This window comes from Calliphora vicina, chromosome 5 (genome assembly GCF_958450345.1).
Source record: "Calliphora vicina chromosome 5, idCalVici1.1, whole genome shotgun sequence".
Classification (NCBI taxonomy): domain Eukaryota; kingdom Metazoa; phylum Arthropoda; class Insecta; order Diptera; family Calliphoridae; genus Calliphora; species Calliphora vicina.
Window position 1 is genome coordinate 8,884,732 of NC_088784.1, and position 62,316 is coordinate 8,947,047.

Below are 62,316 nucleotides of genomic sequence, written 5' to 3' on the forward strand. Positions count from 1 at the left end.
GTGCTAGGCTTCTTCTATATATTCCGAAAATTTTAAATTTTGCCTTAGCCTGATCCACTTTTTAAAAATATGGGGCGTACTTTTAGACCGGGTTTTTTTTTAGTTAGACAGCTAAATTACTAATAATATATAAAAGATTTCAAAGCAGTAGCAATTATGGATCCAAAAATAAACAATTTTCAATTAAAGAATTCAAAAAATAGTAGATTTTGGCTGTTTTTTTTTGGCGAAAAGGTGACTTAACACTTTTTTTATTAAAAAAAACCTTCTTTCAGAACATACACAAATTTTATATTTATACATTACACCACCATAGTGGGGAGGGTATTATACATTTGTGCAGATGTGTGTAACACCCAAAAATACTGGTCTAAAACCCACCTTAAAGTATACCGATCGATATGAATCACTTTCTGATTCGATTAAAGGATGTCCATCCGTCCGTCTGGCTGGCTGGTTGGCTGTCCATGTAAACCTTGTGCGCGGAGTACAGGTCGCAATTTTGAAGATATTTCGATAAAATTTGGTACATGTAATTTTTCGGCCCAAGGACGAAGACTATTGAAACTGGTTGAAATCGGTCCATTATTTCACCTAGCCCCCATACAAATGTCCTCTCGAAATTGGACTTTATCGGTCATAAATGTTTAATTTATATATGTATCTACACAAAATTCACTCCAAATAATTTTTATATATACAAAATTCACGTCACCAAATTTTGTTATGATTGGTCGATAATTAGTCATAGCTCCTATATAGACCCGCTTCCGAAAATCACTTTAACGTGTTTAAATTACTTAAAAATGTTGGTATATATACAAAATTCAACATAAATAACTTTCATATAGACATAAATCACACGACCTAATTTTATGGTGATCGGTCCATAATTGGTCATAGCTCCCATATAGGGCCCACTCACGAATATAAATTATTGATATTTTAAAAGAAAAATATTTTTACTCATTTACTTGGTGTAGGGTATTATATGGTCGGACTTGACCGACCATACTTTCTTAGTTGTTTTATGTAAGATATCTTTAAGGAGAATATTTTGGTATATAAAACATATCCTATTTTTAGAATGAGTCGCTCTTAAGTCGTTCGGAATTTGATGTATTTTTTATAAAAATTTCAACTTTGGGTCACATGTTCTAAAATCTCAAAGCTTGGATCAGAAAACATATTATCCCCAAAGTATTTTCCTAGCCCCGAAGAAAATGTGGACCCTATGGCCAAAATTTTAAAAAATACCATTTATGGGATTTTCGTCCAATTTTTAGGATTTGCGGGATTTGTAGGGCCCCTGGAGAATTTGGACTTAAACTCTAATACTCCTTGGCTATGCTCACTTGAAATTTTATCCGAATCGGAACAGCCGTTTAGAAATACCAGATTTATTTCCAAACAATTTTGATTCTTCCTCACTGTGGACTGTTTCCTTTAAGGATTTATTAAGGATTTTATTATTTTAAATTTCTAGGACATTGTTAAACTTTTTACACTAAAAAGTATAACAAATGAAAAAGACAGGAAATTTTTGGAAGCATGAAAAACCCTTAAAATGCAAAATAAGCTCCATCCTAATCCACAGTACCGGAGTGTTTGTAGGTGTAATTGTTTAAACAAAAGGGTTTATCAGTTTAAATGTGTAAGGAAACTGTCATATCAGTTTGTAAGTCATAAATTATAATAATAACAACAACAACAAAAAAATCTTACAAAACACACAAGTGTAAGTTAAACTTCTATGCAATGTGTTTCTATAAAGCAGTAGGGTTTGTGTATTTTAAAAGTAAAATTACTACGAACAAAAAAAAGTAATTTAATATCTCAAATAAGAAAATATTTCAGACACTTTCCTTTAAACCTAACTATACATATTTACTTTTCTGTTTGCTGCTTTTTTTCTCCCTACTTCCTTGAAAATCATTATATTTGTGTTGGGTTACTTGTTTACTTGTTTACTTGTTCTTTTTCTCTTCTCTGTTTTCTTTTGATTTTTTTGTGTTTTTAAACTTTACAGATTCTTTGTAAAATTAAAGAAGGAAAAAACAAGATAAAGCTGCCAGCCTAATCAAGATATTAACATGAACATGTTATAAATTATGACTTTACTGAACACATATGTAAGTATTTACATGAACATACTAAGTATGTACTCTATATTGAGACAGATATACATATGTAGCATCTTTTATAATAAGGAAAGGATGTATTTTGAAATTTTACATATGAAAAATTATTATTTTCTTATGTTTTCAAATCCACCTGTTTCAAAGAATTCTGCACAACATATAAAAAACATTCTCTTAAAGTTTAGTTTTCATATTTAGTAAATTAAATATTAAAATGTTGCTTTCATTGGAGGCTACTACTCGTAGCGAAAAAACATGGTTGTGGTAAACATAACCTAAGAGCAACATATCCTGATAAGTATCATATTATGATCAAATATAATCGTAATATTATTGGATGTATGACTTCAAAATGCCGTATTTAAAATAGATGGCGTATATTTTTTACGTTTTTAGGTTTAGTGGTCATTTTACTAACCACCTTTTCAAGAGTCTTTAAACAATTTTTAGTGTCATCTATTGGCATTTTGCTAAATAATTAAATCTTTTCAAGTCATCGTTTAAGTTATTTGGCAAAACATTGCCATCAGGTTGCTCTGGTTAGATTAATGTATTAATTTGAAAATATTGCAAACCGCAGTTTCCCTAAGGGGTTTTCCGCATTCAATAAAAAAATACCAGGGTGGTTATTGTTCATCAAATTCCGTGTTACTTTGTTACTTAGTGTTTGTGTGGTTAGATTATGCTAACAAAATAATATTTTATATTATACTCTTTGCTAAATAACATAAGTAATATGGTGGTTAGTTTACTAATCACTGTAACTGAAATAGGTTTTTGTATAATGTATTTATCATAATATTAAGTTATTTTGTAAGGATGCCGCGTGTACTCAATGAACCAGGGTTTAAAATTAGTTAAACGTTTTTTACATTTGACTACCGACTGCGCAATAAATATGAATCGTTTTCATATTAATGTGCACAAATACTGAAAATATACAAACTATAAACCAATGCCATATATGCACAAGCTTCATGGTAGAAATATTTGTCGCAGTTTTTCCAAAAACATTTTGCCTTACAAAATATTTTACGTTGCAGCTAGAAGACAAAATGAAAAATTTTCATTTTTAAAACATTTGCTGCCTAAATATATGTATATTTTTGGTTAGCAAAAACAAATGAAATTGCTTGTGTATAATATACAAAAAAATTACTACAAAAACATCATACATGCAAACAAATTGCAGCGTGAATACCATATACTGCAAACGATATGCGCAGTGAAAAATTCAAACAATGAAAATATGGAAGATGCTAAAAGTAGACTGCCAAACCATACGAAGTTGAAAAATGTAAAATACGAAATTGTGCAAAGTTAAAAATGTTTAAAGCGAAAATGTTTATTTATAAAATATTTCCGCCGCATATATGGTTTTGTTTTGCCGCATATAGTCATTGAGTAGAAAAATGTGAAAAAAACTATGTCATTCACCCAATTAGTATTCCCCGCTTGCTCAAAAACATGAATTGTTTAATAGATTTGACTGATTTTCAGTGATCAAAAAACAGACCATTTTTAGGTAATTTGGTTTGCTTTAAGATACAGTAGCGCGAAAACTAAATAACGGATCGTCATTTTTTTGATTCTATTGATAGATATATTTATTAAGAAAATAATAAAAACAATTGTACAATTTGCTTTGTGATTGTCCAAGTAAATCGATATTTACCTACTATCCATTTTTTCTATATTTCTCAACTTTGATGTAAAATAAAAGAAACTATAAATTTCTATATTTGCAACATAAGTTCTTTGATTATTCCTTTAGCTAATGCAAACATTTCCAGCTGCCCGTCTTTGCCCTATTTTTTGCTAGAGCTAAAATTTTGATAAAATACATGTATTGCATGCATTTTTGGGCAATTTATGACATATAACCGTGAAAACTTTTACCTTCTTTTAAAATTTAAAAATAAATTTAAAAAAAAAAATTGTTTTTAAAAATTTTCTGGAATATTTTTCATAAAAATTAAAAATAAATTTAAAAAAGTAATTTTGAATCATAAAAGCCTTTAGAAATAAATATAAAAATTCAAAAATTTTAAAAAATATTTTATTTTATTTCCCATAAAATTGATTTTTCCACAAATTTCAACTTTGCTAACCCTTTCCAAACACTCATTTCATAGGTTGATTAATTATCTATCACATGCCTCGTAAATTTTTTGATTATCTCATTTGGTTCAAAAGTTATGATGGAGGTATCTAAGACCACACTATCCGGTAAGTAGTCCAGTACTTATTCTCAAGTTGCTCCTAGTAATAACAACTTTTGGGAAAGAGCTGCATTTTAATCATTTTATTTCTATTAAAGTCTATAAAAAATTTCTAAATACAAATTTTAGTTTTACTTTTACTCTATTGTCTTATAATAATTATTTTTTAATTAAAATACTCACATATTCTAAATAAATATTGTCATTTACATAAACAAATCCATAAAATATGCTACACTTTTCAATTATCACAACACACACCCCAAACTATACATTGTTTTTTATCTAATTTGATTTTCAACCAAATAAACCCCTCAAACTATGCTATACTAAGAATTAAGAAAAAAAATATGTATAATTTTTTACAACCTGTTCATGTTTGTGTTAACCCTTTGCTATTTATTTGTTTTAGTATTTAATATCCTTCTTGTGTTATTAAGCAAACAAATACATGCTTTTCTTTCATAAACACACACTCTCTCTTGCATGCACGTGTATAAATGACAGTGTTTGTCTTTTTGTTGATTTAAGAAATCTTATTTGTTTTTAATTTACTTAACAAGCCAAAACCCCCCGCCCTACACTTTGTTTCTCATTCCAACCTAAAAGTATTTTGCATGGCATTTGCATTCATACCCAACAGAATGATAGACAGACTTATGCACCAACATAAAAAGGATGTTATAAAATGAATGAATGAAAAGTAAAATTCAAAATATTTGTTCTCTATATGTATGTGAGTATAGGTGGTTTGTGTTTGGCAACATTGTTTATTTAGATGCGACGTGTTCATCATGTAAAATATTACCAACACCCAGTCTGTTTTTACTCCTGCCATGACCAAAAAGCTGCATTTGCCAGCGTCATCGTCCTCATCACCAGAGAGACTATAAAATACAAACAAACAAACAATTTATAAAAACATAATGTTCAAAAACTCAAAGGCATGAGAAAGGGAGGACATGGAACATGGAAACTGTTACTCAAAATAAAAATCAAAATATAAAATAATGAAAGAGTGAGTAGCTGTAAAATAAAGTGGAATGAAAATTGCACTAGTGTTTTTTATAGTTTCATTATTTTTTTTCTTCTTTTTTTGCTAAAAAATATGTTGAAAAAATATTTACTCTTACTTTAGTGTAATGAAATAGCAATTTTAATTGAGTTTTATTTTTTTTTTTTGTAGTTTTTCTTACAAAAAACAAAAGCTGCTATATTAAAAAAAATGTAGAGTTTTGGGAAATTAAAAATTAAAAAAGAAATAATAATAATACTTGCACATATTGCACTCAGTTTTCATTGGTATAATGAAGAACATAAAGAATTTAAAATAAATATAATAATTTGCATAAAGTATTAAAGAAAAACTAACTAACTAATTAAAAATTACAGCATACATTTAGGATTGAAAAGAATGACATAGTTTTAAAGCAGAATTTAAAGGGATATTAAAAGGAAAGAGACTTAAACATAGTTCTAGAAATGATAAATTGCAATTCAATAGATGTGCATTTAGGAGAAATACTTTATAGAATTTTTTTCACAAAAAAAAAAGATTTTTCAATGAAAAATCCTACCAGCTTAAGTTAATGATTATTTCTTATTTTTGAATTTCTTAAACATTTGTTGAATTCTTAGAAATATTAATAGAATGTTGCAAGTAGTTCCTTTAGTAATTTAATAAAAATAAAAATGTTTATAGTTGCACTAGATTAACATATTGCGCTTCGTTACCCCTACCATAGTAAAATCAAGAAATGTGAAAGTATTTTATAAAAAAATTTGTTTTAGTTTTTAATTGTATATCATGCTTTTGCCATTGAAAGTATACAAAATATGAGATTTTAAAAAATCTTGATACTTCTCTTAAAACTTTCGCTCTGCTATAATAATTTCGTAGGTTTTTACAGTGAAGAAGTTTCCATCCTGGTTATTTTAAGTCTACTACAATGACAGGAAAGAAATTTACAAAAAGTTATAAAACTCTAGTTATAACTAGAGTTTCGTAAACAACTATTTATTTTGTATGATCTGATATCACAAATTAGCAATACGTACAATGATATCAAAATAACACATGCTATTATAGATCTCCAGATTTTCATTAATAGCAATTAATCGAATGTGGAACAGGTTACACAACGTATTTTGATCATTCTCACTTTATGACAAACAATGGATACTGGCAACAAAGCCATATAAACGAAGTATGAAAACTCTGTCTATATTAGTTCTAAAAATATTCCATAATGAATATTTGAATGGGAACTGAACTACATTCCAACAAAATAACTCACGCAAAGTTTTGAGAACATTTTCAGCCAAACTTTGTAAAATGATTAGAGAGCTATTTGGACAACTTTTGAAGAATATCTTAATTATATTTCTCAAGATATTTAGAAATAACTATTTACTTTGTATGGGAGGTAACTCACCCCATATTCCGATCCTTACCATTTCTGGTTAAACTTCATGCCGTGATATAAAATCGATTCATATGAAGTTTGAAGACATTCATAATTGTAGTACTCCAGATATTCAAAAATCTGCTTTGAATGATAGGTACCACGCCCACTAATCTAATTCAGCCAATTTTCAGCCAAACCATACAGTGATAAGAAAATTATTCTTACAAAGTTTAAATAATTTTAAATTTAATTTAAAGGTTTAGAAACAGCTTTTTAAAGCAAAATGTAAACACTAACAAGTAAGAGAGATCTATTTGGCTGTGCCGAATCTTATATACCCTTCAAATTATACTTCAAAATTTTAAATATTCAAAATTTAAGATTATCTATAACTTAAATAGACGCTACCCCACTGCTAACCTACATAGTCATTACAAACAAGATATGTTTAAAACTATAATTTCTAAACTTACAAAAAGATTTGAAGATCGAAACAGAGCTTCAAGTTACGATATCCTAAGAAATTTGCACAATTAATACCTTCTACAACTTCAGAGATGAAGTTGTTAATATTAAAGTTTCTTAAAGAACATAAACAGGGTTTTTTCCTCTATCTTTTTTCCCCTAAGCTGTATCAATTTATTTAAATTTGCAAGTATCTTATTATAAACAGGCCTGTATTTGCTGCAATACTTATTTTAAGTTAAACCTCAAGCTTTGTAAATATAAAAATTGTAACAATATTTTTAAGTGTACTGATGATAGAAAAATAAATAAATAAATAAAATAAAAAAAAATTATAATATTTTTAGGCAAACAAAATAAAAGCAAAATTTTTTGTAAAATTTTATTTTTTTAATTTTTTTTCTTAATTTTTTTTTTGGTGAAAAAAAGTTCCGGGTAAAAAATATTTTTCTCGATTTTGACTCATTGTAGGTCCATAGCTGTATCGACTCCGCTATATATAACGAACCAGAATATATATACTTTGTGGGGTCGCAAATGAAAAATATAGAATTTACAAACTGAAAGACAAACTTATGCATAATATGTATTACATATATACTAGGGTATTCATTCGACTAATGATCGTTCGATTAATCGAATAATTTCTTACGAATAATTATTCGAACAATTTAAAAATGGCCATTTTCGAATAACGAATAATCCGAACAATTTTATGTAGAATAATCGAATAAAACGAATAAATGTTCATATGTATTTAAATTTATTAAATTGCTTAAAATTTTTCATAACTTCAAATTTAAATAAGTAATAATGACTCACAAAAATTGTATTGTTTCTGAAATTCGACAAATAACTAAAGACAAAGGGACTTTTGATCACTGTAGGTGAATGTTCCGATAGCTCCTTCTATAAATATATAAATATTACTGCAAGAAGTTACAATTCTAAAAACAAATCTTTCAAAATGTTTAACTTAGGACTTGAACCAATGAAAATAAATGGTACGGAATAAAATATTTGTTATTTAGCTGGCGAAATATTGGAAGAATCGCATTTAATAATCAAAATATTAACTTAGATTAAAGTGGAGTTGAATGTGATGGAGAATGTGATTTTGAAGCGGTCGTCGAAAGTGATATTAAGGATGACATTTATAATGATTACATTGAAATAGATGAAGGCCATGATCTAAAATATATGTATATAAGTGATGTTATTAACCGCGTACGTAAGTGTTGCAAAATATTTATTAAATCGAATGATAAACACAAATATTGCAAACTAACGTTTTGTTTCAAGAGTTCGTCATATACATGATTTTGAATATCTTTGACTGACTTCAAATTAGCCACGTTCACTGACAATGATATCAAACTTTGGACAGATTGCCTTTATTGTGTAATTCCCCAAGACCACTTTATTAAGCAAAGATTCGGCAACGTTGGTAGAGCTTGATGTATAATACAATTTGTTATAAATAATTTAGAAATAGTGAATAATTAATTTACTAAAGAATTAGTTACTCAATTTAAACCCCGAATTAATGAACGACATAAAAAGTTCTTAATACGTTTATATTGTATTTGAATTCAGGATCATGTCCAACTAGCTTAAGTTTTTTAAAGCATAGCTCCAAAACGGAAACTAAAGGGTTTGCTAGTCAATTGTTTTGTAGATTGTTCGGGAGTTAATCTGATCAGAATATTTCTGTTGAAAATTTAATGATGGACTTTGTTTTCGAATGTTTTTTAACATTATCAATACTTGAATTTTTAACTTTAACGTTATTTTTTGTTTTTCTTAAACAATAAAATATTAAAAAACCAATATCTAAACTTCATTCTTTACTTTTTTAAAAAAATTTAAATTATTCGAATAATTCGATTAATTTTAAACGTGTGATCGAATTATTCGAACAAGTTAAAATCTCTTATTCCAATTATTCGTTTTATTCGAACACGAGAAAAATCGAATAATTCGAATACCCTAATATATACCCTTGCCACTCATGAATTGTGAATAAATTCGAAAGGAACCCTTCGATTTTTATGGCCCATTTTTTTCATATTATACGTGGCTTTGCGATAAAGCAATAAATCTGAACAATTTCTGCCGTTCTCGATTTTTCATGATTTTTTTAAAACAAAAAAAAATTTTCTATTTTTATGTAAAACTACTGACCCTAATCGGATATATATATGTACAAATCTGTTCATAGCATGGGGTAAATGTTTTCAAATTCAATCATTCAAAAGAAGAACATTAAATGCTCAATTTTATGTATATATAACTGAAAACTAAAATTTTGTGAAAATGAGCGAATTCACTTAATTGTGAATAAATTTGAAAATAATCAATCTATTTTTGTTATCGATATCTAATTTTATTGCTATTACATGTGGCTTTGCGATAAAGTAACAAATCTGAACAATATCTGACGTTTTCGATTTATCATGAGTTTTTTAAAACAAAAAAAATAGTTATTTTCACGTAAAAAATATATTTTTTGCTTAAATTTTTTATTATAACTCCGAAACTACTTAGGTGATTAAAACATAATATATAATTGGGGGATTCAAACTGTCTCCTATTAGGTCGTATTGTCATAATGTCATAAAATATTTTTTTAGTTTAAATAAATTTTTGTTGTGTTTCAAACAAAAAAGTTATAATTTAATAAGACTTTTAGAACTATGTTTATTGGTTTGTCATAAAATAACACTTTTTTTGTTTGCAGCACAACAAGAATTTGTTTAAAATAAAAAAATATTTTATGAAATTAAGACAATACGACCTAATAGCAGACCGTTTGAATCCCCCAAATATATAAATTAAATTTTTTTTATGTTTACCTTAATAATATTGGACTAACCGTTTTCCGGTTAATTAAAATCACAATTTTTCTTAAACATTTTTTTTTTTTTAAAAACCTTTCCATAGATTTCAAAATATGGACCATATTGTACTAATGGAACCACAATACATGAAAAGCTATGACCAATACTGTGTAATTGGCCATATCTTACATATAAAGACCAAAAATTACTCACTAAATTATTGAAATTTTAAATGGAAATGTTTTTGATAATGGTCGGATATACTTTCGCACCTGCTCTTTTTACGAAACTTTATGGTACCCATTTTGGTTCTTAAGTTGGTTTTAAATTATGGGAGAATCCAAGTTCCGACTGCTATTTGCTTTGGATTTTGATCATCCCTAATGTAAATGTTTATTCAATCAAAATGTTGATTAATTATAAATTAAAGTATCTTGTCCTTTAAAAGCAATACCTAAATGTCGATAATTAAACAAGTATATCAAATATTTCACTTAGCTGCTGCATACCTTTAGGCACTTTTATACAAAACTAATGAAGCATAATTTAAGGATTCTTCTATACAGAACATAATAACTATATTAATATAATTAAGTCTTTATACTTTCTATAATATCTTAATAAATGAAAACCACAATCTAATATCAAACTAAGAAAAATTTAACTTAACTAAAATCAAAAGATAATACACAATTTTTGTTATATTGTTTATGGTACAATGATTGATAATGTACATACATTTTGAATTGAATGGTCAACATTTAATTTACTAAAAAGCTGCTGTTTATTTTTATCTTTTTTTTTATATTAGCAACAAAACCTAAAAGCAAACAAAAGGCTTTTGTCGGGCAAAGGCCAACATTTAAAAAGCGCTAAAGAACAAACAAAATATCTCAACCTTTAGCAGCATTCTATGTTTGAAATACTTTTATCTTTTATTTAGTGAAAAGCAAGGCAAAGAAAGTATGTATACAAGTTTTTGTATGAAAAAACATTAGCCATTGTCAACATTATAAAGCCGTATAGAATGTGACAATGTGTCAATCTGTTTAATTTAATTTTTATCAATGTTTTTAGAGATTTACACAGCCTTTATTTAGTAGTCTCTCATACAATTCTTTATAATAATTTTTTTTTCCTTTTTGCTACCCAGAAAACAGCAGAAACTTCCTGTTTTTCCTTGTCTTGTCTTGAGATATTTATTTTGCTTTTTGTTCTTTGTATGACATTTTTACCAACAATAGATTACTTATATTCGATTAGGGTGTGGAGTTTTATTTGTTAAACTAACTCTATTCATGTTTTTTCCGTTTATGTTTCCGCTTCCTAGTTTTTTTTTTTGTTTTGTTTCTTGTAGTTTCTGTTGTTTTTGTTGTTGTGTCTGCCTATTGTCTAGTCTTTGGCAAAACTCTACTGGAGGCTTAGTTGTAATCAATTCATATGTCAAATTTTTGGAATTTATATTTATTAAATTAAAATATTGCTGGCTTAAAGATGGAAGTAAAGGAAATGAAAGGAAAATGTTGACATTTAGATTTAAAACAAAGTATATGAATAAGGAAAGATGACATTGGCAAGAAAAATGTTGGATGAGAAATAGCAAACAACCCAGCAAAAACTTTTCTTACAAATAAGCCGAAAAATAAGGGGAATTTGACGATTCAACTACTTATTTTTCTACTGTAAGAAGTCATTATTTTTGTTCGCGATGTCCTAAAAGTAATCCTTTATATTTTGGCCAGAAATAAGTTGTTTTGTTAGTAGAGTTATTTATAGAATTTTTATTTACACAAAAAAATAAAAATAAAAAAAAAATAAGTCGCAGACCCGATTCGAACCTGCAACCTTCTGTTTGGTAGTCTGCCGTTGTGCTCACTACACCACTGCTTAGTTATTTCATTGTACATCAAATAATGGTTTTCACACAGTAATGCAATATTCTTTTCTGTTTTTCTAAAAATAAACATGCAATAAAAAAATGGGCAAATTGAAAATAAGTAACAGTTTTTTTGTTTATTTTGTTTTTTAGACTTTACTACTTAAAAAGTAAGTTATTAAAAAAGACATTATTAAAAAGACATTGTAGCCTTTGTAAGCGAAGTTTTTGCTGGGAAATAGACTTACCAACTTTCCAGTGAGGGAAAGAAATGCTGAATGATTTTACGGACGTTCTCGTCAAGAGAGGATCTACACACCGTTACAAAAGTATACATACGATCGACTTATTGGGCTTTTATGTAAACATCTATTATATAAAAATACAAGGCCTGACTCATTCATTCACTCACTCACCTTCTCACTGATGAGTCAGTGAATGAGTGATTGAGTGAGTGAATGAAAGAGTCAGGCCTTGCATTTTTAAATGTTTAAAAAAAGCCCAATAAGTCAATCGTATGTATACTTTTGTAACGGTGTGTAGATCCTCTCTTGACGAGAACGTCCGTAAAATCATTTCTTTCTCTCACTGGAAAGCTGGTAAGTCTATTTGTTTGGTATTTCTCATCCAACACTTTTCTTGATATTTCAAAGTCCTTTGCACTGACGTATATAAGACCACAGTAGGTGGGACCTACAGTGGGTCAAATTCGGAAAAAATATTTTTTAACCCGAATTTTTTTCACTAAACAATTAAAACAAAAAAAATTAAACTTAAAAAAAAAAATTTTAAAAAAATAAGAAAAAATTTTATTTTTGTTTATCTAAAAATATTTAAAATTTTTATTTGAAAGCATAATTTGGTGAAGTGTATATACGATTCGGAACAGCCAAATATAGCTCTCTTACTTGTTTTTACATATTTTTATACTATGTAAAAACTCAATGTCTGATAAACTGGTTCATCATTGTCCAGTCGAAACTAGTAACTTAAAATCTGGACGGTAAAACTTTCCATGTTTCGCACAAGTGTCAAAATTAAATGTTAAACTTATTTTTTATTGTTTTAAGTTCTTCATTTTGGGAAATTTTTTCAAAAATACTTCGAAAAAATTAAAATTGTTGTAAATTATTTAGTGCTTAAAGAAAACTTAAATTAATGAGTTTTGCAAAGTTTTATTATGAAATTTTATTCTTAAATTATCAATGGTAACGAAAGTACCATCTAACTTTTATATCGATAAATTTAATAATTTGTTATATTCAAAAAGTGAAAAGGTACTTTTTCTCCTAATGACACTATTGTGCAAATTTTCAAAATACTCCATTTTGCGATAATTTTTTGTGATATAAATATGTCTCAAACGATTAAAATCTGTATTTATATTTTAAAATGTACCAACATGTTTTCCCGATTTGTCCCAATCTAGACTTTCTCATACAAGTTTGTTAGTTTTTTTTATCAAAAATTTACTTGATAGTTTCGAATAAAACTTATTTTCAACAAAAAAATACCAAAAAGAGGTAAAACTTTTTGGTACTTTTTTGTCTCCATTGAAATGATACAAATTTTATTTAAATAAAATAAAAACGTATTTTATGAAAAAAAATTCAAAAAGTACCAAACCTGTATTTTTAATTTTTTGATAAAGAATACGATTTGAAATTTATTTCTATGTTTAGTGGCTTAAAAAATACATAGGGTTGCAAAAAAGTACCAAAATAAAATTGTACCCGTTTTTCCCTCAAAAATCCAAAAAATTTATAGAAAAACATATTTTATGAAAAAAATTTCAAAAAGTACCAAACCTGTATTTTTGATTTTTTGATAAAGAATACGATTTTAAATTATTTATATGTTTATTATTGGGGTTGCAAAAAAGTACCAAAATAAAATTGTACCCGTTTTTCCCTTAAAAGGTTCGAATTTGAAAAAAGTATCAAACACATGTCTTCTAATTTTTTAAGTAGATAAATTTACATTTTAAATTGGCTTCGTATCTGAATTAGTATAGAAGATATAGGGTTACCGATTTTACCCATTAGTACCCGCTTAACCTACGAATTTCCAAAAATCCAAAAAATTTATAGAAAAACATATTTTATGAAAAACATTTCAAAAAGTACCAAACCTGTATTTTTGATTTTTTGATAAAGCATACGATTTTAAATTATTTTTATGTTTATTATTGGGGTTGCAAAAAAGTACCAATATAAAATGTGTGCGTTTTACCCTTAAAAAGTTCGAATTTGAAAAAAGTACCACACACATGTCTTTTAATTTTTAAGTAGATCGATTTACATTTTAAATTGGCTTCGTATCTGTATTAATATAGAAGATATAGGGTAACCGAAGTTACCCGTTAGTACTCCCTTAAACTACGAATTTCCAAAAATCCCTTCATAGTGTATCAAATCGGACTATGATAAAATCTGTAGTTCAATTTAATCTGGGAGATGTTGAATCATTCAGTCACTCAGTAACGTTACTCTTTTATATTTTGGGTGAATGACTTCAAAATGCGGGATTCACAATAGATGGCATATCTTTTGAATCCAATTTTGACATTGTAGTTTAACGAACAAAATAATTTTTTTGTTTCGAAAATATAAAATTTTGTACCAACAAAATATTATATGCGACAAGTTTTTCTTTAGTTTGAACCGATTGCTCACTAAAGCTTATGAGTGAATGTGTTTCATCGGTTTCAACATGCGAGAGATGGCTTGTACGGTTCAAAGATCGCCTAGGCCAGCCCAAAAAGTTTGAAGACCAAGAATTGGAGGCATTGCTCCATCATGACAACGCTCGGCCAAATGTTGCAATACCTGTTAAAAAGTATTTAGAATGAAGTGGTTGGGAAGTTCTGCCTCACCTGCTTTATAGTCCAGACCATGTCCTTTCTGACTACTATTTGGTTTGATTGATACTGAACGCTGTATCTGGAATACTCTTCTCTTCAGAACAGAGTATCCGAAATTGCCTTGATTCATTCTTGGCCTCAAAAGTTCTTTTGGATCAGAATGCAAATTCCCGCAAACTTAAATCATACACCCAATATATAGATTTTCTTTATGTTGGAAATTCTTTTAACGAATACAGTTGATTTTGTATTGAAAGTCACAAAAACATATTTTGGAAATTAGAGGCAGTCAGAAAAATTCTCATCTTTGATCATTTTCAAAATTGACCAGGTTTTCACCATAAAAATACGCTAATTTTCCAATTTTTTTTTTTTACAAAAATCCATATTTTTCAGATTGAAGTATTAATTAGGAAGGAAATTAGTTTTTAATTTGTTTAAACTAATAGAGAATTCGTGGTTCTTTCCATATTTATGGTGTTGCTTAGTAATGTAAGTCCCCATAAAACCATTTTTCTGTCATTGAATGATACTTTTTATTTTTCTAAATTAACCTTCATATGGTTTCGGGTAAATTTGACCCATTTTGAAATTAAAATTAAATTTTTTCTAAAATTGAGTGGTAGATATTTTATGAATTTTATTTAATTTCAAAGCGTTAGGTTTTTTGAAAAAAAATGTGTATAAAATTTTTTGCGATTAAGGTCTTTGGGTCATATTAGACCTGGAGCAAAAATCTTGAATTTTTGTTACGCAAAATTAAGTTAAATTTTTTCAGAGCTTTAGTAGCACTAATATATGCCTATTTTCATCATACTTGCTGAACATTATATTTTTATGAAAACTGGGATTCCTTTCTAAGGTTTTCGAGTAAAATTTTACCCATTTTGAAACTAAAATTGGATTTTTTTAATATTTGATATTTTAGTTGTTGATTTTTTTTTTGACTTTTATTTAATTTCAAATGTCAACAACTACGTTAGGTTTTTTTAAAAACAAATTTTTTTTTATTTGGGTCAAATTTGACCAGTAGATCTTTAACATCAGTTAGTAAAATTGAAGACCCTATGAAGGTTAATAAAACTTAGATGATAAAATGAGGCAGATTTTTCCACGGTCTCTGCTTCCATATGGGGTATATAATGGCACCTGTTCTTCCTCCTTCTTAATGAGACAAATTAAGTTTACTTTAAATATCTTCTAATGGGCCTAGAAAATAAGTTTAAATAAATGAACCTGAAAATGTGATACATCTATTTAATACTAGAGAACATTTCCTTATGCTGAATGAAGTTAAGTATACATTTATGTGAAGTACCTTTGTTTAAATTAAAAAAATATATGCATAGTAAACGTTTTGATATTTATTTATCCAATATTTAAAATATTTATGAATAACACGTTTTCCTTGTTTGTTATTTTGACAAATCCCTCAAGTATATAACTTTTTATTTCCCGTTTTATTTAACTTTCTTCTTTAATTTGACAGTTTTGCCTAAACTTGAAATGAAATACCTTCATCATGAAAAATACAACAAAAACTGACATATTCTTAAATATTTGAGTTTATATTTCTGTGCATTCGATAAAATGCCGCATTATTTAAAATTTTCTTTGACTTTTAATTTTCTATAGCAACTAAATGAAATAATGAAAGAATTTTAGCAAAATGTTAAATAATAAATTAATAGAGAGAAATCCTTAAGGATTTGGCTAGAGAAGAATCAAACAAATTGTCTTGACAAACAAAATTAAAAGCAAATGGAAACGTATGCCTTGTATCTACAATGGGCACATGACCCATTTAGTGAAAGTGAAAAAGGTACTAAGGGACAAATTTGAATTTTCAGTTATTAAGATTTTTGCAATATAAGCAATTTTAAGTTTCGGGTTTAACTTATTTTTTTGTGTGTAACAAATGGCTGTTAATCCCTTGTTCTGTTTTAGCTTTATTATGCAAATTCGTTTATTTGCTAAGCTGTTTAAATTACTGCTTCTTGTGTATTTGCAAACGGAAAACCTCCCTTACAGTGTGTCTATTTGTATGTGTGTTTGATTATTTTTTTTTTTGTTAAAGCCAAAATCCAATTAACAAATCATTAAACTTTCATTAAACGCCAGGCTTAACAAACAAACAACACACCATATGGTTTGTTGTTAAGTGAGTGCTTGGTTTTTCATTTTATTTGCCAGCATTTTGTGCAATGGTCACTGTTAATAAAATGGGATAAAGTTTATTTGAATTTGAATTTGTTTGGTTTGTTTGCATGTGTTTTTTCTGTTGTGTTCACTTTTTTTTTTTCAATTTGATTTCATCGTTTGTTCAACCGTTTACTTTCGAGTACATTGTGTAAACTGTTTCTATAAAGTGCATTTGTATTAATCCATTTTTGCGTGCGAAAATTGCTTTTGGGGTTTTTTATGGCAAAAAACTCACAGCTACACAAACGCACACAATTTGCTTGGATTTGTTGAAGTATGAAAGTGTGGTTTTATTGAGCTGCCCTGCAGCTCTGTGGACGAATGTGTAAGCTTCTTAAAATCACCAGCAACTAACATTGTAGTCATTTAACTGATGAAGTTAACATGTAAATCTTGTTGTGAAGGAACTAAAAGAAAAATATAATGAGTTTTCACATTTTTGTGTACATTTTTGTACATACCATTAATAAAGAGGGGGTTTGTCATTCCGTTTGTAACACATCAAAATATTTGTCACAGACCTACGTTTGTATATATATTCTGGGTCCTCATACGATTGTCAAATGCTCTAGCTATGTTCATCCGTGTATATGTCTGTTAAAAACACTATAAGGCCCAAGCGAAAGGACCTAGTACTGTCTGTTCCCCAAATAATCTCTATCGATAGGTTTAGTTAAAGTTGAAAATGGGCTATACACAAATGTCTCAACGGTTGCAAAAATATTAAAATTTTTCAATTCTATTGTTACAAAAACAAGACACATGTAAAATATCCACTCAAAGTACACGCTTTTAAGCACATACAATTTTCTGAACATGAACGAATTCACTTAATTCGATAAATTGAATTTTGAAAACATTTTCTCCATGCTACGTACAAATTTTCATACATATACTGTGTTTCAATCGGCTCAGTAGTTTCGGAGTTATAATAAGAAAATGAAGCAAAAAATATATTTTTTATGTGAAAATTGCAATTTTCGAAACCGGCAGAAATTTATCAGATTTATTGCTTTGTCTTAAAGCCACATGTAATAGGAAGAAAATGATATATCAAAAAAAAAATTGTTTTGAAAATGAGCAAATTCATTTAATTGTAAATAAATTCGAAAATGATCAATAGATTTTTATGATAGATATCTCATTTTATTGCTATTATATGTGGCTCTGCGACAATTTAATAAACCTATACAATTTCTGCCATTTCCTATTTTTCGTGATTTGTTTAATACAAAAAATTTTGCCATTTTCACGTAAAAAATATGTTTTTTACTTCAATTTGTTATTAAAACTCCGAAACTGCTGAGCAGATTAAAACGTAATATATATTACGTTTTAATCTGCTGTTTACATATATGTAAACAGATTAAATGTTATGTAAATTAAAATTGTTTTTGGGTAATCATTAATTATGTATAGAAACGTCTAAAAAAAATTCACAATTTTACTTAAATTTTTTTTTAAAAAAACCCTCTCCATACAATTTAAAATTTGGACCATATTTATACTACTGGAACCACGATACATCAAAATTGAGTAGTGGTTTAAACAGTCTCTAAAATTTGTTCGTTTTTGTTGCCATGTGTAATTGAATAACCTATGAACTGAGTGTTTGAAAAGGTTTCTACGCCTTTTAGGTGCCTACTTACGGGTTAGCAAAGTTGAAAATTGTTTCTTTTAAAAGTTTTTATGATTTAAAATTATTCTCGACAAGATTTAAAAAAATTTATTTCTTTTTTTTATTTCAATATTTTGTAAAATATTTCAGAAAAGATTAAAATTTTTTGTCAAATATGGCTCATAGTCCGTAAAAAAGGGTATATATAATGAATTTTCTCGGTTATATGTCATAAATTTCCCAAAAATACATGAAAACACATTTTTGGAATTATGTCTTTTTTTCAAAATTTTACCTCTAGCAAAAAACGAGGCAAGCTGGAAATTTTTGCATTAAGTAAAGGAATAATCAAAGAACTTATTTTGAAAATATGGCAATTATATAAATTTATAGTTTTTTTCAACAAAGTTGAGAAATATTGAAAAAATTGATAGTTGTTAAATATCGATTTACCTGAACAAACACAAAGCAACCAATACAATATTTCTTTATTCCTTTCTTAATAAATATATCTATGGATAGAATAAATAGGAATGACGATCTGTTATCTAGGTTTCAAGATACTGTATCTGAAAGGTGATCAAATTACCTTAAAATGGTCTGTTTTTTTGAACACTGAAAATCAGTCAACTTTGAAGGGCTCTATCTTCTAAACCAAAAATCTGATTGTAATAAGAGTAGGACATTTGAAATCGTTGGACAATTTCCTGCAAAAAATTCAATGTGTGACCCTAAACAAGATTGAATTTTACAATCTCACTTGGTGCCACTGAGCGACGTTTGTCTGTCACATAATTTCCAATCGTAGGTCTTTTAGTAGTATTGACAGAGCTTTAATTGTAGGTTTGTAAGTAGTCTTATTTTAGATTTAATCGTAGTCTTTGTTGCTCTTCAATCGTAGGTATTTAAGTAGTCTTTGTTGAGCTATAATCGTAGTCTTTAGAGCGATTCAATCCTAGATATTTAATTAGTCATTTGTTGAGCCATAATCGTAGACTAATTGGAGCTTTAGTCATTCTTTATTTAATGTCTAACTAGTTCTTGTGTTAATCAAATCGAATGCAGAAATGATAAATTGACATCCTCTGCATAACTTTATATTAGAGAAGCTAGTAATAAGTATTTTAATAAAACAAATATCCCAATAGATGCCTTTAAAACTGCCAGGTGATTATGTATTTTCTACAACAGTGTTTTTTATAAGCAATCAGTTAACAAGTTTAACTATTTTAATACGATAGTAGTAGTTTTTAATAAAAAAGTTTAAATAGTTTTCATTAGAAAAATTTCGTAAATATACCATTCATAACTTAGGTAATAAAACAGTTGAGGGATCTGCGGAAATATGTGTGATTTCATGGATAGAATTTGCAAAGTGTTTAATAGTATTGAAATGACTAAGCTGCAACTAACAAATATTGGGAAGAATAGCTATTATTCAAAGAAGGACTATTTTGAGTGAAACGTTGTAATGAAGTGGTAGTATGGTTCGATGTAGTTTGATTGAAAATAAAACAGCTTGAGGTCAGCTATGACTCATCATAAGAAAGCGAATTTAAACTAATCCATAGTTTTCTTTAATTCCGAGTCATTAATAAGAATGCTGCGACTTTATTATTTCAAGCATTTCAATATTTTGAGAACTTCGTCGTCAGGTAAAGGATTTTGGCTATCCCATGTTAGCAAAGTATTTGCGTAGAAATTAATTTAAAAACTATATCATACTTTTGATTCACGAAAAATTTTTATTCACAACTTTTTTTATTTAACAAAATTTCCAAAAAAAATTGCAATAAAAGTTTTTTTCAACAAAACTTGTTTAAGATAATTTTTTTTACATAATTTTTTTTTTTAATTATTTCTTAAATTTAAATTTTGTTTTTAAAAAAGTGGTGAATAAAAATATTGGTTAAACAAAATTGTTATCAAACTAATTTTTTAATTGTAAAACACTTAATAAATTAGGTACCAAAATTATTGTATCTTTCTTTTTAGTTTCTCTTAGCAGTTTAGTAGTTTAAAATTGTAACAACTCTTTATTTATTAAAATTTATACAACAACATTTTAAATAGTCACTCAGTGTTTTTATACACGTTTATAAATTCCCACAGCACACTTAAAAGCAGTTAATTTATCTTTACTTAACGATGCATCAAATTAAACGGACTTGTTTGATGTCCTCACGGCCAATTTATATACACTGCATTATCATCTAGATGGTTCTTGAAAGCTCTATTTCTACAATAATCTTCAAGGACGCATTCAAAATACGAAAATAAAAAGTTTATATTTTGTTGGTCCTCCTCCACCCCCATTCAGCTTAATTACGTCCAGTCACCTTTTCATGGAGTTTACAAGAGGTTCAGTTACATCATTAGAAATTTGGCCCTACTCTTCTGTTAAAGCTGTTCCTTAGATGAAATGCTTCGTTTTCTAATATTCCTGTCTAAAATTTAACTGCTTAGGTACTATTTATCAAATGCTGTTGGTGTGATTTGGTTTTGCTAAAAGACCCATGCAGTTACAAGACCTAAATGTTCAGCTCTTACATAGAGAAAATAGATTCGTGATAGCAACCGAATTTATTGTCAATCGAATGATTCTATCTTAGTAACCGAATTTTACAGTTGTGGCTACAAAATTTTAAAAGGGGTAACAAAAATTTGGTTGCTTTAACCGAAATTCTTCTCTGTCAACTACTTTCTCTTGATAGAACCGAAAAATTCTATGTGTACAACCTAATTCGGTTGCTTTCAAATTTGTAAGCAGTCTCGACTGTTCATTGTAATTGCAATGAATACAAGATTGTCAGGTTCTACAGCTGACATACAGCCCCACACCATCAAAGACCCACCGCATGCTTTACGGTAGCTCTAAGATTTTTGACACGGAAGACAAAGATAGGCCAGGCCAGCCAAAAAAGTTTGAAGATCAAGAATTGGAAGATTACTCCATGAAGATTGTTGTAAAACTCAACAACTGCTAAATCATTGGGAGCTACTCAAGCAACAATTTCAAAACATTTGTGAGTAGCAGGATTCATTTAAAAGCAGGGAAATAGGGTTCCATACGAATTGAAGCCGAGAGAACTTGAATAATGATTTTACATGTTCGAAATGATTCTTGAAGGCTAGACAGAGAAAACAGATTCGTAGTATCAACCACATTTGTTGCCAATAGAATGATTCTGCCTTGGTGATCGAATTTTACAGTTCTGGCTACAAAATTTTGTAAGGGATAACCAAAGTTTGATGGATTCACGCTAAATTTTTCCCTAATAACTGATTTTCGCTAGAACCGAAAAATTCTATGTGTGTAACCGAATTATTCGATTGGCTTCAAATTCGGTTGCCACAACGAAAATGTTTTGTCTGTGTATAAATGAAAATTATTTTTGAAACGAATCATTATTTGCGATGAAAAAAGGATCCATTACAATAACCCGAAGCATAAGAGATCGTACATGATGTCCGGTCATCTAAACGAATCAACACCAAAGCCAAATATCCATGGCGAAAAGGTAATGCTCTGTATTTGGTAGGAGCAAAAAGGTCCTAGCTATTACGAGCTGCTGAAATCTGACCAGACCATCACAGGAAATCTGCACTGAACACAACTGATTCGTTTGAAGCGAGTATTGTTCGAAAAATGCCCAAAATATGCAGCCAGACATGAAAGCGTAATATTCCATAATCACAACGATCGGCCTTATGTTGCAATACCTGATTGAAAGTATTTAGACTAAAGTGGTTGTGAAGTTCTGCCTCAACCTCTATATAGTCTAGACCATGCACCGTCCTATTTTTTCCATCAATGCAGAACGCTAGCCCTGAAAGACTCTTCACTTTGGAAAAGAGTGTCCGATATTGGCTTGATTCGTTCTTGGCCTCAAGATGAGCAGTTCTTTAGGCTCGGAATTCATATGTTGCCAGTAAGATGGGAAAACGTCATAGCTAATAATGGCCAATACCTTGAATAAATTTATATGGTACAAATGTTTCAAATTAAAAGCTATAAATAGAAATATCCCGCATTTTAAAGCCATTCACCCAATAATAAAAATTTCATATAGAATTTATTAATTTTTCTTCAATAATTTCTTTATTATTTATGCCAAAATATGTTTTGCACTTAAAAATTTTCCATAGAAACTTTCAATTACATAATATTTTTCAAAATACAACCCTCAAACTCATAAATCAATGAACAGGGATTAGAGTTTTTGATGTTGGCACATTTAGCCAAAGCTGGTTTGATTTTATCTTTTTTATCAGCATATCTCTGCTGCAAATATTTGATGGCTGCTTCTGGATTCTGCTTGCCATCGGCAGCAATCAAGCCCAGTTTCTTATAGCAGCACAACAAGAAACACTGGAGTTTCTCCGAAGTTTCCTTGTGTTTGGGACTAAATAATTCATCGGCCATAATGCGTTTAGTATCATCACCATTTAGACCGCCTTCCTTAATGCACTCCTGCACAGCCTTTTTGGAAACCTCAGCAGCGGCGGCCTAGAAATATATTAAAACAGGAAATTTGTTTACTAAATATGTTGTAGGTTTCTGTGTTATGTTACTTACATCCGTTTGATGGTTAAGGCTGAGTGCCACCACCAAGAACAGTAAATGACAAATAATGGTTTTCATTGTTGCAAGTTGTTGAATTTAATGATAACTTTGCTATCTGCATACGCTGTTTAAATACTAATTTTTAATCAAATGTGCGGTTTGGTCTTGTTTGTAATAAATTGTTATAAAAAAAATTAATTAAATAAAAATAAATAAAATAAAATTACCTCTTCAAAATTATTATAATTCTAATAAATATATTGAACGTTTTTTTGTTCTGTTTTGTCTCGTTAGGTTTGAACTCAAATTAAATACAATTATTTCAAGCACAGTTTTTTGTGTGTAATGTTAATAACTATATATTCAGGCTAATATTTAAAATATGTTAAATTAAATAAATTTTATTAAAAAAACACTGTCAGGCTTTTTTTTTTGTGATTGTGGTTTTGTTTTTAAATTGAAATATTTTCTCATAAATAAACATTGGTCGACCAATGAGTTTTATAGTGAAATTCAAACAACCATGAAAAGAACATGGTTAGTTAAAACAGCAACAAAAGCAGCCGCAACTAAAATTACAAAAACTGGAAAATTATTAAAAATGCAACAATTTATGTTTTTAATGATTTTAATGGTCATTATTAATGCTGCCATAATTTCAGCTAAATCGGTAAATAAGCTACAAAAATAATTTAATAATTTAAATTAAATTTTCTCTATTTTTCTCTACTAAGCCCGATGAGGAAGCTTTGGAGAAACGCTTAACAGAAATTCGCAAAAAATGCATTAAATCCTCCACTCTTACCAAAGAACAAGCCAAATTAATTTACACCCACAAACTATTTACCAAAGACACTACTTTGGCCAATACCGCCAAACCGGTGCAGTGCTATTGTTTGTGTTATTTACAGGAATTTGGTATTTTTGTGGAAGATAAACCAAATGAGAAATTTTTACGTCAAAATCTGCCAGCTTTGATAAATGACAAAAAGAAGGCCGATGCTGTTTTGGACAAGTGCATGAAATTGGAGGGTGAGGACAAATGTGCCATTGGCTTCAATTTCGAGTTGTGTCTGGTCAAAGAGACAGGTCTATATATTTACTAAATGAGTTTTTAAATGAATATTTATATTCTAAATACTTATGAAAATAAATTAACTTTTTCAAATTTTGCATTTAAAATCGTTTGTAACTCTAATGCATTCTTATAAAAACCCACTTTATAGAACAAGATTTTTAAATTTTTAAATTCAATAACAGTTTTTGATTAAAAAAAGATCTGTACCTTCATAACCCTTTATCCTTTACTTGAAACCATAGCAAAACAATAACCAATTTTCTCAATATCTGGTTATCGTTTTTCGTAAAGATATACCTTCAATTAATATAATTTTTGTATGACAATCGTCCAGAGATTGAGAAAATGGGGTTAAGAGTGTTATATTTGGCTGTGCGGAATCTTTTATACCCACCATCAATATGTGACAATAAAATATTTTTCTGATATAGGGCTAATCATCACAAAGAATTTTTGGAAAATTTCAGGCAGCTAGCTCCTCTCGTTTGGGCCCTATCGTACTTTCAACATACGGACATAGCTAGATCGTCTTAGAATCTTTCGAGGACCCAAAATACATACTTTTTTGGTTCTACAACCAATATTTACAAACAGAATGACAAAATCAATATTCCTTCTATCTTTTATGATGGTGTGTATTAAAATTAAACAAAATGTTTCTCTTTTCACGCATATAGGTGCTACAGAGAGAAGTGCCATGTAATGAAGCGTGAAGATAATTATCACTTCAGTATGTTATTTTTTGATAAAAATTTTTTTATATGAATTGTGTTGATATAATTTTCATATAGTTTATTTTATTCTTAATTATACTGACATCCCATGTAATCTAATGTGAAGTCAATTGTCACTTTAGTGTGTCTAAGTAACCTAGAGTGTAGTCACTTTAAACGTTTGTTTTGTAAAATGGTTGTTTTACCCACCAGTAGTAATCTATTGGAGAGTTGTCGAACGAAAGTTTGTTTATAAGCAATCGGTTATTGGACTGTTTATGCAATGTCTTTTTAACTGGTCAATTAGTACACGTACATATTAAAATAAATAGTTATGCTGCTGATCAATTCACAAGGGAAATCGGACAGTCTCATTGTAATACAAAAGTGTCAATTGACCTCCTGCTAACTAGTCAAGTAGCTAGTTGATGATAGGTAAAATCACTATTTCGGAACTATCTCCTGGAACTGCTGGGAACAGACTCTCAGCTAAAATCCATTTAATTCCAAATTTTTGTTTGGAGTTTTCAAAGAGTATTGTGTAAAATAAACATCTATCTAAGTTCTAAAATCTAAGTAGTGGACTCATATTTTGGAATGTTTATAACTAATGTTTTTTCTTTTGGAAAAATCAATAATTTTTCAGGTTCCAACTCCATTGTTGGAATCTGAAATTACTTTAGTAATTTGTGGAAAAGTATTAACTATTTGACTCAGCACGTTAATTTACCCAATTTTTACGAAAAAATGGACTTACCCTGTTTTTCCAAAAACAAACTGAAATCAAGACGTAACAAAGCTCAAGAGAAGTTTTATTTAGGAATTCGACAAAATCCTAAATATGTCTCCGGTTGATGAACATTTGACATTGAGAAACTCATCAAGGTTGCAGGAAAAATAAAAATTATAATTTTAAAATGTTACACTGAGCTACAAAATGACACTTTTTGTCAGAACTTCAAAAGCGACCTAGTGGGAGTTGTAGGCCTAGGTGAAGATATACTAAAACAGTTTTCAAAGATTTTGAAAATTTTCCTTATAAATTAAAGATTGTACAAATAATTTTTATACCCTTCACCATCGTGAGAAGGGTATATATAAGTTTGTCATTCCGTTTGTAATTTCTACATATATATATATTCTGGATCCTTATAGATAGCGGAGTCGATTAAGCCATGTCCGTCTGTCTGTCCGTCTGTCTATTGAAGTCAATTTTCTGAAGACCCCAGATATCTTCGGGATCCAAATCTTCAATAATTCTGTCAGGCATGCTTTCGAGAAGTTTGCTATTTAAAATCAGCACAAAGTTTACTATTTAAAATCAGCACAAATGGCTGAGATATAAGGAAAAAACCAGGACAACCTCGATTTTTGACCTATTTATACCCTACACCACCATAGTGGGGAGGGTATTATGCGTTTGTGCAGATGTTTGTAACGCCCAAAAATATTAGTCTAACACCCACCTTAAAGTATACCGACTTAGAATCACTTTCTGAGTCGATTAAGCGATGTCTGTCCGTCCGTCTGGTCGGCTGGCTGGCTGGCTGTCCATGTAAACCTTGTGCGCAGAGTACAGGTCGCAATTTTGAAGATATTTCGATCAAATTTGGTACATAAAATTTTTTCGGCTCAGGGACCAAGCCTGTTGAAACTGGCTGAAATCGGTCCACTATTTCACCTAGCCCCCATACAAATGTCCTCCCGAAATTGGACTTTATCGGTCATAAATGTTTAATTTATATATGTATCTCCACAAATTCCGCTCCAAATAAGTTTTATATACACAAAATTCATGTCACCAAATTTTGTTACGATCGGTCCATAATTAGTCATAGCTCCCATATAGACCCGCTTCCGCAAATCACTTTAACGTGCATAAATCGCTTAAAAATGTTGGTAAACACACAAAATTCAACATAGTTAACTTTAATATAGACATAAATCACACAACCTAATTTCATGGTGATCGGTCCATAATTGGTCATAGCCCCCATATAACCCCACTTCCGAAAATCACTCAAAAATATAAATTATTGAAATTTTAAAAGAAAATTTTTTTTTGCTCTTTTACTTAGTGTAGGGTATTATATGGTCGGGCTTGACCGACCATACTTTCTTACTTGTTTTTACCTATATCTGGATTACTAAGTCATTAACATAGACAATATGGATATCTAATGATAAATAATTCGAAGACATTTGCAACGACGTATATAAGACCATAGTAAGTTGGACCTACAATGGGTCAAAATCGGAAAAAAAATTGAAAAAAACAAAAAAAAAATTTAAAATTTAAAAAAATAAAAATTTTAAATTTAAAAAAAAAAAATTAAAAAATTTAAAATAACAATTAGAAAATTTTTTTTTTCCAAAAAATTAAAAAAACAACTTTGGAAAAAAAAAAATTTGTTTACCTAAAAATATTTAAAATTTTTATTTTGAAGTATAATTTGATGAAGGGTATATAAGATTCGGCACAGCCGAATATAGCACTCTTACTTGTTTTATATAGTTTTCTGTTTTTTTATTCATATGCGCTGGGGGAGAAAGTACTAAAATAGGTGTTAATGAAAAGTTGAATAACTTTTACAATTTTCATCCGATTTGTATAATAAAAACCATGTTTTATTAAGAACTAAATACTGTTTATACACTGTTATACATTTTTAAAGCGAATAAATTCAAAAAAAGTTGATAAATTTTATTTTTCTTTTAGTCGTAGCGTTGTATCGTTGTATGTCGTAATTATTTGTATTAATGTTTTGTTTTTGTTTCGAAAAATTAGTTTGAAAAATATTTATGACATACAATGCTACAATGCTACAACACTACGACATTGTGTATTGGGCAAATATGTATTTATAACTTACAAATGTATCAAAAAATGTACGTAATTTTAAAGCGTAATCAAATTTCTTTCCAAACCCGTTAAAAAATTTAAAGTCGGACAAAAACTACCAGTTTGTCGGTTAAAATTATTAGTTAATACATAACAGATTTCAAGTTAATCGGGTAAGTATAATTTAAAAATAAAGACATTTAGTTTGCTTTTGTTTAGAAATTTTCTTAATAAAAAACTCCCTTTTGTAAAAAATTAACAAAACATATCACAAATTTACCACTACTAATTTAAAGGGTCGCCATTGATTTTGATCCAAAAGTTTTGGCTCGTTTTGTTACGAGGTATAGGTTCCTAAAAATGTTCAAAATTAATAACTTAAAAATTATTACTCGGAAAGATTTCGGGTGCTTGGTAGTCGTATTCTATGTCGAGAACTTCAGAAAATATATATATGTATTCTTCGAATTCTCGGCAGTTGCAATTTTTAGGTTCAAAATTTAAGCCCAGAGAGCTTGTGATCCAAATTTGTTTTTTTCTCTCTTAGTTTTCGAAAGAACGTCCTCTTCTAATTTTTCTGTTTTTTAAGATACAATGGAGTTACCTAGTTTTTCCATAAAATGCATGGGTTAGCTAGTTTTTACATATATCCAAATTTCGATCTGCACAGTGATAGTAAATGAAACGCACTTTCTATTTTTGGTGTTATCTCAATTTTCGCAAAAAGTTTTTCCGTACGGCATCAAATTTGTTGATTTATATTTATAGCACATTTTTATAATTTTTTGGTAAATTGTAATACCAGAGAATGCAATATAGACATTTTATTAGTTATTGTCATATCAACCACCTTCTTATGGCTGAACAAGCAAAAGCAGTTAATAGAAATAGGTTTAATTCATGCTTTACATTTAAGTTGTTAAATACGTAGCATTTAAGGGTTAAATAACTGTTAACAGAATTTCATTTTAACTTGACCTCCCCAAAGTATGCAATGCTTTTATCCTATAAATATTAAATTACTTAGACAGAATGTTTCATATATTTATTAATACTAAATTCATTAAAGATCTATTTTTCCGTTAAACTTAAGAGCTAAAGTATAATTTTCCTCACAAAATTAAACTAAAAACTATTAAAACTACAATAAACAATAAATCCATTAACCTTAATATAGTTTGATACATTAAGCACACATACATTTTGTTATTTTATACATATTGAGTATAACAAAAATTATTATGACCCAATTAAAATTTCTTTAATAATTTTAATGAAAATTATACAAAAAAATCATAAAAATAAACTCTCACGGACATTGATTTAATTCGTTTTTGCCAGCGTGCATACATTTACAAGATAAACAACGTCATTATCAATAACATCATAATTATAAATATTATCATCATTATCATACATAATACTAATATTTTATAATGCATTATAATATGCATTAATTAATAATAAATATCCAGCAGATATGTAGATAGACAGACATATGAATGCTAATACAAACACATTTATATGGATATAAAAAGGTGGCCCAAAAAAAGAACAACTTTATATTCCAACTAATTTTAATTGTACTTGGGAACATCTAAATTTTCTCCGCTCTTTATAAAACGAAACCAAGCTAATGTTTAATATGTATGTGCAGCAGCAGGATAATATGAAAAACTGACAGACGGACACTAATATTAGCAATTTAACTACATTTTATGTTAATGTGCTGTGTGAATATTTGTATGTTTCTGTTTGTTTGTGTGTGTTAACAGGAAATAAAATATTTAGTGAAAAATTATTATATTGATAATAGACACATAAAAATATATCAGATGATATTAATGTTATCATGACTAAACTTGTATATACATATGAGTATGACTAATATGTATACAATGTATTCATATATATGACTGAATAAGCAAGCATACATTTATATATAGAAATATATTTATTATAATATTAATTTATTTATGTTTATTTCATTCTAAAATTGTATTAGTTGTATGTATTGACCAATGATGCATGTAATTAAGTAGCTTTTCCCATATGTGCTCACAAACATAGACATATATTGTATGTTGCATGTTAGCTAGTGTATGTCAAAATATTAATTTAAATTATATGAATGAAAAAAAAACTAAGTGTTTTGTAAATATAATTAAAAATCAAGAATTTTATAGATTATTAAATTTAATTTAATTTTAAATGTATTCAAGTGACAAATCATTGAATTTTGGCAAAAAAAAAAAAAACTATGTAAATGAAACCAAAGATATTTATCTAAATAGTTGAACATTTAAAATTTTGTTTAAAATTAAATTAAAATGTATAAAAACATTTTATTTAATCTTAATTTAAAGGAAATGAATTTTAATCTTCTGGAAATAATTAAAATAATAAAAATTACCACGAATGGTAAATCAAATGTTCAAATTAGTGGTGATCAATGTGGTAAATACAAATTGAACTTTCTCCAAAAACAATAGGTTATGGAGTAGTCAAAGCTACCTGTTCTTGAGAATTGCAAACAAAGCACGAATGATCTTTGGTGATCAAAGGACAGACAATTTTCGATAAATTTGCCATTTTTATACCCTTCACCTTCGTGAGAAGGGTATATATAAGTTTGTCATTCTGTTTGTAATTTCTACATTTTTCATTTCCGACCCTATAAAGTATATATATTCTGGATCCTTATAGATAGCGGAGTCGATTAAGCCATGTCTGTCTGTCTGTCCGTCTGTCTGTTGAAATCAATTTTCTGAAGACCCCAGATATCCTCGGGATCCAAATCTTCAATAATTCTGTCAGACATGCTTTCGAGAAGTTTGCTATTTAAAATCAGCAAAATCGGTCCATAAATAACGGAGATATGTGCAAAAAACCGGGACAACCTCGATTTTTGACCTGATTTTGATCTATATCTGGATTACTAAGTCATTAATATAGACAATATGGATATCTAATGATAGATATTTCAAAGTCCATTGCAACGATGTAGATAAGGCTATAGTAATTTTGACCTACAATGGGTCAAAATCGGGAAAAATATTTTTTAACCCAATTTTTTTTTTCATCAAAAAATTTTTTTTGTCATACATTTTTTTAAAAAAAAAAAATTTTTTAAATATTTTTTAAAAAAATTTTGGAAAAAACTTTTTCAAAAAAAAAAATTTTTAAAAACAATTAAAAAAAAAAAAAAATTTTGTTTACCTAAAAATATTTAAAAAAAATTATTTTAAAGTATAATTTGGTGAAGGGTACATAAGATTCGGCACAGCCGAATATAGCTCTATTACTTGTTTATATTAAATTTTGAGAAATTTTCTATTTATAGAAGATTTTCGAGACATTTTCTATTTATAGTAAATTTTCGCTTAATTTTCTATTTATAGATAATTTTAACTAGTATCGCTATTTATGGGAAATCTTTTTGCTATTTGTAGTAAATTTTGAGAAATTTGCTATTTATAGTAAATTCACAATAAATGTGCTATTTATAGTAAATATTTGTAAAATCTGCTATTCGTAATGAATTTTCAAGATATTAGCTATTTATAGGAAATTTTCGATAAATTTAAATTTATAGTAACATTTTTGATAAATGTGCTATTTATAGTAAAATTTTTGATAAATTTGCTATTTATAGTATATCGAGCCCTTAGCGCCAAATTATCATAAGCGACAAAACACAAATTTTACAGGAGAAAGTTTTTTTTGGATTATTTTGAAATTTATACATAATTTCGTTCAAGCTATTTGTCTATTTTTCAAAAATATTTATAACTTTTGACAATTAAAAATTCATGGAATACTTTATAGAGAAATATGACAACAAATGTTTTTTATTGAATTTTTGCATAGATAAAAATTTTTCGAATTGAAATTAAATTCTTATTTATAAATAGTTTTTAATGAAATTCCACAGTTATGTAGATATTTCTATTTAAAATGGAAAAATAGAAACGAATTTAGAAATTTATTATCAGCAATCCCGCAATTACCAAAAAAGTGTTGAAAAATTCCAAAAATGGTAATTTTTAGTATTTTGGCTATACTATCCATACCAGGGTCGGGATTATCGGGACCCTTTACAAAATAATTAGAAACATATTGAGCCATCTATATTCGGTTACTATATTTTGATATCGGATACGCGATTTGAGAATTTTTGCACTAAAATTTTATTTTACATAAAAAATAGGTAACAACAATTTTGAAATTGGTTTTCCTTTAAAATATTTTATGAAAACTAAGCTTTCAGAAAGTAGAAATTGCTTATACATCCTCTTAGAAACTTTTTGCAATAACTTAAAAAGAAAAAAAGTTATTTTTTCCCAAAAAATAGCGAAAAATCACTTTTTAAAAAATTTTTAAATTCAAATGCCTATAACTTTTGACTTAGTTATTTGTTTTAAACAGTTCTTTTCTCATTTGACACATACCTGTGTTGTTAGTCTAATAAAGGAAAACTGAAGAATATCGAGAAATATTTGGATACGCTGTTATCAAAAAACTGGAGTAGGGTGGGTAAAAATGTTGAAAATTTAATTTTCAAATGCGAATATCTCCTAAGTTATAACAGATAATTGATAGATACGATGACGTGTTTTGTAGTGCTCTATGAGAAGATTCTACATGTATTTTTTTTGAAATCAGAACTCAAACCAAGAAATAATATCGTTTTAAAAATGTAACATACCCGAGGTGTCCTAATTTGAGGGACCTTGTTCGCGCCCCTGGTGGGCCCATGAGGTCCACGTTCAAAACTTAAACTCGACAACACTTCTTCATTACGCATCTGAAATTTCAGTCAAACCAATCGAACTATTTAGAAGTTACAGATTTATTTCTCTCTTTTTTTTCTATACCACTGTGTGTCGCTTACGATAAAATTTGTTTACTGTAAAATATAAACATTGACTTACGATAAAATCTTACCCCCTATATTTTTGATGTTATTAACAATTTTGATATTCTGAGAACGCTAAAACATCAGTCGGTCCATAAAATTTTAATTTCAGCAATAAAACAAAAATTTTTAAAATGTCGCTTACGATAATTTGGCGCTAAGGGCTCGATATATTCGCTAAATTTGCTATCTATAGTAAATTTTTGAAAAATTAGCTATTTATAGTAAATTTTTGATAAATGTGCTATTTATAGGAAATGTTCGAGAAAATTGCTATTTTGAGAAATTTGCTATTTATAGTAAATTTTCGATAAATTTTTTATTTACAGTACATTTTCGAGAAAATTGCTATTTATTATCAATTTTCTAGAAAATTGCTATTTGTAATCAATTTTGAGAAATGCACTATTTATAGTCAATTTTCGTAAAATTTGCTATTTATATAAAACGTTCGAGAAATTAGCTATTTATAGTAAATTTTCGAGAAATTTGGTATTTATAGTATATTTACGAGAAATTTTCTATTTGTAATCAATTTTGAGATAATAGCTATTTCAGTAAAATTTTGGAGAAAATTGCTATTTGTAGTAAATTTTCGATTAATGTGCTATTTATAGTACATTTTTGATAAAGTGGATATTTATAGTCAATTTTCGAGAAATTTGTTATTTATAGTAAATGTCCGTGAAATTTGCTATTTATAATCAATTTTGAGATATTTGCTATTTTCGAGAAATTTACTATTTTAGTTAATTTTGGAGAAATTTTGTTTTTATAGTATATTTTACGAAAATCGTTCTATATATAGTAACATTTCGATAAATTGGCTATTTATAGTAAATTTGCTATTTATATAAAATTTTCGAGAATTTTGCTATTTTAGTAAATTTTGAAGAAATTGACTATTTATAGTAATTTTTCGAGAAATTTGCTATTTATAGTAAATTTTTGAAAATTTGACATTTAGTTAATTTTTGAGAAATTTACTATTTATGGTAAATGTTCGAGAAATTTGTTATTTATAATAAATTTTCCATAAAATTTGGTAATTATAGTAAATTTTTAATTCATTTGTCATTTATAGTATTTTTTGGAGAAATTTTGCTATTTATTATTTTCGAGAAATTTGCTATTTATAGTAGATATTTGATTAATTGGCTATTTATAGTTAATCTTCCACAAATCTGCTATTGATAGTAAATTTACCATATTTTAGCTATTTATGGTTAATTAGCTATTTTTCTATAATTTTCGAGAAATTGTCTACAAATAACAACTTTAAGAACCTGCAATCACCTTAAAAAAACTCAAAGAATAAATCTATTTTTTTATAATAAATTTCGAATTTAAAATAAATATCTTAATATTTAAGGAACTCTTTGAACTTCCTATACAGATTCCTTAAGTCTAACATTACCATTTGTAAGACGCTTTATATTTGTTTATTTTTTTAAGAAAGTAATAACTTCACGAAACTATCATTTGTCAAAAAAAAAAAAACGATAATAGCTCAAATTAAACAGCAGTAATAATACTTGTAATAATAAAAAATTGGCAAATTCAAATTGCTTTAATTAAAAACTGGCGAATTTATTTTTTTTAAAAAAACATTAAAACTTTAATTTGTGAATCAATTTTGTTTACAACAATTAAAGTAAAATTATTTAATTCTTGATATAAAAAGCCTCAAGTCTGACTAAAGAACATCACAACTTACTCAACAGTCCTTTACGAAACAACAAGTAAATATTTAAATATCAAAACATGAAGGTTTTCATAACATTAGCTGTTGTTTGCTTAATAGCCAGTGTTTTGGTAAGTATTTAAAAATAAAGCAAATAAATTAAAAATATAAAAATTGGTAATTTTCTATAAATAGCTAAAATCCCATAAATATTTTAAACATAAATTTTATTGTATAACATCATAATTTCAGACCGTCGAACTGAACGAAGAACAAAAGGCCAAAGCCAAGCAATACACCGAGGAATGTATTAAACAGGAAAATGTATCCGATGCAGATGCCAACAAATTGCGCCAAAAGGACTTAGCTAATCCCTCACAAAATATGAAATGTTTCGGTACATGTTTCTTTGAAAAACTTGGCACTTTGAAGGATGGCAAAGTACAAGAAGATGTTGTTTTGACCAAATTGGGAGCCATCATTGGCGAGGATAAGACCAAGACTGTTTTGGCTAAATGCAAAGATGTCAAGGGTGCAGATCGCTGTGATACTGGTTTCAAACTCTATCAATGTTTCGAAAGTGCTAAAGCTGAAGTAGCTGCTTAGATATTAAATTGACAGTATTAATGTTAATTAAAAGTATTAATGAGCAGTAGAAATGTAAATTGTTGAAAATAAAGTTTTAAAAGAAATGTTAAATGTTAAATGTTCATGTTTTAATTTGAAAATTAGGTTCTAAATGTAACTCCAGGGTACTGCAGATTAATTTGTTATTTATAGTAAAGTTTCGATAAATTTGCTATTTTTAATTTGTAGGAATTTTTTTCTCTTAATCTTAGCTAAAGCCAATTTAGCTAAACTTCGTTTTAGCAAGTTTAACTGTATTTTACACTTTTTTAATGCAGCTTAATACATTTTCTATATTTTTGGCTATAAACCTAGGTTATAAAAGTATAACTAAGATTCAAGGTTGAGGTTTAATTTAGCTTAAGTTTACTTAACTAAGCTTAATTAAAAAAAATATTTTCTGGTTGCATCTTCTTTAATGCTTATAAATATAATTGCAAAATCTAAAGTTAATCTTGCCTAAAGCTAGTTTAGCTAAACTTCGTTTATCAAGTTTAACTATGTATGAGTTATAAATTTAATTTTAACGAATCAAATCCAAATTGATCCTAGATTAGATACATTTTTGTAAATTAAAAATAACTAAATTAGAGATTTGCGTTAATTCGTTTAAATCTTCTATAAAACACAAGACTTTTAAGGCCCATTAATAAAGCTATTTTTAATCTAAAAAGTTTTTAAAATAAATAGTTATTCGATATTTTTTTAGACTTAAGTTTACTAAAAAAAGCTTAGTTTAAAAAATTGTATTTTGTATTTGTAGAATTAGTAATGCTGATTAATATAATGATAGAATTTTAAGTTAATCTTGGTTAAATCCAGTTTAACTAAACTTCGTTTTACCAAGTTTAACTAAATTTGACACTTAACTTTTAAAGCTAAAAAATTTTGCTATATTTTTATATATAAAGTTTAGTTAATTAAGTTTACATAAACTTTTTTTAACCAAAAGTAGCTAAATTTAGGGCAATTGGAAATAATCAAAGTAGAGATTTGTATTTAGTCTTTTAAAAATATAGAAAAACAAATAGAAATTTTCGATCCTATAAATATAATTTGTGAAACTTAACGAAATTTATCCTAGATTAGCTAAATTGTTTAAAATTTAAAATAAATAAATTAGAGTTTTGCTTTAATTCGTTTAAAATTTATATAAATCACAAATTTGTAAAGCCCATTAATAAAGCTATTTTTAACTTAAACAGTTTCCAAAATAATAAGTTATATAAATTCCTTATTCGATATTTTTTTAAACTTAAGTTTACCAAACTAAGCTTAGTTTAAAAAATTGTATTTTATAATTGTAGAATTAGTAATGCTGATTAATATAATGATATAATTTTAAGTTAATCTTGGTTAAAGCCAGTTTAGCTAAACTTCGTTTTGCCAAGTTTAACTAAATTTGACACTCAACTTTTAAAGCTACAAAATTTTGCTATATTTTTATATATAAAGTTTAGTTAATTAAGTTTACATAAACTTGTTTTAACCAATAGTAGCTAAATTTGAGGCAATTGGAAATAATCAAAGTAGAGATTTGTATTTAGCCTTTTAAAAATATTGAAAAACGAATAAAAATTTTCGATCGTTTAAATATAATTTGTGAAACTTAACGAAATTTATCCTAGATTAGCTAAATTGTTTAAAATTTAAAATAAATAAATTAGAGTTTTGCTTTAATTCGTTTAAAATTTATATAAAACACAAATTTGTAGAGCCCATTAATAAATCTATTTTTAATTTAAAAAGTTTTCAAAATAATAAGTTATTTAAATGCCTTATTCGATATTTTTTTAGACTTAAGTTTACTAAACACAGCTTAGTTTAAAAAATTGTGTTTTGTAATTGTAGAATTGGTAATGCTGATTAATATAATGATATAATTTTAAGTTAATCTTGGTTAAAGCGAGTTTAACTAAACTTCGTTTTACCGAGTTTAACTAAATTTGACACTTAACTTTTAATGTTACAAAATTTTGCTATATTTTTGTATCTAAAGTTTAGTTAATTAAGTTAAGATAAACTTGTTTTAACCAATTGTTGCTAAATCTGGGCCAATTCCAAATAATTAAAGTAGAAATTTGTATTTAATCTTTTAAAAATATTGAAAAACAAATAATAATTTTCGATGGTAGAGTCCCCATATGAGGATTTGTTGTATTACAATAGACCTATAATTCTAAAGCTGTTGAAATTATATCCAACAATCACCCTTACCTTACTTAGGCTACTATTCATAGCATATTCCAAATACATGAAAACAGTTATAGTAGCAAAACTGAGAACAATTCAATGTATAAGTTATTTTGTTGTCCCAAAAATCCATAGTGTCTAGTTAAGATATATTTAAGTGCTATATAAATATATTAAAAGCTTATAAATCTTCACTGTATTTCCAATTAAATGCTCTGCATGCAGTTTTGATTTAAATACATTTTTGGCTACAACAGAAAATGTATGCATAAACATGTTCGATAGTTAAAATGGCAAATAGTGAACAATTCAATTAATATTTAAGTGTTTTTTCATTTTTATGAACAATTCGCTACAAAATCGCCACTAAGATTTCTGTATAGTTAAATGCATATTTTGTTTTAATATAGCAATAATTAATTTTTTATATCTTTAAAGCATCACAGAGAAACACTCATACATACATTCAAATATGACCAATTCCTGATGCACTTAAAAATAAAAAAAAAAAAAACCTTAATAACTCTATAAAAAATAAAAAAAATAACACGAATTTATATGACTTAATGGTTGTTGCCATTTTTATTCAACAGAAAAAAAAAACATTAAATGAATACAAATGTACTATTTTTTATAGATTTTTTTTCGCTGTCGATCTTAATCTTGTCGCGTCTCTGCAGTAATTTACAATGTTTTTAAACGATTTCTTGTTAACAACTACAACAATGACATAACGAGCTGGCTGCCACCAACCAACACTGTGAGTAAGAAATTAATGTGCTCAAGTGTTGCCAGCAAGAATACTTCTGGCTGCTGCTGTTGTTGCTGCTAGTGATGATGTTGATGACGTTGTGGAGTTTGATGTCGTAAAAATGCTGACCAAATGACCGGTAGTTGTAGTCGTCGACAATGACTACGACATTGTAAATTGATTGTAAAAAAAAACCAAGCGAATCGTTATAGTTGTACACAATAGTTTATAGACCTGATGCTACGAAATGGAAAATATAACAACCGGAAATAATTTTTATATATTTATTGATGAGTAGAGGAATAAAATACGACAACACTACTAGCAAAATCTTTTAAAGCAAATAAATAACTGCAGCAATGAATAAAGTGCTAAAATTTGGAGGGCGAATATAAATTTGAAATTTAAATTTTCTATTAAAGTTTGGTTGAAATGAAAAGAGACTGAATTTTGCAATGATATTTATAGTGAATTTTCGGATAACCTGGAATAGGACATTTTCTATACATATGCTATTAAATTTGAAAATTTGCTATTTCTAGCGATCGTTCGATAAATTTACATTTCATAGCTAACTTTCTTGTTTGCTATTTATAGGAAGTTTGCTATTTGTAAAAATTTTTTTTTGAGAAATTTGCTATTTATAGTAAATTTTCAAAAAATCAGCTTTTTTAGTAAATATTCGAGAAATTTGCTATTTCACGAAAATGTGCTGTTTATAGTAAATTTTCGAGAAATTAGCTATTTATAGTAAATTTTCGAAAATTTGCTATTTATAGCGAATTCTCTATAATTGTGCTATTTATAGCAAATTCTCTATAAATGTGCTATTTATAGCAAATTCTCTATAATTGTGCTATTTATAGCAAAGTTTCTGTTAAATGTGCTATTTATAGTAAATTTTCGAGAAATTTTGCTATTAATAGTAAATTTTCGAGAATTGTGCTATTTATGGTAAATTTTTTATTTGTAGTAAATTCCATAAAATGTACCAAATCTCGATAAATGTGCTATTTATATCAAATTCTCGATAAATGTGCTATTTATAGTAAATTTTCCAAAAATTTGCTATTTATAGCAAATTCTATATAAATGTGCTATTTATAGCAAATTCTCGATAATTGTGCTATTTGTAGTAAATTTCTGTTAAATGTGCCATTTATTTCTTGTTTGCTATTTAGAGGAAAGTTGCGATTAATATGCTATTTGTAGGAAATTCGGGTTAAATTTGCTATTTACATATATATTTTTTTTATATATAAACAAACACAAACTGCGAAGTGTTTTGCTTGTCTGCAGTTACACCCAGAGTCTCTGGCGGGAATCGAACCCGCAACCCTAAGATGTATTCGAAATTATAATTTATTTTTGATGAATTAGCTATTTATAGTAAATTTTTAATACATTTGCTATTTATAGAAAATGTTAAATACATTAGATTTTCTCTAGTATCGAATGTTTTATATATTTATAAACTGTAAAACATTTCTCTACAATTTTTTGTTCGAATTACCTCTATCCATAATTATTTCCCATAACTGTTTAAATTTTACTAAAAAGTTTAACTTTATATTTAATAAATAATGTTAGTTCGTACCCCAAACAAAGTTCATTAATACAAAATTGTATTTTCTTAAGAAATCTTTACTTAAATCCTTAAAGGACAAATGTAAAACTGAATGTTTATACCAAATGTATATTTAAGGCTACCCTCATCAAATTCTTATCTTTAACTCTATTTAAGACAAACAAAAATAAACTATTATTACTATAAAGAAAAAAAAAACATTTTTACAAGGTTTGTGCCCAATATTTGGCTTTAACAAAATGTCACAGTTTAGGAGGTCTATAAATTTTTAATAAAGTCGAATGTTTTAAAGGGTTATCCTTACTACTGCTCTCTGTATATATGCTATCAATTTCTTTCATTTTCTTTTACTATTTTATTAAGGTTTAACCTAAATACCTATAATATACAAACAAAATGCATACAAAATTTTATTTGAAAATTGGAAAATAGAATGTAAAACAAATAAATGTGTAACAAAGAACAAGTATGTATTGAAAACAGAAAGATAAGCAGACGTGCGTAACTAATTTGGTTAAAGAAATTTAAACAGAAAATAAATTAAAGGATTGCAAACGAAATTTTTTAAGCAAACAAGTTTAAATCTAGAAATTTCGTTTAAATTTTTAAAATAAAGTAAAGCTTTATTTTTTTCTTTAAAGATTAGAAGTAATGAAAGCAAGAATAAATAATTGCTTTCAAACTGTCATCTCATCATAAGTAATGTGTGCTAAGCAAACAGAACAATAAGGAAAAAATATAGTTTTAAAAAACTTAAAGTTGATTTTTTTTGCCTATTTTGTGGTTACTATTATTACTTCAAGCTATAGTTATTGAAATAAAAGCGTAACAACAATTAATGTGTTTTTTTGTGTGTAATTTTTTTTAGACAAGTTCTATTATGTGCTTGTGAGTTACGCTACAGTTAGCGGGAGGGCAATGTACAATAATTATCATGTTTACCACAAATAGGCAAACATCAATATTGTTTGCAAATTTCAATATATCGAGCAATAACGAGATTTGCTATTTATAGTAAACTAGCTGAACCCGGTCCTTCAATGTTAATACATGTAGTGGCTTACGACTGGTTCCAATGAATTCAAAAATTCAGTATGTAAATTCCTTATTCATGCTCCTAATATGCAAGTGTAAACAAAATTGTTTATCACAGAATGAAAATCTAACTTTACACTGTTACCCAAAATCCTTTTCTGAAGATTCCGTGAAAATTTCATCAAAATCGGTCCAGCTATTTTTGAGTCCATACTGAACATACATACACACATCAATTTTTATGAAATATAGGGCATTAGCGGTATAATGTAAAAATTGGATTTTTACACACCCCTCCGCCCACAGACCGAATATCAAAAATCTAACTTTACAGTGTTACCCATAGGGCTGTTCTGAAGAATCGCTTAACATTTCATCAAAATCGGTCCACCTGTTTTTGAGTTCATTCGGAACATACATACCCACATACATACAAACATCCATTTTTATATACAGGCAAATCCCGGTATAACGAATCTCACTTTAACGAAAATCCGATTTAACGCACGGTCAAATTGTAACATCGACTACCTTATATAACGAACGTTTCAAAAATTGTATGCTCGATATAACGAACAGAAAGTATAAAAAACAGAAGTATAAAGAATGTAAATATAAGAAAATAAGTCGTTACAGTACCGTTTTCAATGGTTACTCTCTTTAGAAATAGGTGCTGTAATTTTTTCTATAGTGGTTTTAATTGCTTGTTTCACAATATCGAATGAAAGATTTCGTTCGCATTCTAAGCGAAAGAAAACTGATTTGTTCACATAAACATGAAGATAGGGAATCCAAAATCAGCTTTCTTTCGCTTAGAATGCGAACGAAATCTTTCATTCAATATTGTGAAACAGGCAATAATTGTGCAAGTGTTCATGTGAATTAAATATGGGAAACCTTAGAAGAATTTCATTGAAAGAAAAAGTAAAAAATTTAAATGAATGTATGAAATATGGTATAACAAAGTTCTCAACATTTTGAAGAAAATAAAACAAAAATTTTATCGTGACTAAGTGTTTCCTGTAAACTATCTTCACACAAATTAAGTCGAATCTTAAAAATTTGTTTTTTTTTAAATGTTTATCCCTCAGTTTAATTTTCAACAGGTTGAATCATTTTCAGAATCGAAATCCCTTACAATGAAGGCTTTATTAATCGTGAATAATGCACCAAGCCATTATCCACGATTAATACGATATTCATTCCTCGATTTGGACGATATTCATTCCTTCTAATGTCACACAGCTCATCCAACCTAGGGATCAAAACGCCATACGTTTAGTTAAATTCCAATGCAGAAAAAGTTGTCCATAATTAAAAAAAACATCTCGATATTACGAATCTTTCAATTTAACGAATGGACTTGACAACATATCGTTCGTTATACCGGGATTTGCCTGTATATAGATTCTCGAGAAATTTGCAAATTTTTTGAGAAATTTGCTATTTACTATAAATTTTCTATAAATTATCTATTTGTAATCAATTCTCAGAAATTTGCTATTTATACTAAATTACATACAGTTGCTATTTATAGTACATTTTCGAGAAATTTGCTATTTATAGTAAATTTTCGAGAAATTTACTATTTATAGTACATTTTGGACAAATTTGCTATTTATAGTAAATTTTTGAGAAATTTTCTATTCATAGTCAATTTTGCGAAATTTGTTATTTGTAATCAGTTTTGAAAAATTTGCTATTCATAGTAAATTTTGGAAAAATTTGCTATTTACAGCAAATTTTCGAGAAATTTTCTATTTACAGTAAAGTTTTGAAATTTGCTATTATAGGAAATTAGCGAGAAATTTCCTATTAATAGTAGATTTTCGAGAAATTTGCTATTAATAGTAAATTTTCGAGAAATTTGCTATTAATAGTAGATTTTCGAGAAATTTGCTATTAATAGTCAATTTTTGAGAAAGTTGATATTTATATTAAATTTATGAGCAATTTGATATTCATAGTAAATTTTTGGTAAATTTGCTATTTATAGTAATTTTCGGGAAATTTGCTATTTATAGTAAATTTTCGAGAAATATGCTATTTATATATTTATAGTACATTTTGGACAAATTTGCTATTTATAGTAAATTTTTGAGAAATTTGCTATTTATTGTCAATTATGCTATTTGTAATCAATTTTGAGAAATTTGCTATTCATAGTAAATTTTCGAAAAATTTGCTATTTACAGTAAATTTGCTATTCATAGTAAATTTTTGGGAATTTAGCTAATTATGGTAAATTTTTGAGAAATGTGCTATTTATGAAAAATGTTTGAGAAATTTGTTATTTATAAAATAAACATCTTAATATTTAAGAAACTCTTTGAACTTCCCATACAGCTTCCTTAAGTCTAACATTACCATATGTAAGACGCTTTATATTTGTTTATTTTTTTCAAGAAAGTAATCACTTCACGAAACTATTACCTGTCAAAAAAAATTACGATAATAGCACAAAGTAAACAGCAAACATATACACAAGTAAATAATATTCGTAATAATAAAAAATTGGCAAACTCAAATTGCTTTAATTAAAAGCCTGGCGAATTTTTTAAAAAAAAAACATTAAAACTTTAATTTGTGTATCAATTTTATTTACAACAATTAAAGCAAAATTATTTAATTCTTGATATAAAAAGCAGCAATTTTGACTAAAGAACATCACAACTTATTCAACAGTCCTTTAAGAAACACAAGTAAAAATTTAAATATCAAAACATGAAGGTATTCATTACTTTAGCTGTTGTTTGCTTAATTGCCAGTGTTTTGCCATCGGTAAGTTTTTAAAAATGTAGCTAATAAATTAAAAATAATTGAGCAAAAATATAAATAGCTATAATCACATAAATACCTGAAACATGTTTTGACTACCAAAATTATTGTTTAACCTCTTACTTTCAGCCCCTCGAACTGAACGAAGAACAAAAAGCCAAAGCCAAGCAATACTTCGAGGAATGCATTAAACAGGAAAATGTCTCCGATGAAGATGCCAACAAATTGCGCCAAAAGGACTTTGCTAATCCCTCACAAAATTTGAAATGTTTTGGTACCTGTTTCTTTGAAAAAGTAGGCACCTTGAAGGACAGCCAAGTGCAAGAAGATGTTGTTTTGGCCAAATTGGGCTCCATCCTTGGTGAGGAAAAGACTAAGACTATTTTGGCCAAATGTAAAGATGTCAAGGGTGCAGATCGCTGTGATACTGGTTTCAAAATCTATGAATGTTTCGAAAGTGCTAAGGCTGAAGTAGCTGCTTAGATATTTAATTGGCAGTTTAACAAAATTTAAAAAGTATTAAATGAGAAGGATAAATGTAAATTGTTTAAAATAAAGTTTTAAAAGAAAAATTAAATGTTTATGTTTTAATTCGAAAATTAAGAAGAAATATGTTGATTCTAAATGTAGCTAAAGGGTACTGCAGAGTTTTCGATCAATTTGCTATTTATAGTAATTTTTCGAAGAAATATGATATTTGAACTAAAATTAAACATTTTTTGAAAAATTAGCTATTTAAGGGAAACTTTCTGTTTATAGTAAATTTTGGATAAATTTGCTATTTATAATAAGTTTTCGATTATTTTACTATTAATAGTAAATTTTAGATAAATTTGCTATTTACAGGAAATTTTTGATAAATTCGCTATTGTAGTAAATTACCGAGAAATTAGCTATTTATAGTAAATTTTCGAGAAATTTGCTATTATAGTAACCCAATAAGCACCAAGGCCCCTAAAAAATCAAGCACTTGAATATTTTGACTTGAATGAAAAATATTTTAAAAAATTTAATATTTTTCAAAGAAAAAATATGTGGCTTGAATTTATATTTCCTTTTTACTGCAGAATGCTATTGAAATAAAGTGTAAAACAACCGTAATTCAATTGCTTAACTATAACTCAAGGCTCGAATTACACTTACTTTCAACTTGAATTCCAGTAAAAATTCTTATTGTGAATCTTCGATCAATTTGATATTTATAATGAATTTTTGATGAAATAGCTATTTATTGTAAATTTTGGAGAAATTTGCTATTAATATTAAGGTTTCCATCAATTTGAATTTTTCAGCAATTAGCTATTTCTATTAAATTTTCGGTAAATTTGCTGTTTATTGTATTTTTGATGTACTTATCAATAAAAACTGTAAAACAAATTGAATTTCAGTTATACAATAAAATGTTCATGGTTGAAATGAACTTGTATTACACTTTATTTCAATAGCAATGTCCAGTGAAAAGAAAACTTGAATTCAAATCAAATATTACAGTATTAATACAGTTGAATACAAGGCTGGAATCAGAATATTACATATTTTATTCTGGGTCCCCATACGATTCGAAGACGATCAACTAGTTCCCATACAAATGTCCCTCCGTAATACTGTTTGAGCAGTCATAATTATGTTGATTAGGCAGCAATCTGTACTCTGACTTTATACTGAAAGATATGGCTGAAACAAATGTCTCTAGTCCCTCTCAGAAAATTACTTGACTTCTATAACATGAAAAATACTCGAACATGGGCATGAATTTCTATAAGATTTCCCATACTTGACTTTAAATTTTTTGGATGCTTATTTGGCTGATTTTGTAGTAGAAATCACATGATTTACGGTGACGTTTAGCACCTTATTAAGAACATAAGGAGGAAAATCATTACTTAATTTATATATCACTATCTGTAATTCCTAAGTAGTAATTTTTAAGACTCATTTCAATTTAAATCATATCTTTTAACCTTGTAATTTCATACAATAAAAAAATCAAAATATTTACTTAATTTTGTTAAAATTTTATTTCCAGGATATAGTTTTTTTTCTTCACAAATAATACTTTTTCATCTTAACTTTAAGCTTTAGCGGCCAATTGAGCCTTGTAGCTTTCGAAACATTCGTAGATTTTGAAACCGGTATCACAACGATCTTCACCCTTGATGTCCTTGCATTTGTGCAAAACTTCCTTGGTCTTCTCTTCACCGATGATGGAACCCAATTTTTGCAAAACAACATCTTCTTGCACTTGGTTGTCCTTCAAGGTACCGACCTTTTCAAAGAAACAAGTACCGAAACATTTCATGTTAGCAGAGGGATTAACAAAGTCCTTGTTGCGCAATCTGGTGGCATCTTCTTCGGAAACGTTTTCCTGTTTAACACATTCTTGGAAGTGAACCTTGGCTTTGGCCTTTTGTTCTTCATTCAATTCAAGGGGCTGGAAAGATAGGAATTATTAAATTTTATTAAAATAAAGTTTTTAAAGAATTTTTAGGCTATATTCCTTACTGAAACACTTACATTAGCCAAAGCACTGGCAATTAGGCAAACAACAGCTAAAGTAAAGAAAGCCTTCATATTGAAACTTTAGATTTTTGCTTGTCTTAAGAAGTGTTTATTAAAAGACAGTTAAAAGACTTGTGTTGTTCTATGGTTTAGACTCTGGGGTTTTTATAATCAGAATATTTTACAGTCGATACACGGAATACAGTTTAATTTGTTTACCCATATGTTTGCAATTTTTTGTTTATTTTTTTGGTAATAGTTTCGTGGAAAGATTAGCAAAGAAAGCTAAAAACAGCTGCTATAAAATGCGTAAGTGTTGGTCGAAGTTTTTTTTATTATTATTTGTTTATAGCCGAAAACAATATATTTTTTATAGTGACGTTAAAACTGTCTGGCTTGCTTTAAAATAAGCAAAAAAATAATTTGTATAATTTATCAGCATCTACATCATCAAGTTGTGATTTAAGTCTACATGTCTCATTAATTATTCATTTATTTTGGCCTTAATATGTTAGACAGTCTGCGAGACAAAATAAAATTAGATTAATCTGTAATAAAGACTAAGCTGCATTTAAGATGTTTAGCTAGCGCTTAGTAAAAGTTAAGGTGAGAGTCCAAGAAAGGTACAAATGTAAGGATTTGAAATGAATCAAATTAAATTTTTGGTGTTGTTTCCCCAAGCCTTGAATTATGTGTGTTCTAAAATGAAATTAAGGAAAATAATTTTGAAAAAATTAACTTTAGTAAATGGTTTTTTTAAGCCCTAAAAACTTACGAAAGGGTTAACTGTCAAACGAACTGCCTTACTATGTCCAATTTTTGATATTTATGATCAGTATACTCAGTATATTCATACTGACTCTTGAACAACGTTACCAAATTATACAAATTTGAAAATCAGTCATGGAATTGCGCAACTTATAGACAACTATTTTATCGTAAAATTTTGTTCAGCAATGATGCTTATTTTTGGATAAATGTGTTTGTTAATAAACAAAATTGGAGTAAGACCAATACCCTACAGAATCAATAACATCCAGAAAATTTAACCGTTTGGTGATTTCATCGAACATGGACCACGCTTATATGAAAATATGGATGCCATTGAGGCGAGATGTGGTTTCAACAGGATGGCGTTACGTGCCATTGGCGACCGCAACTATCCTTTTATTGAAATCAAAATTTGGCGATAACTTGATTTCGAGTGGGATCACATGAGGTCACTGGGGTATGCTGATAAACCAACTAAAATTGTAGGCTGACAATGTTCATGTTAACGTGACAAAAGGTTCCAATTTTAAAGTTATTTTTAGTATTTTCATTCTTAAAAAATAATCAAAAGTTTGACGTCTTGAATTTTCTCAGTATTTTCCCGAAGATAGGCGGCCTAATATTCATGAAAAAGTCATTGATTTGAGAAACCCTTTGGAACCGTATTATGTGTGGTAAATTTCATTAAAATTCAAGAGGACAAAAATAGCAGTTTTCTGTCACCTATTACAATCAATAACTTATTTTTTTTTATAAGTTTATACATTTTTAAAGAAAGTTATTGTTAAAAATACAAATAAAATACACAATAAAATCTAGCCTTTTTAAAATTTGATTGAAAACATGATTTGTAATTAAACTCTAGTAAAGAAAACAACTAAACCACAACATAATTTTAACCAAGTCATTTATAAATATTAAGAGCAATCACTCAATATGTGTGTATGTCAAGCACTTTACGAATCTATGACCAATGAAAGAAAACCAAAATAATAATAAACAAGTAAGAAAGTATGGTCGGTCAAGCCCGACCATATAATACCCTACACCAAGTAAATGAGTAAAAATATTTTTCTTTTAAAATATCAATAATTTATATTTTTGAGTGATTTTCGGAAGTGGGCCTTATATGGGAGCTATGACCAATTATGGACCGATCATCTTGAATTTAGGTCGTGTGATTTATGTCTATATTGAAGTTAACTATGTTGAATTTTGTGTGTATACCAAAATTTTTAAGCGATTTATGCACGTTAAAGTGATTTTCGGAAGCGGGTCTATATGGGAGCTATGACTAATTATGGACCGATCGTAACAGAATTTGGTGACATGAATTTTGTGTATATAAAACTTATTTGGAGCGAAATTTGTGTAGATACATAGATAAATTAAACATTTATGACCGATAAAGTCCAATTTCGAGGGGACATTTGTATGGGGGCTAGGTGAAATAATGGACCGATTTCAGCCAGTTTCAATAGGCTTGGTCCTTGGGCCGAAAAAGTAATATGTACCAAATTTGATCGAAATATCTTCAAAATTGCGACCTGTACTCCGCGCACAAGGTTTACATGGACAGCCAGCCAGCCAGCCAGCCAGCCAGCCAACCAGACGGACGGACGGACATCGTTTAATCGACTCAGAAAGTGATTCTAAGTCGATCGGTATACTTTAAGGTGGGTGTTAGACTAATATTTTTGGGCGTTACAAACATCTGCACAAACGCATAATACCCTCCCCACTATGGTGGTGTAGGGTATAAAAATTCAAAACAAACAAAAAATTGCAAAAATTGTAAACAAATACAAAAAAAAACCGGATTTTGAGTATCTATCACTGTTTGCCATAATTATGAGCCAAAGATTCTGATTATAAAAACCCCTGGGTTTGAAGCAAAGTACAACACAACTTTCTTAACTGTCTTTCAGTAAACACTTCCCAAAACAAACAAAAAACTAAAAACTCAATATGAAGGCTTTCTTTACTTTAGCTGTTGTTTGCTTAATTGCCAGTGCTTTGGCCAATGTAAGTAATCATTTATGATCATTGGAATCAGATCAAAACAAAATATTAATAATTCTCTCTTATTTCAGCCCCTCGAATTGAACGAAGAACAAAAAGCCAAAGCCAAGGTTCACTTCCAGGAGTGTGTTAAACAAGAAAACGTTTCCGAAGAAGATGCCACCAAATTGCGCAACAGAGAATTCGCTAACGCCTCACCCAGCATGAAATGTTTCGGAACTTGCTTCTTCGAAAAGGTCGGTACCTTGAAGGACAGCCAAGTGCAAGAAGAAGTTGTTTTGCAAAAATTGGGTGCCCTTATCGGTGAAGAGAAGACCAAGGAAGTTTTGCACAAATGCAAGGACATCAAGGGTGAAGATCGTTGTGATACCGGTTTCAAAATCTATGAATGTTTCGAAAGCTATAAAGCTCAATTGACCGCTTAAGTATTAAGTGAAAAAAGTATTATTTGAAAGAAAAACCACATAATTTAACTTATTTAAAATAAAGTTTAATAGTATTTAAAAACAAACTGAAATGAAGCCTTAATTTTTTGTTTTATATGTATACAAAATTTTCGGAGATTGGGAAATTTTTGAGGATGAAAAAAAAATTATTTATTATTGTTATTACTTTTATTATCACTTTTTAATATTGGGAGAATTCTTACCTGAAATCGTCTCCGATTCCAATAGAATTTACCACAGTTACTATATCTGTTGTCTTTTGACAAAAGAACTTAAATAGAATTTTCAAAATTTTCAGGAGAGCGTACACTGAGGGAAAAACGACGTTGCAAAATCGACAACGGTTGCATTAAAATAATGTAAAAAATAAAGAAATTGTTATTTATATTAATTACCAAAAAAATAGAAAAGAAAAATTGTCAGGTGTCAAATCATACACGAACGGTATCAAGTCGAAAACTTATGGTGTCAAAATGACAACGGTCTGGTGTCAAATCGTACACGAACGTTGTCAAATCGACAACGGATTGTGTCAATTCGGCAACGGAATGGTAATTTTTTCGTTGTCAAATTGACACCGTTCATGTACAATTTGTAAACATACGGGGTTGATACACTATTGACACCGAATGTTGTCAAATTGTACACGGATGTGTTCATTTTTTCGCTGGGTGTAAGACTTTTGAAATTATCCATAATTATTTAATGATTTTTTATTTAAAGAATTTTGAAAGCTTTGTGTAATTCTTTGAGAGCATTCTACATGTTTTAAGGATAAATAATTTGAAAAAAATTTAAAATTCCACTTAAGTTGTTTTGTCAAAAGTCCATAAAAGTTAATAAATATATTGAGTGGAAACACTTTGTGTACCAGAAATATGCAATTTTGAATATTAAAAAAAACTACAAAACTTTGTAAAAGAGAACATATATAATTGCTCATAACTTTAAATCTATACAATGTACGACTACAATTTCGATTTGATTTTAAACAAAAATTTGTTATCATCGAAATTCAATAGTTGAAATATCGATTCCTGTTGCACACAGTAAAATACATGTTTATCAAAACCTAACCATTTGTTTAAAAAATAGCTGAGAATGATTGAACTCTTTTAGGTTTAAGTAGAGTTTTAAAATACACTTAATTAAGGATTTATGAGGATTTATCGTAACCTTAGTGAAGAAAATAAAACCCAATAAGGATATAATATTTAGCTATCATTCATTTAGAAATTCCAAATATTGCAAAATTTTACTTTTAACCTTAACGATTTAGGGGATAAAGCTGTCCACTTTTAGTAAAACTTTCAGAGTATATTTAGAATTAAATTTCAAAATTCACAACAGTAAGGAAATCGGTATCATTCGCCAAAATATGGCCAACAAATTATTTTTCCCGAAAATCGCAAAATTTAAATCACCGGTACGGAAAAACTATAGGAGGTATTGACATATTTATACCATACACCACCATAGTGGGGACGGTATAATGCGTTTGTGCAGATGTTTGCAACGCCCAAAAATATTAGTCTAGCACCCACCTTAAAGTATACCGATCGACTTAGAAGAACTTTTTGAGTCGATTAAACGATGTCCGTCCGTCTGGTTGGCTGGCTGTCCTTGTAAACCTTGTGCGCAGAGTACAGGTCGTAATTTTGAATATATTTCGATCAAATTTGGTACATATTATTTCTTCGTCCCAAAGACCAAGCCCATTGAAAATGGCTGAAATCGGTCCATTATTTCACCTAGCCCCCATACAAATGTCCTTCCGAAATTGGACTTTATCGGTCATAAATGTTTAATTTATAAATATATCTCCACAAATTGCACTTCAAATAAGTTTTATATATACAAAATTCATGTCACCAAATTTTGTTACGAGCGGTCCATAACACAGTGCAACAGTGAAAAAAACACAAGATCATGACTATATAGGTTCGACTCTACTACCAAAGTGTAGTAAAACCCTATACTCAGTTTGTCCATTTTGGTGACCAATTTTTTTTTATGGGTACCCAAAGTTTCTGAAAATCAGTGGGGCCTCTAAAAAAGGTGTCATCAATTTTCGGTTAACAGCTAATTCAGACTTTGTGATACGGCTTAACTTTATATGGCAATAATATAGCTAAAAGTCCGCCAAATAAATTTTGTTACATTTTTTTTCCAAAAAATTGCTTTTTCGTGCACTTATGTTGAAAAAATATAGGAAGAAAAATTTTTTTTTTTACTTTTTTTAGAATAACTTCAAGGGTCTCCTAATTTTTCACTAACAATATTTAGAAAAGTTGTAGCTACGGTAAACTTGAACAACTCTTGAGAACATATCAATGCATTCTGAACGTGTCTAGTCACTCTAAATAGCACATAAAGATCACTTTGTACCTTAACAATTTTCGTTTTTACTATTTTTTGACTCTAAAACAAAGATTTTTTTGTTAAAATAGTATGATCAAGTCCACACTTCTATGTTATGGTGTATTATTTACTCGGCTGAGGTGTTCGGAATGGGGATCAGTGAGCGGACCCTCAATGTCACACATTTAAAAAAAAATTGCCAAAAAGCCATTTGTGATCCGAATGAGCTGAAATTAAAAATGTAGATAGTCCTTGAGAAGATCAACAAAATAAGCTTTTATCTGTAGGTTATCTCTTTTAGTTCAAGAGATATTTAGGTTTAATTTTTTTTTTAAATTGTGCTCGATCTTTTTTTTGTATTTTATATATGATGGTCCTACGAAAGGTCGAAATTTGTTTTTAATATATGACGTATATTTGCGATATAATTCTAAAGAAAATAAAACAAACCTGATAAAAATTATTTCGTCCCTATAAAAAGTTACACGCATCCAAAGTTAAAGCATCTTTTTATATATTTCGAATTTGTATGCGTGTGTTTTTTAAGTTTTTTCCCAAAAAAGTCCCCATATTTTTTCTTTTATAAAAAACTAATTTTCTTCGTGGCTATATACACTTTTCTATGATCTGGAAAGATAACTTAATGCAAAAACGTATAAAGTAAAATTTGACTAACTTAAGCAGACATTGTAGCCCCCAGCCCTATCCAAACTTGGCCAATTTTGAAACAAAATTTTAGGTTTGAGTAAAAAATTCTAAAAACGCAAAGTACCGATCCTCGAAAGCTCATCATATTTGTATAGCCCTATATATTGTTTATACACATACAAAACGTTTTTACTATCATACTGTAAATAACATCAAAGTGGGCTATTTTCTAAAAAAAACTCAGTTTTTGGAACACATTTTCCCCGTTTTAGGAATTTCGATGTTTGAGAACAAAGAATGGCAACATTAGTGATGCCATTGACTTAAGAACATTTAGATCTATATTACTTCCAAATTTTATTGTGATGTCTGTAACTGTTCAAATTTTACATTAATTCAAAGTTTTTATTTTTCTTGATGGAAAATCACCATTTTATAATATTGTTAGTTTTTAGGGTAAAATATGTCTGAAAAAACACAAAATTAATTCATTTCACTAAAATGTCAATCTACAAGTCATAAGGTTTCCACCGATATCAAAAACTTATATAAAAAGCTTATATTTACACTTCAGAAGCTTCACATACCATGCCCACTTTCAAAAATTTTAATGTTTTTTCATATCTTGCATCAAGCCGGTCTTGCGTGATCAAGATTGGATAAAGTGATGCGCCCGGATCATACCGATAATGATTTGCCCATTCTTCGTTATTCCAGCACAATAGAGAAGTATACACTCGAACATAAATTTTTAACAAAAAATTTTTGTTTTAGAGTCAAAAAATAGTAAAAAAATAAAATTTGTATGCTACAAAGTAATTTTTGACAGCTATTTAGAATGCCTAGATATGTTCGGATTGCATTGATATGTTCACAAGAGTTGTTCAGCTTTACCGTAGCTACAACTTTGCTAAATATTGTTAATGAAAAATTATTAGTCCCAGGAAGTTATTCTAAAAAAAGTAAAAACAAAAATGTTCTTCTTATATTTTTTCAACAAAAGTGCACGAAAAAGCTATTTTATGGTAAAAAATTTAAAAAAAATTTATTTGGCGGACTCTTAGCTATATTATTGCCATATAAAGTTAAGCCGTATCACAAAGTCTGAATTAGCTGTTAACCAAAAACTGATGACACCTTTTTTAGAGGCCCCACTGATTTTTAGAAACTTTGTGGGCCCATAAAAAAAAATCGGTCACCAAAATGGACAAACTGAGTATAGGGTTTTACTACCCTTTGGTAGTAGAGTCGAACCTATACTGTCATGATCTTGTGTTTTTCCAAAAGTCTTCATTTGTTGCATAGTGTAATTAGTCATAGCTCCCATATAGACCCGCTTCCGAAAATCACTTTAACGTGCATAAATCGCTTAAAAATTTTGGAATACTCACAAAATTCAACATAGTAAACTTTCATATAGACAGAAATCACACGATCTAATTTCATGGCGATTGGTCCATAATTGGTCATAGCCCCCATATAAGGCCCACTTCGGAAAATCACTCAAAAATATAAATTATTGAAATTTTAAAAGAAAAATGTTTTTGCTCTTTTACTTAGTGTAGGGTATTATTATACTTTCTCACTTGTTTTTTCATATTTTTGTTCCCTATTATATTCTCAATAAATCGCAATATGATGAATTCTAAAATTTGTTTAAACAAAATTTTAAAAAATTTAAAATGGAGTTTTGAAATTGCCGTTTTGGTCATACCTGCCAATAGGTCAACGGAATCCTACGAAGACAAAAACTCATATACAAGTAACTATGGATATATTTTAAGTAAAAATTATCTTTTATTTTAATATTTTTCAAAATATGTTAATTTGGTTACTACATTTCTTGTTCTAGTGGGCTGAGACACGTTAATGGCCTGGGAAATGTTTAATAACTTTAACATTTTGTAGCCAATTTTTGTGTTTAAGATCTCATTACAAGGACAATTACGTACACATTTCGATTCTTTTATATTAAATTGCAAAAATAATTATTTAATGGCAACATTTTTACAAAAACTGAAGCGTAATACCCATTCCACTATGGCGCACAGTGTTATGAGAAAAAAAAGATGGAAATAAATCTGTAACTTCTGAACCCTTAGTCCAATTTGAATTAAGTTTCACATGCGCAAAGAGTAAGTGTTGTCGAGTTTAAATTTTGAATTCGGACCTCATGACCACACCACGAGCGGGACCAGGGATCCCTAAATTAGGACACCTCGGGTATGTTCAATTTTAAAAATGATCCTATTTCTTCGTTTGTGTTCCGATTTCAAAAAACTTACATATATAAAATCTTCACATAGAGCACTAGATAAAACCTCAATTATCTTTTATAGCTTAGGAGATATTCGCATTTGAAAATTAAATTTTCAACATTTTTACCCACCTTACTCCAGTTTTTTGATGACCGCGGTTCCAAATATTTCCCGATTTTCTCCACTTTTTTTATAGGATTAACAACAGACGTATGTATCAAATAAAGAAAGAATTGGTTAAAAATCGCGGCTGAGTCCAAAGTTACATGCATTTGAATTTAAAAAAATAAAAAAGCCTATTTTTCGCTATTTTTTGGGAAAAAAGTACTTTTATTCTTTTTAAGTTATCTAAAAAATTTCTAAGAGGATGTATAATGAATTTGTACTTTTTGAAAAGCTAACTTTACATCAAATATTTTAAATGAAAAAACAGAGTATAATTTTTGATACCAGGTGACCAGATCCATTAAACAAAATGCCTATTTTTTATGTAAAATTCAAATTTAGATCAAAAATTCTCAAATCACATAGTCGATATCAAATTATAATAATTTACTTTAGATGGCCCAATATGTTCTTAATTGTCTTGTAAAGTGTTCCGATAACCCCGCCCCTAGTGTGGATATTATAGCCCAAAAAATCCCATTTTTGGAATTTTTCAATACTTTTTTGCGAATTTCGGGATTCCTGATTACAAATTTCAAAATTTATTTTTATTTTTCTATTTCCAATAAAAAAATCTATATATGTAAGTGTAAAATTTCATTACAAAATATTCATAAATAAAAATTTTATTTCAATTTTAGAAATTTGTATCTATGCCAAAACTCATTAAAAAGCATTTTTTGTCATATTTTTCAAAAAAGTATTCCATGAATTTGTTCATTGACAAAAGTTATATACATTATTGGAAAGTAGACAAAATCTTCTATCCATTGATATATAACATGTCTACATTGTGTGTTTTACGTGGCTTGGCGGTGTTGGGTATAAATATGAGAAACAAATCCATCAAAAAATACAAAATAAATGAGGCATAGAAACAAAATTTTCAATCTCCATTTTTTCCTGAACTTATCTAATAATGCCATCTACATACATTTGATGAATGATTAGTCAATATGCTAATATCAAATTCGCTTATTCGGCTTACTCATTATTGTTCCACAAACAGGCTGTTGGTAATTTATGGAAGCATTTCAGAATAATTGTAAAATTAGACGACACACAATAGGTTTTTGTGCTCCAATCTTAGAATAAAAACTAATAAATTATAACTTGATCCATATACTTTTATTCTCAACAAATTAAATATTTTAATTTTTTAATAAATACTTTTTTCTTCAATTATCATTTAAAAACTTAAGCGGTCAATTGAGCCTTGTAGCTTTCGAAACATTCGTAGATTTTGAAACCGGTATCACAACGATCTTCACCCTTGATGTCTTTGCATTTGTGCAAAACTTCCTTGGTCTTCTCCTCACCAATGATGGCACCCAATTTTTGCAAGACAACATCTTCTTGCACTTGGCTGTCCTTCAAGGTACCGACCTTTTCGAAGAAGCAAGTACCGAAACATTTCATGTTGGCTGAGGGATTAACAAAGTCCTTGTTGCGCAATCTAGTGGCATCTTCTTCGGAAACATTTTCTTGTTTAACACACTCCTGGAAGTGTACCTTGGCTTTGGCTTTTTGTTCTTCGTTCAATTCGAGGGGCTGAAAAAGAGATAATTATAAATATTTTTGTTAAAAAAATTTAGTAATATACATAGTTTTTGTATTTTATCAATTCCTGCGATTTTTAAGGATCACTTACATTGGCCAAAGCACTGGCAATTAAGCAAACAACAGCTAAAGTAAAGAAAGCCTTCATGTTGTATCTTTAGATTTTTGTTTGTCTTAGGAAGTGTTTACTGAAAGACAGTTAAGAAAGTTGTGATATTCTTTGCTTGCGATACAGGGGTTTTTATAATCAGAATATTTTGCTCATTGGTATTGCAAATAGACCAACATAAACATAAGTAGTTTCTAGAAAACCAGTTTATTTCATTTGTACAGATGTTTAGGTTTGAGTATTAGGTACTTTTTTTTTGTTTACACGTTTGCCAATTTTTTTTGTTTATTTTCAATATTTGTTATTATTATGTTTCTGTTTTATGGAATGATTACCATACCAAACTCTTGGCTTATATAGCAATGAGTATGTGTTGATAAATGTTGTATATTGTTAATTTTTTGTTAAGTAATTACACGAGTTTTTGATAACAAATATTGTTTTTTTAAGCTATTAAAAATGCTAGGTTTTTGGGGATTTTATTTGGGCTTTCTTTTATACTATCTTTTAGAAAAATCTATTGAAAATAATTGATAGATTTTAGTTAACAATTTGAATGCACAATATAGTAAAATTACTGATCTGTATTTGATAGACATGGAAGACACGATAAATGTATATATTATCTAAAGTAAAATTCAAATGTTCAGTTTAGTAATTTAGCTTCTTTCCAATATTTGTAAGATTAGCAGGTTTGTCTTCTAAAATACATATTTACACATTCTAAAAGATGTGATACTTATTCCAATCTGACTTCTCCCAGAAGATGTTCAAAAGGACTTTGCTTCATTGCAAAATAAGGTCTAAAAAACCTTTATTACTAGCAAACTGTGAATTTTTACACTCTCGCAAATGAACTGTCAAAAATTGTATCGTTATAGATAGCGGAGTCGATACAGCCCTGTTCGTCTGACCATCTGTATGTTGAAATCAACATTCCGTATGCCCCAAATAACTTACATGCATGATTCAATAGGGTGGCCCTTAATAAACGAAAGTTGGATTTTGGCCATTCTCATCCCCCCAGTTTGGTGAATATTAGTAAAAAAATCATCCTGAAAAAATTTTAGGTAAACCGGTTGGGGTTAAGACGTGCCGCAAGCCCTCTGAAGTTTTGAAATGCATTTACAAGGGAAAAATATGAATTTTTTTCAGTTTTTGTAAAAATTTTGCTATTAAAAAATTACTTTTGCAATTTAATTTAAAAGAATCGAAATGTGTACGCAATTGTCGTTCTAATGAGACATAAAAAACAGAAATTGGACAAAAAATGTGAAAGTTATTAAAAATTCGCCAGGCCATTAACGTGTCTCAGGCAACCAGAACAAGAAAGGTAGGAAGAAAATTAACATATTTTGATAAATATTAAAATAAAAGCTCATTTTTACTTAAAATATGTCCATATTTACTTGTATATGAGTTTTTGTCTCCATAGGATACCGTTAACCTATTCTTAGCTATGAACAAAAAAATAAAATTTTTTTAACGGCTGTTTCAAAACTCCATTTTCAAATTTTTAAAAATTTTGTTAAAAAAATTTCAGAATTTTTTGATCATCTCATTGGGATTTATTAATAATATAATAGGGAATAATAATGTGAAAAAATTATGAAAATATCTCTTATAGTTTTTCCGTACCTGCGATTTAAATTTTGAAATTTTCGAGAAAAAACAATTATTTGCCAATTTTTAAGCGAATGTGCTGTATTTCCTTACTCTTATGAATTTTAAGCAAAACTTATTCAGAATATTATAGTCCAGATAATTCTAAATATACTCTGAAACTTTTACTAAAATCGGAAAACGTTAATCCTTAAATCGTGAAGGTCAAAGGTCAAATTTTCAATATTTGGAATTTTTCATGGAGAGATAGCGAAATATTATATACTTTTGGGCCGATTTTGATGAAACTTAAGAAAAATATAACATAAACTCTAGGGTTTATAATAACAGCACAAGAATGGAAATTAACGCTTAATGGCACTTGGGGTTAAAATGACCCCAAACTTTTAAAATCATAATTTGTTTATGGTTTTAAAAGTTTGGGGTAATTTTAACCCCAAGTGCTCTATAGGGTTAATTTTAATTTTTCTGCTGTTTTTGTAAATACTAGGCTTTGTGTTATATTTTTGTTAAATTTCATCATAATCGTCCTAAAACTATACAACATTTCGAAAAATTTCCAAGAGAAATTCAAAATATTGAAAAATTTTACCTTTGACCTTCACGATTTAAGGATTAACGTTTTCCGATTTTAGTAAAAGTTTCAGAGTATATTTAGAATTATCTGGACTATAATATTCTGAATAAGTTTTGCTTAAAATTCATAAGAGTAAGGAAATAGAGCTCATTCGAGAAAAAATTGCCAAATAATTGGTTTTTCTCGAAAATTTCAAAATTTAAATCGCAGGTACGATTTAAACCATTCTTTAGTTTTTATTTTTTTTATTAATTTAGTAGAAGGTCCTATGTAGATATGCTATGAAGCATTACGGCAAGTCTCATTACAGGCATTCAGCTGAAGACCTTCGAACTTGTCGTCTTAAGTAGGCCTTTTATCAGCCCTCTACAGAAGTTTATTCTAACATTTTGTATTAAACTTTAATTTTTTTTATGAATAGTAACCTTAGCTGCTTTGGCCCACTAAGCTAACGATTATTAAAAATCATCAACACTGGTCCATAAATGGATTTTTAAAAAAATCGCTTTCTTGCCTTTTTTGTAGGAAAAAAATCAAGTATTTCCCAAATCATTTATACCCGACTTAACTTTAAGTTGGCAAAATATAGAAATTTTCGAAATTAGAACAAAACGTCTAGTATTAAAAACATTAATATTTTACTGGTGTCATACTTTTATATATTTTCCTATTAAAATATTTCCTCTTTTATGTAATTGACAATTTAGATTATATTATTGCACATAAATCTCATCGCAAACTACTTGTCTATCAAATGCAGGTCAATAACTTTAAATAGTTTTTTATTAAAATTGAAAAATTAATTAATCTGTAAAAAGCATAAACAGATCAATCAATTATTTTCAATATATATTTTTTTAAAGAAAGTAGATAAAAAGGCAAAAGAAGACTAGAAAAAACCAAGCCTTTTTAATAATTTAAGAAACAAAAAAAAAACTTTATTTCAAATTATAAACTCGTGTATGTACTTATAAGAAAACAAGTAAGAGTGATATAATCGGCTATGACGAATCTTATTCAACCTTCACCAAGTATATTTTAAATTAAATATTAAATTTTAAACAAAATTTTTTAAAAAAAATATAAAAATTTTTTTGTTAAACTAAATTTTGATGAAAAACAAAACAACAACAAGAAATCGAAGTGTTGAGCTATTTATGGGCCGATTTTGTCTATTTTATATAGCAATCTAAGTTTGACTATAGCGGATATATTGATGTATCAATCATGTTCATATGTAAGTTATTTGGGGCTTCAGAATTTATTCAGCAGTCAGATGAACAGATTAATATGGCTCTATCGTCAATGCTATCTATAACGATCCAGAACATATACACTTTATGGGGTAGCAAATGAAAAATATGGAAATTACAAATGGAGTAACAAACTTATATATACCCGTACCACCCTACAACACTATACAATATTTAACAACACATATTCATAGTTATTAGAAGCAAAATTTGATATGGTAATCATTTCACGAAACTTTAACCTATCAAAAAAATAAGCATAATAATAACAAATGAAGTATAAACAAAAAATTGGCAAAGATGTAAACAAAAAAAGTTATAAACATAAACAAAATAAACTGGATTTCTGTTACCCACTTATGTCTATGTTGGTATATTACTAATATTTATGAGCAAAATATTCTGCTTATAAAAACCCCTGTACCAAAAGCAAAGAATAACACAACTTTCTTAACTGTCTTTTAATAAACACTTCACAAGACAAACAAAAATCTAAAGACTCAATATGAAGGCTTTCTTTACTTTAGCTGTTGTTTGCTTAATTGCCAGTGCTTTGGCCAATGTAAGTAATTGTGAATAACCCTTACAAAAGTAAAGATTTCATTTTAGCAAAAGTTTGAATTTATGAAATTATTTGTAATTCTTATCTTTTCAGCCCCTCGAATTGAATGAAGAACAAAAAGCCAAAGCCAAGGTACACTTCCAAGAATGTGTTAAACAAGAAAACGTTTCCGAAGAAGATGCCACCAAATTGCGCAACAGAGAATTCGCTAACGCCTCTCCCAGCATGAAATGTTTCGGTACTTGCTTCTTTGAAAAGGTCGGCACCTTGAAGGACAGCCAAGTGCAAGAAGAAGTTGTTTTGCAAAAATTGGGTGCCCTCATTGGTGAAGAGAAGACAAAGGAAGTTTTGCACAAATGCAAGGACATCAAGGGTGAAGATCGTTGTGATACCGGTTTCAAAATCTATGAATGTTTTGAAAGCTACAAGGCACAATTGACTGCTTAAGTTTAAGGTGTAGAATTATTTATAATAATTTGTTGCAAAAAATAAAACATAATTAATTAACTTAACTAAAATAAAAAAATATTGAATGAGTTAAAATTCAGATGTTTTTTATGTTGTCTATAAAAATTTTATGATTTGATGTTAAAGATTTAGGTGAAGCCTTTTTATAGTTTTTTCAAGGCCTATTTTTCTTTTTCAACTATCATTTGAGAAAATTTAGAAACGAAAAACAAAGTCTTTTTTAATATTATAAGATAATTTTCAAAAACAATATATTTGGATGGAAAAAGTATACCAAACAGTGAATAATAAGAATTTAGGTCCTGATGATTCATTCGTTTTCTCTAAAATCAAATTGATGTAATATTATACTGTGCATCAAATGAAGACTTTTGGTAAAACACGCTCCCAAAGGGTAGTAAAACGTTGAAAATCAGTGGGCCTTCAAAAAAAGGTGACGTCAGCTTTTGGCCAACAGCTAATTCATACTAGGTATATATGGCAATAATATAGCTAAGAGTCCAGCAAACAAATTTTGTTTAAATTTTTTGCAAACAAATTGCTTTTTCATGTCCTTTTATTGAAAAAAAATTTGAACAATTTTTTTCACTTTTTTTAGAATAACATCCATTTTTTTCACTCATAATATTTAGCAAATTTGAAGCTAAGGTTAAGCTGAACAACTCTTGTGAACATATCAATGCAATCTGAATGTGTCTAGATACTCTAAATAGCACATAAAGATCACTTTAGGAGCCGCAGAACAAATGGTACTTTTTCGAATTTTTTGACAAATTTATTTTTTGGTATTTTTATAATATTTGGGTTGAAATCTTTTAGAAAAAATCAATCAAAAATCAATTTTAAAATTTTCCAAAAAGTACGTTTTGTTCTACGGCTCCTCACTTTGTTCATTAATAATTTTTGTTTTTTTGGATTTTTTGAAGCGAAAACAAAGATTTTTTGTTAAAAAAGTTTTTTATATAAATTATTAATTGCTAACTAACTTTCAAACTGCATTGTTAGTTTTTTTCATTTTCATAAAAATTTTAAAAGTTATAAAGCGTTATTTACAAAATTTATGGAAAAATTACGAAAAATTTTAATGAGGGCACCTTAGTAAGCCAATTCATTGCAAAAACTAAAAATGTTTGCACAGAGAAATAAAGCATGAACATTTTTCTTTTAAACTGTGTCATCTAAAGTAATGAAAATCGTGGGTCTTGACAAAGTTATGAAGAAAACTCAAAAAAAGGCCGACAAACCCGATTTTTGGCAAAAACATGACTTGAGCGTCTTCCGAAAAATCTTAAAAAAATCTCAAAAATACACAGAAAAAACTATTTCTTAAACCGTTTTAATTCAAATATTTGTCACATACACAGACAAAATTATATTTCAGTTCAAACATTTATCCCATATTGAACTGGTTTCAATTATTTCGTAATTAAATCAAGTATTCATTTGCTCAAAAACAAAATTTCTTGATATTTTCTATTGAATTTTGAGTTTTGAATTTGATTATTTTGACAATTGAATATACAATTTTCGTTATTGGTTGAATTTCAAATACAAATACACAAATTACGAAAATTATCTATTCAAT

The 62,316-nt window shown here is 28.2% G+C and overlaps 8 protein-coding genes across 8 annotated transcripts; 5 read left to right on the forward strand and 3 right to left on the reverse strand.

Annotated features, from left to right (window-relative positions):
* Nucleotides 1-22,794: 22,794 nt before the first annotated feature.
* On the reverse strand, nt 22,795-23,280 carry LOC135959889 (uncharacterized). The gene is made up of 2 exons (XM_065511013.1): nt 23,215-23,280; nt 22,795-23,145 (listed from the first exon to the last, which is right to left on the reverse strand). The coding sequence occupies exons 1-2, from the start codon at nt 23,278-23,280 to the stop codon at nt 22,795-22,797; spliced, it is 417 nt and encodes a 138-aa protein (XP_065367085.1).
* Nucleotides 23,281-23,725: 445 nt separating this feature from the next.
* On the forward strand, nt 23,726-24,308 carry LOC135959892 (general odorant-binding protein 56a-like). The gene is made up of 2 exons (XM_065511023.1): nt 23,726-23,872; nt 23,937-24,308. Exons 1-2 carry the CDS (start codon nt 23,726-23,728, stop codon nt 24,306-24,308), a joined length of 519 nt encoding a protein of 172 aa, XP_065367095.1.
* A 10,152-nt stretch (nt 24,309-34,460) lies between these two features.
* LOC135960661 (general odorant-binding protein 56a-like) lies at nt 34,461-35,136 on the forward strand. Its single transcript, XM_065512003.1, has 2 exons — nt 34,461-34,568; nt 34,690-35,136. The coding sequence occupies exons 1-2, from the start codon at nt 34,518-34,520 to the stop codon at nt 35,041-35,043; spliced, it is 405 nt and encodes a 134-aa protein (XP_065368075.1). The 5' UTR covers nt 34,461-34,517; the 3' UTR covers nt 35,044-35,136.
* An 8,149-nt stretch (nt 35,137-43,285) lies between these two features.
* On the forward strand, nt 43,286-43,986 carry LOC135960783 (general odorant-binding protein 56a-like). Its single transcript, XM_065512169.1, has 2 exons — nt 43,286-43,412; nt 43,539-43,986. The coding sequence occupies exons 1-2, from the start codon at nt 43,356-43,358 to the stop codon at nt 43,890-43,892; spliced, it is 411 nt and encodes a 136-aa protein (XP_065368241.1). The 5' UTR covers nt 43,286-43,355; the 3' UTR covers nt 43,893-43,986.
* A 1,417-nt stretch (nt 43,987-45,403) lies between these two features.
* On the reverse strand, nt 45,404-45,980 carry LOC135959893 (general odorant-binding protein 56a-like). The gene is made up of 2 exons (XM_065511024.1): nt 45,924-45,980; nt 45,404-45,849 (listed from the first exon to the last, which is right to left on the reverse strand). Exons 1-2 carry the CDS (start codon nt 45,978-45,980, stop codon nt 45,481-45,483), a joined length of 426 nt encoding a protein of 141 aa, XP_065367096.1. The 3' UTR covers nt 45,404-45,480.
* Nucleotides 45,981-48,587: 2,607 nt separating this feature from the next.
* On the forward strand, nt 48,588-49,222 carry LOC135960741 (general odorant-binding protein 56a-like). Its single transcript, XM_065512109.1, has 2 exons — nt 48,588-48,704; nt 48,773-49,222. The coding sequence occupies exons 1-2, from the start codon at nt 48,648-48,650 to the stop codon at nt 49,124-49,126; spliced, it is 411 nt and encodes a 136-aa protein (XP_065368181.1). The 5' UTR covers nt 48,588-48,647; the 3' UTR covers nt 49,127-49,222.
* A 6,545-nt stretch (nt 49,223-55,767) lies between these two features.
* LOC135961030 (general odorant-binding protein 56a-like) lies at nt 55,768-56,374 on the reverse strand. The gene is made up of 2 exons (XM_065512492.1): nt 56,231-56,374; nt 55,768-56,130 (listed from the first exon to the last, which is right to left on the reverse strand). Exons 1-2 carry the CDS (start codon nt 56,285-56,287, stop codon nt 55,777-55,779), a joined length of 411 nt encoding a protein of 136 aa, XP_065368564.1. The 5' UTR covers nt 56,288-56,374; the 3' UTR covers nt 55,768-55,776.
* A 3,760-nt stretch (nt 56,375-60,134) lies between these two features.
* Nucleotides 60,135-60,744, forward strand: LOC135961615 (general odorant-binding protein 56a-like). Its single transcript, XM_065513143.1, has 2 exons — nt 60,135-60,263; nt 60,357-60,744. The coding sequence occupies exons 1-2, from the start codon at nt 60,207-60,209 to the stop codon at nt 60,708-60,710; spliced, it is 411 nt and encodes a 136-aa protein (XP_065369215.1). The 5' UTR covers nt 60,135-60,206; the 3' UTR covers nt 60,711-60,744.
* Nucleotides 60,745-62,316: the final 1,572 nt, after the last annotated feature.

Bases quoted from the DNA above. Each gene is read 5' to 3' on its own strand.
- LOC135959889 (XM_065511013.1), bottom strand. From the start codon at position 23,280: ATGAAAACCATTATTTGTCATTTACTGTTCTTGGTGGTGGCACTCAGC. The intron at 23,146-23,214 runs GTAAGTAACATA...ATATATTTCTAG, and splicing joins GCCTTAACCATCAAACGGAT to GCCGCCGCTGCTGAGGTTTC.
- LOC135959892 (XM_065511023.1), top strand. From the start codon at position 23,726: ATGAAAAGAACATGGTTAGTTAAAACAGCAACAAAAGCAGCCGCAACT. The intron at 23,873-23,936 runs GTAAATAAGCTA...TTCTCTACTAAG, and splicing joins CCATAATTTCAGCTAAATCG to CCCGATGAGGAAGCTTTGGA.
- LOC135960661 (XM_065512003.1), top strand. From the start codon at position 34,518: ATGAAGGTTTTCATAACATTAGCTGTTGTTTGCTTAATAGCCAGTGTT. The intron at 34,569-34,689 runs GTAAGTATTTAA...TCATAATTTCAG, and splicing joins GCTTAATAGCCAGTGTTTTG to ACCGTCGAACTGAACGAAGA.
- LOC135960783 (XM_065512169.1), top strand. From the start codon at position 43,356: ATGAAGGTATTCATTACTTTAGCTGTTGTTTGCTTAATTGCCAGTGTT. The intron at 43,413-43,538 runs GTAAGTTTTTAA...TCTTACTTTCAG, and splicing joins TTGCCAGTGTTTTGCCATCG to CCCCTCGAACTGAACGAAGA.
- LOC135959893 (XM_065511024.1), bottom strand. From the start codon at position 45,980: ATGAAGGCTTTCTTTACTTTAGCTGTTGTTTGCCTAATTGCCAGTGCT. The intron at 45,850-45,923 runs GTAAGTGTTTCA...TAATAATTCCTA, and splicing joins TTGCCAGTGCTTTGGCTAAT to TCTTTCCAGCCCCTTGAATT.
- LOC135960741 (XM_065512109.1), top strand. From the start codon at position 48,648: ATGAAGGCTTTCTTTACTTTAGCTGTTGTTTGCTTAATTGCCAGTGCT. The intron at 48,705-48,772 runs GTAAGTAATCAT...CTCTTATTTCAG, and splicing joins TTGCCAGTGCTTTGGCCAAT to CCCCTCGAATTGAACGAAGA.
- LOC135961030 (XM_065512492.1), bottom strand. From the start codon at position 56,287: ATGAAGGCTTTCTTTACTTTAGCTGTTGTTTGCTTAATTGCCAGTGCT. The intron at 56,131-56,230 runs GTAAGTGATCCT...TCTCTTTTTCAG, and splicing joins TTGCCAGTGCTTTGGCCAAT to CCCCTCGAATTGAACGAAGA.
- LOC135961615 (XM_065513143.1), top strand. From the start codon at position 60,207: ATGAAGGCTTTCTTTACTTTAGCTGTTGTTTGCTTAATTGCCAGTGCT. The intron at 60,264-60,356 runs GTAAGTAATTGT...TTATCTTTTCAG, and splicing joins TTGCCAGTGCTTTGGCCAAT to CCCCTCGAATTGAATGAAGA.